General features: G+C 40.7%; 1 long non-coding RNA gene across 1 annotated transcript; it reads right to left on the reverse strand.

Annotated features, from left to right (window-relative positions):
- Positions 1–28,204: 28,204 nt before the first annotated feature.
- On the reverse strand, positions 28,205–56,581 carry LOC129022530 (uncharacterized). Its single transcript, XR_008496456.2, has 4 exons — positions 56,403–56,581; positions 56,048–56,096; positions 38,828–38,948; positions 28,205–28,602 (listed from the first exon to the last, which is right to left on the reverse strand). It is a non-coding gene; the product is annotated as an uncharacterized LOC129022530 (long non-coding RNA).
- Positions 56,582–72,089: the final 15,508 nt, after the last annotated feature.

Consider the following 72,089-nt stretch of genomic DNA (forward strand, 5'->3'; position numbering starts at 1 on the left):
TAGCATAAAAACAGACATATACGTCAATGGAACAGAAGGGAGAACCCAAAAATAAATCCATGAATTTACAGCCAATACATTTTTTACAAAGCTGCCAAGAAGATACATTGGGAAAAGAATTGTCTCTTGAATAAATGGTGCTGGGTAAGCTGGATATCCATACACAGAAGAAAGAACCCAGACCTCTATCTCTCACCACATACAAAAATCAACCCAAAATGAACTAAATACTTAAGTGTAAGGCTGTAAACTATAATATGAAACTACTGGAATAAAGCATTGGGGAAATGCTACAAGACATTGGTCTAGGCAAAGATTTTTTTGGGGTAGGACCTCAAAAGCATAGTCAACAAAAGCAAAAATAGACAAATAAGATTACATCAAGATAAAAAGTTTCTGAACCGCCAAGAAAACAATCAACGAAGTGTAGAGGCAACCTACAGAATGGGAGAAAATATTCACAGGGAGAAACTACATGACAGGGAATCAATAACCAGAATATATAAGGAACTCAAATAACTCAATAGCAAAACACAAATAATCTGAGTTTTAAATGGGCAAAAGACTGAAATCAACAGTTCTCAAAAGAAGACATACAAATGGCCAACAGGTATATGAAAAATGCTCAACATCACTAATCATCAGATAAATGCAAATCAAACCACAATGGGGTATCATCTCACCCCAGTTGAAATGGCTATTATCAAAGGACAAAAGATAACAAGTGTTGGGGAGAAAATAGAAAAAAAGGATCCCTTATAAACTATTGGAGAAATGTAAATTAGCATAGTCATTGTAGAAAACAGTATGAAGTTCTTCAAAAATTAAAAATACAAATACTGTATGATCCAGCAGCCCCACTACTTGGTATATACCCAAAGGAAAGGAAATCCATATATCAGAGACATATCTGCACTCTCGTGTTTATTACAGCACCATTCACAATAGCCAAGACAGGGATTAATCTAAGTGTCCAACAATGGTGAATGGATAAAGAAAATGTAGTGTACATACACAATGGAATACTATCCAGCCATTAAAAAGAAGAAATCCTGACATATGTGACAACTTTAATGAACCTGGAGGACATTATAGTAAGTGAAATAAGCCAGGTCCAGAAAGACAAATACCTCATGTTCTCACTCACATGTGGAATCTCAAAAAGCTTACTTCATACAAGGAGAGAGTAGAATAGCGGTTACCAGAGACCTGCGAAAGTAGGAGGGAGGAGGGGATAAGGAGAGGTTGGCCAATGAGTACAAAGTTACAGTTAGGAGGAGTAAATGCTGGTTTCTACTGCACAGTACAATGACTATAGTTAACAATAATGTATATTTCAAAATAGCCAGAGAGGCAATTTTGAATATTTTCACTGATAGGCGTTGGGTGTGTCTCCACCAATCTCAACTTGACTGTATCTCCCAGAATTCCCACATGTTTTGGGAGAAACCCAGGGGGAAGTAATTGAATCATGGGGGCCAGTCTTCCCTGAGCCATTCTCATGATAGTGAATAAGTCTCACAAGAGCTGATGGGTTTATCAACTGTTTCCGATTTTGCTTCTTCCTCATTTTCTCTTGCTGCCGCCAGGTAGGCAGAGCCTTTCACCTTCTGCCATGATTGTGAGGCCTCCACAGCCACGTGGAACTGTAAGTCCAATTAAACCCCTTTCTTTAGTAAATTGCCCAGTCTCAGTATGTCTTAATCAGCAGCATAAAAAAAGGACTAATACACTTACCACAAAGAAATGAGAAATGTTTGAGGTGAAAGGTATGCTAATTACCTTGATTTGATCATTACACAACGTAACATGTATTGAAACATAACATTGTACCTCATAAATATGTGCAATCATGTGTCAATTAAAATTTTAAAAAGAGAAATATGCATCAGATGAAAAGCTATCACTTTAATCCTGGTGGAGCCAATGGATAGAAAAAACGTGGACCCTTGACATACCATGGGGCTGATCAACAGAGCTGAGAACCTCCTGTCTCCAGACTTCTGGTTCATTAGTTAATGAATGCCTTGTGATTTAAGCCAGTGGTGCTCAAAGTGAGACACCTAGACCAGCAGCAGCGTGGCCACGGAACTTGTCAGAAATGCAAATCCTTGGGCACCACCCTAGACTAAATGAAAAACCCTGGGGGTGAGGCCCAGCAACCTTTCTTTAACAAGTCCTCCAGGTGATGCTGATGCAAGCTAAACTTTGAGAACCACTAATTTAAGCCATCGGTAGTTGTGTTTTGGTTATTTTTGACTGAAAGGGTTCCTGACTAACATGAGCAATTGTGTCAGATCTCAGTAAATGTGTCTTCTCTATTATTTATTACACAGGATTTTTCTTCTAACAATCCCTATTGCTCTGTTGATGGCAGCAGCAGGCCATTCAAAGCGGCTGCTGCCATGGCACCTGCTGCGGTGGGGTGTGGGCCCTGGCCATGGGTCCTCGGGTGCTGATGCTGAGGCAAACGGTGTCTGGGGCTTGCCACCTGGGAGCTGCTGCAGTGGGGCCAGACAGGGCCAGGCCACCCTCCAGCAAGGGAATGGCACAATCAGGCATGGAGGGGTCCCAAGGTGAAGATGGGCCCAGGGCAGTGCTGCCCTTGCACATGGAGCACAGGGACTGGGTCCAGAACATGGAGTGGTGGCCACACTTCAGGGGCCTGGGACAGGAAGCAGGAGTGGCACCCATTTCCCAGACCCAGCCAGCCAAGCGACTGCTGCGCCCACCCTGCCCACAGTACCAGGGTCCTGTGCCTCAGCAGGAGGCTCAACGCGGGGCTGTCTGAGGCTGTGTCCATAGGATCCACCCCACGTCAGGGTGACTGCAGAGCCTGGCACTCCCACAGCCAGGCTGGGGCCTGCAATCTACTCCCAGAGGTTATCCCCTGGCAGGGTTGTGAGCTGGATGGGGGTGGGAGGGGACCAGGGCCGCCCCTGAGCACCACGGTGTAGGAGGAACTTGCGGCAATGTCACCCCTGCCCCAGTTGCCAGCCTGTCCAGGCAAGGGGCTGGAGCCCTGCCCCAGGCTGCAAGGAGGAAAGCAGAAGTGGCTGTGGGAGTAGCAGTGGCTGCAGTGGGTGCCCTGTGCCCCATATCCCCAAGGCAGCTGACTGTGCTACCCCCACCCTCGAACAGCCCAGCAAGACCCGCTCCCAGGCCCAGAGCCTCCTCCACAGCCTCAACCTCACTCCCTGTTGTGTCGCAGGAGCCCATGAGCACCTGGCCAAAGGCACAGCCAGGACTTCCAGGACCAGTCCCAGGAGCCTCAAGTTCATTTGTGCAGGGTTGGCTGGGACCATCATGCCACCCACACCTCAACTGCTGCCACTGCAGGGAGATACGGAGAAGGGGCATGGCCAGGGCTGTACACTCCGCAGAGCTGGGGACAGGCAGGAGCTCTACCCCACCCTCCCCCCACCGGTTGGCAGGACTGGAGCTCCCCAGGAGCAGCTGCAGCTGCCCAGCTCATGGCTGTGGGCCTAGGCCTCCCAGTCCTCTCGGGGCAGGAGGGCCACCTCCACAACCGCAGGCTCGGGGGTATCTGCTCCCATTGCCTGGCCTCTCCCCACTCCCAGCACCTGTTCCGATCTTGAAGCAAGGTTGGGGCCGAGCCCAGGAACTGTTACAGCCCAGTTGGGTGTGTGCAGGCTCAGGGAAGTGCTGACATGCTGGTCCCCTGCTGCTTCAGCCCCTATGGACTTTGGGCACCAATGGAGGAGGCCCAGATGGGGCTGGGGGGCAGCTCAGAATTGGCCTGCAGCAGCCCCTTGGCTCCAGCAGCCTGGGTGCCATGGGCAGCAGGATGCAGACAGGGTCTTGGGTGGGAAAGGGTGGGTCCCCAGTGAGGCCCCACCTTCAGGCCAGGGAGGGCCTGAAGGCTGGGGGCCAGGCTTCTAGTCCCACAGACCAGAATGGGGACTTGTGCCTTTTCCTAGCTGCCCATAACTGCCCATGGACCAACTGGCACTCACTTCCACCACTCTGAGGCCCATAAAAGCCCCATGCTCAGCCAGCACAGAGCAGAGGATGGAGAAATGTCAAGCTGCAGAGAGGAGCTACCCTCTCCAGGGCCCCTCTCTGCTGCCAGCAGCAGATGTCAGGATGACCAGTGGCAGAGAGGAGCCATCCACTCCAGGCCTCCTCTCTGCTGAGAGCTGCAGAGATGATGCGATGACCTGCCTCCAGAGACAAGCCACCCATTCCAGGGCCTCCTCTCTGCTGAGAACTGAACACTCGATGGGACAACCTGCCTACAGGGAAGAGATACCCACTGAAGGTCTCTTCTGAGCTGTTCCAATACTCAATAAAGCTCTTCATGTTGCTCACCTTCCACTTGTCTATGTACCTTATTCTTCCTAGATGCAGAACAAGAATTTGGGCAAAGGCACCATGGCCACAGAGGTTACCAACCAGAAAAGTAACACCCCAAATATCCAGTAACACTGTCACAAAGTTACAGTTTACTTACAGTGTACATAAATGTTCAGAGAAAATCATCATCTTTATTTCTTTACTAAATGTTCTATATTTTTTGCCAATTTCTATCTTGCTAAATGGTGTGTGTGTGTGTGTATCATGTGCACACGTTTGTGTGTGTCAGAACAATTAGTCAATATTTTTTTCTTTGCAGGTTGAAATAATCTCTTTTTAGTTTAATCTACTCAAAAGTCAAATTCTAGTTACTAAAGCTGATTTAATGTTGTTTGGCCTTCTCAGCCTCTTTAGTTGCAGTACTTAGTCTCCCTCAGCATTCCTCTCCTAGAGGTGGGTGGCCCATGCAACCTTTTGGCAATGGGATGGAAGCATCCCAGATCCATATTATCTTCTGGCTCCAATGATCTCTGGGCCAATGTCTCCTGTCTACCTCGTCATGCTCCTAGTGATGGCACTCATGGCTGGATTTGGTGGTTGGTGTAACAAAAACTTTTGTTCCTCCTGCTTTGTCGAGTGCCTTCTGGAACTTTCTGTCTGCCTGACTACCCTGAGATCTGTGGTCTTTGCAATCCCTTGGAGTCTTGAATCTGGAATTCCTTGTCAGTGCCACGCCCTCCACACAGTGTCTGGCCTTGCTTGTAGCATCACATCACCCCACCCCAACAAGTTGAATGGTTCCAAGTCCCCAGTGAAGGCATACAAGAAATTTTGAGTCCTGTTCATGCCATGAATGATTCCGGAAAGCGAAACTCAATCTTAATCTTGATCTGAAGCATAAAATTCACTTTGCTAGTCTATCCCATGTTGGTAAAGAAGAAACCTTTGAGATAGTCTCATTTTAGAGTTTTTAAAGTCCTTTGCTTATCTAAAAGGCCAAAGACCTGAAGTTCCCAACCTAGGATAATGTTGTTTCCCAGGAGACACTTGACAATGTCTGGGGGGGCACTTTGGGTTGTCATAACTTGGGGGGAGGTTGCTACTGGCATCTAATGAGCAGAGGCCAGGGATGATGTTAAACACCCTAGTAGATGGTGGTTGGCAGCATCCAAGATTCCTTCCCCTGGTAGCCATGCCTTGCATAACCCTCTCTTCCTGCATATGGACAGGACCTATGAAAACGATGAGATATTGCTCTCATGTTTATGTTACTTCCTATGGCCAATGGAACTTGGCAGATGCAATTAAGATTCCTAAGCAGTTGACTTTGAAGTAAGCAAAATGAGACTATCCTGTGTGGACCTCACCTAATCAGGTGAACCTTAAAAGAGACAAGAAGCAGTAGTAAACAAGCTCCTGCTGGCCTTGCAGAAGCAAATAGCCTGTGCAGGGGGTCTTGGGAATTTTTAATTCAGAGGGCCTCGTGGCAGGAACTGCAGGTGGCCTCTAAGAGCTGAGAGTGACTCTTATCCAACAAGTCAGCAAGAAAATAGAGACCCCCATTTTACAACCATAAGGAACTGAATTCTGCCAACAATCTGAGTAAGCTTGAAAGAGAACCCCAAACCTCAGATGAGAATTGCCCAAGCAACACCTCGATTTCAGCCTTGTAATTCCCTGAGCAGGGCACCCAGCTAGGCAGCAATTGGACTTCTGACCCACGGAAACTGAGAGATAACGGATGTATGTGAATTTAAGTCACTAAGTTTGAGGTAATTTGCTATGTAGCAATAGAAAACTAATACAAATACACAGGAAAGCCCCCACAAAACAAGGCATTATCTGCCCAAAATAGCAACAGTGCCACTGTTGAGAAACCATGCCCTGGAGGGAACATGTGTGTCCTCCCCACCACTCTTTCCCCCTATCCCTAAAGAACAGAAGGAGAGAGTGTCTGAGCATTTCACTTTCTCAGCCTGTACTCCTATTTTATTCTTTTCTAGGTTCACAAACCACAAAGCTGTGTACATAAAGTGTGGGGAGAGGAGCAGGAAGCAGTTTTCTGGGAGACTTTGGAAAAAACTGGAATCTCCTGAAGGAGAGATGCCCAAGCAAGTAGGGCAGCTGTGAGCCAGAGAAAGGTCAATGGGAGTTAGTATTGAGTTTTGATGCATGAGGTGCAATGAAAGCATGTCTTCTTAACCCATGACATTGTCAGCAACATCTTTTTTTCTTGTTAATGCTGTGTGTCTTTAGATTTGCTTTTGAGTGTTGCAACAAGACACTGAAAATAAGAGTCCTGCTTTGTAGTGAGAATGAGGGTGAGAACAGAGACTTTCCTGGTTACTTGTGAAATTCCCAGGAAGACTTTTTGCAGCTGGCATTATGATGCCAATTATTATAATTTTATGGATGAGGAAATTGAGGCTAACAGATGTTGGGCAATTTTCCAAAGTTATTCAGGATTTTAGACTTCAGGATGTCTAATGATGGCTCCTATATTTTGCAGACCTCAGGATCCTCACTGCTCTATTACCATGCATTCATTACTTCCATAAAGATTCTGTATAGCAGGGGCACTCAATGCTGGTTACACTCAAATGACCCAGGAAGCTTTTAACATAACTCTGATGTCCTGGTCCTCCCCTTGCTCATCCACACACCTGAACATCAGAGAATCTGATTTCATTGCACTGGGACATGGTCCCCGGACTAGCAAGAGCTCCTAGATGGTTCTAATATGTGTGCCCAGGGTTAAGAACCATTATTCTAAAAACATGATTCTCTTTAGTCCATAGTGATTACAACATGACCAAGCCCATTTGTTTCTTTGGCATTTTTCAAATCGTTTCTCTTTCTGTGATATCAATGATTACATAATCCTATTTATCATTCTAAGGGCCTGGGTTTGTTTGTTGTTTGTTTGTTTCCACAGGAAAAATATACAGCGGCAAAGCAGGTAGCAAATGCTAAAAAGAGATGCAGTGATGTAAAGAGAAGCCCTGTAGCACTTTCTCAGCAGGCCAACCCTCGCAAAGTATCACCCTTGGCATTTGCTGACTCTTAAACTATTTAATCTTGGTCACAAGTACACAAACAAGGAACAAACAATGTAGCAAGTCTTCAACTTACCACTTGTTACTGGAATATATTGAGACACTCCCTTATCTCACACCCCTTTTGTATCTAAATATTAAGAATGACTGTAAGGATTTCTTTTTTTTTTTTTTTTTTTTTGAGACAGAGTCTCACTCTGTCACCCAGGCTGGAGTGCAGTGGCATGATTTCAGCTCACTGCAACCTCGCAACCTCTGCCTCCTGGGTTCAGGCAATCTTCCTGCCTCAGCCTCCCAAGTAGCTGGGATTACAGGCACCCACCACCACACCCGGCTAATTTTTGTATTTTTAGTAGAGATGGGGTCTCGCCATGTTGGCCAGGCTGCTGTCAAACTCCTGACCTCAAGTGATCCACGCACCTTGGCCTCCCAAAGTGCTGGGATTACAGGCATGAACCACCACGTCTAGTCAGGATTTCTTCTTAAAATGTATTTACTATTCCTTTCCTTTCAGAAATTCTGTTTTTTATTTTTTTATTTGAAAAGGACAGGGGAGAGAACTGATGAAGATTAAGATGCTCAGGTACAATTAAAATTAACCAATCCCCAATCACATTTTCAGGAAATGTGAGGTGCCTGATTTTTTTTCCATTCATCATGATTATTTAATTTAGCCACATAAACAATGCACAGCATCCTTCATCATCTCACAGATCAAAAGCAGAGCAAAAGTACATGTGTCCCAAATAACCAACAACAAACATTATTTTTCATGGAATCATACTTACAAAGCTGAGCAAACTGGCTGCCCAAATTAAAATTCCCAGACCTGCAACCCACACTGCAATGAACCTGGAGTCTTTTTCTTTTCTTTCTTTTTTTTTTTATTTTTTTTATTTGAGACGGAGTCTCCCTCTGTCACCCAGGCTGGAGTGCAGTGGCATGATCTCGGCTCACTGCAACTTCCACCTTCAGAGTTCAAGCGATTCTCCTGCCTCAGCCTCCCAAGTAGCTGGGACTACAGGCATGCGCCACCATGCCCAGGTAATTTTTTTTATTTTTAGTAGAGATGGGATTTCACCATGTTGGCCAGGCTGGTCTCGAACTCCTGACCTTAAACGATCCGCCTGCCTCGGCCTCCCAAAGTGCTGGGATTACAGGAGTGAGCCACCACACCCGGTGAACCTGGAGTCTTGATGTCATCTCTGCCACAGTGCAGCACGTGGGCACAACAGACCCGTGGAAGAATCAGTACATCCAAGACCTGACCCAGAGTGAAGGCATCCCAGCCTACAGATATCTAAACTCATAACATATATCCCTACCTTGTTACATACACCTCTTCTCACTTATGAACAAGGTTTTATATGGTATGATATCCACCTGGTAATTTAAGGAGGTAAGCATTGATAATAACAATGATGAGAGCTAATGTCCATAAAACCCCAACAATGTACAGAGTCTGCTCTCAGCCCCTTGGGTGTCTGTCATTTAAACTTCGCCGACAGCCCTGTAAGGTGCATGATGAAGAAACTGAGGCCAGGAGAAGAGAATAACATCTCAGTGTGATAGGGTCTGTAAGCAGTACAGCAGGGATTTCAATACAGATTGTCTGGTTCCAAACCCCTTCCATGGGAAAAAAAAAAAAAAAAAAAAGGAAAGAAAGAAAGAAGAAAGAAAAAAGGAAAGGAGAGGAGAGGAGAGGAGAGAGCAGAGGCGATTAAGTAAAGAAACTTGCTTCATCAGTAATTCCTGCATTCATATTGCAGGTAAATTAGACCTAACTTCAAATTATATCTGGGAGAAAAAATGTCCATGAAAGTCTTTCTCATTAAAACAAAAAATAAAGGCATTAGGCTGATTGGTAGAGGTGCTTGCCCTGCACAAGTCTAATAATGACCAGAGCTTCTGCTGAACTGTAGGAGGCAGCATTGTGGTTACCCTCTCTCTACCTGGTATTCAGGACTTGCCAGGCCAGCCTCATCCTTCCTCATTTCTCACGGTGTACTGTATTGCCACATCTACTCTGCCTACCACCTCCCACTAATCACCTGCCCGCAATGATGCTGGAGTCATCTTTTGAACATGTACCTCTTTAAGAAATGGCTGTGACTTCATATCATCCTTGGGATGAAGGATCCCAAACTTTCTCAGTCACAGTAATTTTGTGTTTTGGTCGTTTTTCATGGCACTCTCAAGTAAAAACAAACAAACAAACAAACAACAACAAAAAAAAAACCTACTACCCTACTGATGTATTACTTGGGTCCAAATAACTTAATAGTAGTAGCTCATGGGGTGTCCAAGAGATGTTGCCGTTTCCCTCCAACGTTTAAAATATCTCAGGGCAGCCCTGTAGGTTCATTGTGGCACCTCCAGGCACCTAAGCATACAGTTTGGAAAATTCATCTTATGAGGATTCACACCAAAGGCCTTAGAGCAGCCATCTATGCCCTGCCAAGTCTCCTTTACTCACCTGCCTGGTCTCATACTTGTGGCTCCCCCTCAACTCTCCGTTTCAACCACATTTCTAGGCCACTTATAAATACCACCTTCTACCCAAAAGACTTTCTCCCCATCCAACTCACCAAACCTTTTTGCTTAAGTGAGGCTTGCTTATCCCTAAGTCCTCAGTTCCAGTGGCAATTTCTTAGAGAACACCTGTATGACCTCCCTGACTAGGTCAATTGTTCCAATCACACGCTCTCCTGGTACCTCAAAATTGTATAAATATATATATATGTGTGTATATATATATATATGTATATATGTATACATATGTTGTATTTACCATTATGCCATTTTATATATATGTATATATACACACATATAAACGTATATATACACATAAATACATATCTACACATATATACATTCATATGTGTGTATATATTTATATATGTATGTGTATATATATAATTTCAAGTGCAAGTAGAGTGCATATAAGGGTGTGGGGGGGGGAGGGGTGTGTGTAGTGTGGATGGGTGTGTGTTTCTTTAATGACTTCCTGACTCATGACTCACTGTAAGTTCCATGAGATCAAGAGTCCTATCAACCATAGCAGCCCTAGCAGTAAGTCTGGCATGTAGCAGACATGAAAAACATTCGTACTGAATAAATAAGTGAATGAATGAATCTACACTTAGCAGCACAACCAGCCTCCTGAAGTGCCTTAGTAATCATTACTTCTTCTGGATTTCACTCTCATTTTGTTAACAACAATGGCCTTCTCTTTCTTTGACCACTTCCGAATCATACCCAACTTTTAAGGCTTGGCTTAAATCCTACATCATCCATGAAGCCCTCCAAAACCACGTAGCCCACACTCGTTTTGCCCTTCTCAGAATACCCAGTCTGCTTACATTCTATAGCCTGATCTTACATAGCCTCATGTCTTCAAAGAGATGAGCAACTTTCTTGAACAGAGGGTGACTACTTCAAAGCTTCATACCTAGTAGGGTACAATTAACACCTATTGATCCATTACTCCACTTCTTTTTCTTAAGGAAGAAGATGGAGAAACGTGGATTAAAGTGTCTTCACTTCTCTATGTGAGTAACATACCTACTGTACCTCATTTTCCTCTGTTTTCTCTCTTCAGGGTTCAGGGTATGCTCACACATTCCTGTAAACTGACTTCTAGCCTCTCTCCACGCTCTCCAGCAGTCTCTGGTGGAAATCAGGGCTGGACGACCCAAAGACTCACAATAAAAGCTGACTAAGCCCTTTAACATCATCACTTTCAAGGCTTACAACAAAACTATGTAATACCAAAAGCAAATGTTATCATCTCAATTTTACAAAAGAGAAAAATAGGGGTTCAAAATATAAAAAGATGAGCCCAAAATATATTGGACACTTGTGGTAAATTAGGTTATTTTTGGAAATATTCACCCCTTCCTTTATTCGACTCTATTTCCCCACCCTTGGCTTTGGGTGGGCCATGTGACCTTCTTTGGTCAAGGCAGAAGTGAGGTGCTGCTAATTCCAAGCCTTTAAAGGTCTTGTACATTTCCACTTGATCGCTTGTCCTTCTGCCATGCCAAGGGGAAGAATATGTCCAGGTCAGCACACCACATACTGCAGGAAGACAAGAGATGCATATTACACAGCCAACCTAGTGGGACCCCGTATGCATAGCCAACCCTGAACGAACCCACAGACATGTTAGCAAAACCAACTGAGATCAGCAGAGCTGATTGAGGCCAGCTGGCTTCAGTCAGTCAACATAAATATGTAAGCCAAATAAGCATTTTTACCATTGAGATGTCCATGGTTGTTGTCTTTCAGCATTAGCTAACTAATAAATCCGTTCTTAGAAGAATGAATGAATAAGTGAATGAATGGGGGCCTCCAATCAGTTGGTTAGTAACTCGGACATGGAAGGTCTTGTGAATCCTTGTCTTTTGTTTGTTCTACTCTTCTTGTTTTCTCTCTAGCTGGAGAAGAATGCTGTAAAAGAATTTAAAAGTTAGGAAAAAAAGAGATGATGTAGCCTGGGCAACAAAATGAGACCCCATCTCTACAAAAAATTTTTCAAATTGGCCAGGTGTGGTGGTATGCACCTGTGGTCCTAGCAACCCAGGAAGCTGAGGTAGGAGGATCACTTGAGCCCAGGAGGTCAAGACTGCATTGAGCCATGATTGTGCCACTGCACTCTATCCTGGGCAACAGAGCAAGACCCTCTCTCAAAATAAAAAAAAAAAGATGGTGGACAAAAAAGGAAATTGAACTAAGTACATGGACAAAAGAAATAATTATGCTCGCCAGGCTCCAAAATGCAAATGATGCCTGAATAACATCAGTTGTTTTTCAATCCCTAAAACAAAATGAATTTGATCTGAATAGGAAAGGCTTGGGTTAGACCTGAAAGAGAACCTCCAAACTATAGGAGTTATTAAGATTGAAATAATGCCACCAAATGCATCAGAGGAATCTGTAATATCATTTCTACAGATTTCGAAAATAATGTATATGCTCGTCTTTACAGAAAGTTTTAGGCTGGTGTCTTCCAAAGGTAGACATGCAGGCAGGAGCTAGGCTAGCTCTATAGCTGCTAGAAAAATACAGATTTCTAGACTCAACCACCCCAAGATTCAAACTAAGTAGGTAGAGGGAAGGCCCAGGAATTCATAGTTTTAAAAGGTCCCAAGAGGTTCTGATATACAGCCAGATTTGGGACCCTCTAGTTGAAGGGGTGAGTGCTGAGGAACCTGATCATTGACCTTAGCAGCATCTTCCTGTGGTTTCTTATTTCTCTGAAGGTATTGAGTGAAAACTACAGTCTATCAAGCAGCCTGCTGGTGGATAGAAGGAAGATGTAGAAGGAAAAGAAGGCAGTGAGGCCATTTCATTCAAATATGTTTTACAAATTTGAAATGTAAATTTAGTTATGATTTCCTCAAGTTTCTCATTAATTTCTTAGTTGGTCTTTCTTACTTTCTTGAAGATTCTGTATACACTGCAAGTACTAGGCTGGCCACTTTGCCTCAGATCAGATTTAGTTAACAGGGCACGGTTTATCTCAGCTATGGTGCTTCTATTCTTGTGTTTTATTTTAGGATAAATTTTCAATTTTTATTGTTACCATTAGGTCACATTTTTCTCCCAATTAATGAATATGAATCATTGGCTCAAAGAAGTCTTCTTGAAGTACAAAGCAGATATTTAAAAAGTAAGATGAATGGAAGAATTCTGGATAATGTAAATGTAAATGGGGAACAGGAATTTATTGCAAATATGGATTGTAAATTTGTGTATACTAAGATAACAATCAGTGAATATGATTATATAAGAGCAAGAAAGAAAAGCATGAATATAATATCTGTTCATTGGGTCTTGTTGAACTGGCAATCTGTCACCCTAGCGAGTAGTCTACTGTGAAATTTTGTCAAATAGTATCCTAAAGAAATCAAACCCTTTTTATAATTTTTGGTTTGTTTTTTTGAAACAGGGTCTTGATCTGTTAGCCCAGGCTGGAGTGCAGTGGTACAGTCATGGCTCACTGTAGGCTTGACCTCTCAGCTCAAGCAATCCTCCCACCTCAGCCTCCAAAGTAGCTGGGACTACAGGTATGTGCCACCATGACCAGCTTATTTTTTATTTATTTTACTTTTTATAGAGACAGGGTCTCATTATATTACCCAGGCTGGCATTTTCATAATTTTTAAAGCAAGTTCAATAACATCTTTTTGTTATAGCAACTTCACCTACACACAGCTTCTAATCTATCAGAACTAAACTGCTATTGATTGTCCATCCCAACTCACCTCATAGATGAAGTACAGAAAAGTTAAACACCTTGAGATCAGGAGCTACTGATTACAAAGGCCAGAACTAAAGCTTGAATCTCCTAGTTTGTGTGTGTGTGTGTGTATGTGTGTGCACACGTGTGTGTGTGTGTGCGCATGTGTATTTGACGTGTAGTAAGCTATTCCCGATTATCATCTCATATCACATAACATTTTATCATATTATTTTCATTCAATAATTCTATCACATGTCTTGCATCATTTCCACCCAATAAACTTGGGGGAATCTGGGGAAAAAAAAAACAGTAGTTGGCAAACACAGGGCCTACTGAGGACAAAGACAGTCTCCACTTGAACTCTCAGCCACTCCCAACCTACTTTCCATTCCTCTTCTGAAAGATGGGTCCTGGTTTCTCATGGAAAGCTCACTGTGTTCTGGTTACCATTAGCCATTTGAGAATCCCCTGGCATCCTATTCTTAAAATTACATTTGGCAAGTCTGTGCTCTACATTCGGCTAAATCTACTTCAAAAATACCCCCTCTGGAGTTTTTGCAAGCAAGTTCAAAGTCATGTATAATGATTTATACATTTGTACTTTCCCTTATGAACCGCTGGGATAATCACCTAGGCAGTGGAAGCTAGCTCCTGAGTGTCAGTATTCAGTTGTTAGCATTAGCAGTCATGGCTGATAACACATTACGTTCCAAATAGATCAGCTAGAAGCCTATGTGTCAGGGAACACATGTTGAGTCCTTGATAAAATGGCGATTCAACCACATGTTCAGTTGGGTGGCAGTTTATGTGTCTAGGGAGTGAGCTGTGCCAGAGTGCAACAGAGCAGATCATTTCACTTCCTCAAATCTGTAAATTCTAACACCTCCCTTCTTCCTAAACCCTCCTGAACTCACACCACTTCACCCATCATGAAAATAACATATTTATCCTCACTCACAAATCTCAGTTGATCTGTTTTGTTAGCTGCAGCACACTTCATCTGAAACCATTTCTTATTATTGTTAGATTTATTTTTTAATTTAGTGGAGTAACAAGAACATCAGCCAAAAAAAAAAACAAAAAACAAAAAAAACAAAACAAAACCTGAGGCTTAGTTTAAAACTTGTCTGAGCTGAGCCGAGCCAATAATTGTATTTAATAAAACTTGAGTATTTTTTCCTACAAGGCACTTACTCTGTACCTACTTTTTCTTCATAAGCAAGTATAAAGCAATCAGTTCCCGAGTTTCCCACTTTACAGCTGATTAGAAACATTTAAAAAGTGGAATTGAAGAGGTAAAATTTGAGTGAACAATGGACAATTGGACATCAAGGGAGACGATAAAAAATTAAAACAAGAGAGATTATGAGAATCAAAAACATAATTCATTTTATGTAATGCCAGATAACCCAATAATCTTCAGTGGCCCAGAAGGCACCAGATTTTCTATAATACCAAATAATTTATGGGCTTAATAATAGCGTGAGTAAAGGCACTTGTCACAAGGCATTAATAAAAGGACAAAAAAGGTGAAAGAGCTTAATCATCCAACAATGAAGTAACCATTAAAATTATAAATACCCATGCAATCAAATATTCTACAATATTTTTTCACTTTTTTGTTGAAACATAATAATTGTACATATTTTGGGGATACATGTGATATTTTGATACATATATACAATATATAAAGATCAAATCAGGGTAATCGGGATATCCATTACCTCAAGCATTTGTCAGTTCTTTGTGTTGAAAACTTCTAATTCTCTTCTAGCTATTTTGAAATACACAATGAGTCAATGTTAACTATAGCCACATTAGTGTTCTATCAAACCCTAGAATTTATTCCTTCCACCTATTTTTCTACCCATTAACCTACTTTTCTTTACTACTCCCTTCCCCCTACTTTTCTCAGCCTTGGGAACCACCATTCTATCCTCCACTTCCATGAAGTCCACTATTTTTCTGTGGGGTGGGGGGGCAGTGGGGGGGAACAGAGTCTCAATCTGTCACCCAGGCTGGAGTGCAGTGGCACGATCTCAGCTCACCGCAACCTCCACCTCCTGGGTTCAAGTGATTCTCCTGACTCAGCATCCTGAGTGGCTGGGATTACAGGTGTGCATCACCACACCTGGCTGGGGTTTTTTTTGTAATTTTAGTAGAAATGGGGTTTCACCATATTGGCCAGGCTGGTCTTGAACTCCAGACCTCAGGTGATCCGCCCGCCTCAGCCTCCCAAAGTGCTGGGATTACAGGCATGAGCCACCGTGCCCTACTGAAATCCACTATTTTAGCTCCCATATATGAATGAGAACATGCAATATTTGTCTATCTGTGCCTAGTTTATTTCGCTTAATGAACTCCAGTTCCACCCATGTTGCTGCAAATGACAGGATTTTATTCTTTCTTTCTTTCTTTTTTTCTTTTTTTGAGACAGTCTTGCTCTGTCGCCCAGGCTGGGGTGTAGTGGCACAATCTTGGCTCACTGCAACCTCTGCCTCCCAGGTTCAAGTGATTCTCCTGCCTCAGCCTCCTGAGTAGCTGGGACTACAGGTGCATGCCACCATGCCCAGCTAATTTTTGTATTTTTAGTAGAGACAGGGTTTCACCATGTTGGCCAGGCTGGTCTCGAACTCCTGACCTCAAGTGATCCACCCGCCTCGGCCTCCCAAAGTGCTGGGATTACAGGCATGAGCCACCATGCCCGGCTGATGACATGATCTTATAGTTAGAAAAACCTCAAGACTCAACCGAAAATCTCTTAGAAACTGATAAATGAATTCACTGAAGTTGCAGGATACAAAACCAAGCAAAGACATCACAAGAAAACTATGGATCAACCAACATCCTTTATGGATATAGATGTAAAAGTCCTCAACAAAATACCAGCAAACTGGAGCCAGCAACATATTGAAAGGATAGCATGCCATAGCCAAGTGGAATTTATCCCAGAAAGGCAAGATTGGCTCAACATGCAAAAATCAACCGATGTAATATATCATATTAATAAAGAACAATAAGAACATGATTACCTCAGTGATGGAGAAAAAGCATTTTACAAAATCTAACAATATTGATGATAAAAACATTCAACAAACAAGGAATAGAAGCTAATCTCTCACCTGATAAAAGCTATTACAAAAAAATTCACAACTGACATCATACTTAATAGATAAAGACTAATAGTCCCCCCAAGCAAAGATCAGAAATAAGACAAGAATATCTGCTGTCACCATTCTATCCAGTATTGTACTGGAAGTTCTAGTAGGGCAATTAGGCAAGAAAAAGAAATAAATGTTATTCAGATTGAAGAGGAAGAAGTAAAACTCTCTTTATGTGCAGATTACATTGTCTTCTATGTAGAAAATCCTGAGGAATCCCAAAAAAACTATTAGAGCTAATAAATGCAAGGTTTCGGGTAGAAGATAAAAAAATCAATTATATTTTTTAATACTAAATGAATAATTTAAGAATGAATTTTTTAAAAATCTTTATAATAGAATCGAAAATAAGAAAATACTTGGGAACAAATTTAACAAAATAAGTGTTAAGACTTATACACTGAAAATATAAATAATTGCTGAAAAGAATTAAGACCTAAATAAATGGAAAGACTGTTTGTGGATCTAAAAACTTATTATGAAGATGACAATACTTCCTTTATTGATTCTACACAATTGCCTATAAAGCTCTCGGCTGCCTTTTTTTGCAAAAACTGACAAGGTGATTCTAAAATTCATATAGAAATGCATGGGACCCAGAAGAGCCAAAATAATCTTGAAAAAGAAAAGAAAAGCTGCATAATACACACTTCTTACTTTCAAAACTTACTACAAAGCTACTATGATCAAGACTGTATGGTACCTACATAAGGATAGACATACAGATTAATTTGATAAAATGAGAGTACAGGAATAAATTCTTACATTTACAGTCAATTGACTTTTGACAAAGATATCAAAAAAATTCAATTAGAGAAACAATAGCCTTAACACTGATGCTGTGACAAATGAGTATCTACATGCAAAAAAGAGTAAAGTCAAATTCCTACCTCACACCATACACAGAGATTAACTCAAAATTGATCAAAGACCTAACTGTAAGAACTAAAACTATAACACTGTTAGAAGAAAATATAAGCATAACATTTTTATTTTGATTTTAGGCTTCTTTATATATAGGCCTGAGTGGCAAAGCACAAACTGTCTTTCCTTTGCTCTCACACCATAACAATCAACATAGACAATTTCTGTGACCCAGAGTGTGGGAGCTCCACCTCACCAGCAAGCAAGCCATGAATTTGCCATGGGACACAAGCTGGGTGTCCTGCAATCCAACTCAATTCTGATGCTATCTACCTGGAGATAGCAGCAGATCCCACAGGTCAAAGCTGAGGCCCCACCTTCAGATGCCAATTGCAAGCCCCAGATTGTTTTTACTTGCACTTCTGACTGGCTGCCTATAAATCTGGGATCCCACTACCTTCTCCTTGAGTCCAATCAATTTGCTAGAGTGCCTTACAGAACTCAGAGAAACACTTACTTACCTTTACCAGTCTATTGTAAAAAATATTACAAAGGATACAGATAAAAAGATGTATACAGTGAGGTATGGGGGAAAGGGCATGGCACCCCCAAGGAACTTCCACATGTTCAGCTATCAGGAAGCTCTTTGAATCCTGTGCTCCTGGGCCTTCTATGGAGACTTCATGGGATAGGCATGATTGACAACCATGTAGAAATGTGACTTGACCAAAAGAGTATGATCTAATACTAATAGACTGAGAAGGGAAACCCAGCAGGGCGTGCCTGTTCAGATTCCTCTTGGCCTCTCTGTGCAGCGTTTCTTCCTCCAGAGTGTGGGGCAGGACCCCTTCTAAAATGGGGGTTTATGACCTAAAATCAGACCAGGTAGGTCAGAGAATTTCTTTAAGGGCAGTTCAAAGACAAAAGATTAGAGTATATTTATATTTTTTTCCATGACCTGCTTTGGGGAGAAAATACAAGAGCTATGGGAGTATGAGCCAGAAGCTGTGAATGAAAAAATATATATACATGTTTTATATACATACATATCACAATTGTGGAATTCGTCCATTGTCTGACAAATGAGTTGTAGATATTCCACGATTCTAAGATTATCATGTGTTTGACTTTGCTCATAAACGTTTTGCCAGGCAATAATTTTTGTATTTTTATGTGGTTAAATTTAATTAATAATTTTTATTGCCCACATATTTTGTAACATATCTAACAGGGCCTTCTACATCGTGAAATTATTAAAATGTCAAAGAACAGGGTGGCAGAGACAAACAGTCCACCAAAATCTGTTTTGCGTTTTTACCATCAAGAATTGAAGTTGAGCAAATGATGACGCAGCTCAAGACCTTATTTCCCAATATCCCTTGCATCTATGTGAAACCACATGGTTAAGTAACTATCAGTGAAATGTAAGCAAATATATGTAACTTCTAGGGATGGCTTCCTCAGAGCAGGAACACAATGTGCCTGCAAACTAGCTTCACTCCTGCAGCAGGGGACATTTTCCTAGCAAATGTGATACAGTAAGAGGGAAGGAAATTGTATCTTTGACAGACCATGGGGAGCAGAGCTAATCACCACTCTAAACCATTGACTCCAAGATTTTTATTTTAACAGGAAAATAACTTACTATTTTCTTTTAAAACAAATTGTATGTCCTCTCTGTTATAGCAGATAAGATTTAATGCTGTTTTCTTTTACCATTTAGCTTTTAGATCAATCCAGAATTCATCCTGAGATAAGGTGTGAGTTATGAACCCAAACACACAGTTATTTCTTTCTAAATGGCTTCATTTTTTCCCGTCTGAAATTTGATCTGTATCATTTACTAAATTATTGTATAGACTTAGATCTATTTTTGGACTTTCTATTCAAGTGCCAATAACCACTACACCTTTATGATGTTTTAACATCAATCCAGTAGTACTGTGTCCTTGTTTTGCTTGTAATTTCAGACTATTTTTTCATAGCTGTTCTTGTTGCTTATTATTCCATAATTTAATTTATAAATTCTAACACAATTCCCAATAAAATACCAATATTTTATTTTTAATTGGCAAAACTAATTCTAAAGTTCATTGAGCTTTCTTTGTAATGAGAATACATTTCTTTAGTGTTGGAAGTGGAAATTTTACTTGATTCTTCTTTCAATCTCTTTTTTTATATATTGCATTATCCACCACCACTCCCAATCCTAGTCCTTGGGTTTCAGTTCCATCATGTCTTAATAATTTTAAACATATTTAGTGTATATTCTCTTTATATCCTCACTGTAGGTATATTATCTCAGTCTAATATTCTAGAATCCAGGATTCTGATCTCACTGTTTATGATTCCCTGTCTCACTAATTTTGGCTCATATCATCATTTGGTCATTTTGATTAGTAATTATTGAGGGTTTATTTTTTCTGTGAAAAATCCCTTATGCCTCAATTTGTATCTGCTTCTTCAAGCAGCTTAATGAATATCACTGGTATCAGACTAATTTGCATATGAGTTTCTTTTCTTGAGAGTCTCAGACTACCGCACTCGTAAAATTCAAACCCCAAAACTATGTGATACTGACACCTACAGTTTTAAATTCCCACTAAGAACCTAGCAAGAAAGGGAACAAATATTTGGGGTTCCCCCTGTTCTGCCATTTTCTAATCCACAGATGGGTGCCACCTCTTCCAGGATCCCAACTTAAAGAAGGTGTGTAGGTTCCAGGATCTCTTATGGGACCCAGACCTCATCCCCTTTCACCTCACAGGTGTTAAGTCCAAGCCCTAACTCCAAGCCTGACAGCCCCAGCCCAGGCGGCCACATCAGCTCACATGCTTTCCACTCTGGTGATAAGTTCTGGCTTTGTTTCCAACACCTGGGATTTCCTTTTCTTTTCTTTTCTTTTTTTAATTTAAAAAAGTTTTATTGAGCCAAAAACAATTCATGAATCAGGCAGCCTCCGAAGCCAGAGTAGGCTCACAGGGACTCCAGCACAGCCATGTAGTGGAAGATTTATAGACAGAACAGAAATGGAAATGAGGGACAGGAACATCTGGATTGGTTACAGTTGGACATTTGCCTTACTTGGCACTTTAGTCCCTTCTCCACGACAGAGCAGTCAGAGAGACACCCAGAGTCATGATAGCTGCACACTGCCTGGGGAAATGATGCAACACTCTGAGACCCAAAAGAGCAATTTGTGACATTACCAAGTGATTCTGGTTATTAGAGTCTGGTTATTATGATTTATTTAAAAGAAAGTAGAGGATAATATTAGCCTAAAGTCCAGGGAAGCCAGTCACAACCACGATATCATCTGCTGATTCCAATGTAGTTTTAAGATTTCCTATCTCTCAACTTTTATCTCTAGAATCCGAATGAATAACTGAGTCCAAAATAGGCCTCCCAATTCTGTTCGACTTCCCCTTAATGCTCCTAGCCTGAAAAAGTTAACAGATTAATAGTGATTTATTTCAGAGTATTCTTCTTTAAAATAATATGAAGCCAATAGAAGATCCAAAAACATGAGCCGTCCACGGGAAAAATCCTGCCACAGATGTGTTGTGAGGCATGGAAGGGAAGTCAGAGTTTGTTTTCCCATTGAATGTCTTTAGCTGAGGCAGGTACCCTCCAGAAGCCCACAGGTCTACCTATTCTCATTGCCTTATATGGACCCAATCCCACAGTTTACTGTTCCCATCTGCCCAGAAGAGAGTTTAGTCTTTGACCATAGAATACATTCAAGAACATTTCATGTGCCAATCTGCTGGTTCTCAATGAAGTTTTAAGATTCCCTAGACACCAAATTATAGGAACTATAGAAATAATAAACATTGTATATTTGCATAAATTTCATGTAAATTTCTCCTTTCCTTGTTCTATTGCCTGGACACAGCTTCTTACATGCCTATACGCCTTTACACACTATTTTCAGTCTTTCAACAATGAATTCCTTCAACCCTACTCCCACTGCAGCTTGCTGGCCACGTCCTTCTCATTTTCAAGTCATAGTTCAATCATTGCTTTCCTGAGAAATGCTTCCTGCTGCCACAGGGCAACCTTAAATTCTTCCTCCACTACGACTTATATATACGACTCCATCCTTTATTACTATTGGTTTGTGACATGGTTAGGCTTTGTTTCCTCACCCAAGTCTCATCTTGACTTGTAATCCCCATAATCCCCACGTGTCAATGGAGAGACCAAGTGGAGGTAATTGACTCATGGGGTGGTTTCCCTCATGCTGTTCTCACGATACTATGTTCTCACGAGATCTGATGGTTTCATAAGGGGCTCTTCCCCATTGACTCGGCACTTCTCCTACCCGCTGTCTTGTGAAGAAGATGCCTTGCTTCCCCTTTGCCTTCTGACATGATTCTAAGTTTCCTGAGGCCTCCTCAGCCATGTGGAATTGTGAGTCAATTAAACCTCTTTCCTTTCTAAATTACGTAGTCTTGGGCAGTTTTTTATAGCAGTGTGAGAGTGGACTAATACAGTTTGTATTTAAATTTCTCAGGAGTAGAGACCTTTTCTTTATGTCTAGTTCTCTTACACCTAACATCATACCTAGCACATAGGTATACATATTAAATTTGTGAAACACTGTTCTAGCACATAGGTATACATATTAAATTTGTGAAACACTGTTCTAGCACATAGTATGTTCTCAATATCTATTCAATGAATTAATGAATAAATGAAGAGGTGTAATTTAGTTGAATCACACTGCCCCTGAGACTAATGTCACACTTTCAACATTCAGATGTGCAAATAAGTTTAACTTTTCCTGAGAGCAGTCTTCACCCTTGACCAGTCCAGCACTCTGATAACTTTTTATGAGATGTCAAATTTTGTATGGGATGACTCTGTCATTTCTTTACCACTACTGGAAACAGGCACTGCTCCTGGGAACTGCTGGTGGAATTATCTCTGAGTTTAAATGACAGCATACTTTCTTGGAGTTGAAACATCCATTATCTTAGGTTTCCTATGGCTGTCTAAACATTTACAGTCAATTGCTAGTGTGTGGTCACCCATTTCCTATTGCAATCTAGTGTAGAGAAGAAAAAGAATATCACTTTTTAAAATCTTTCTCCTGTCTGGAGGTGAGAAGTTTGTCTCTGTCACAGATGTAAGGTGGTGTGAAATCAAAATGAGACTTTTTGGGTTTTTATTCTATGAGCTAAGTAGCATTTCTACAGGATTTTACCTTAGAGACCTCAATCTCAAACTTTTTATAAAAGTGTACTTTTTCCAACACAGAGATTGTTTCCAAGTTTGATGCTTGACCCAAAAGCCACACTGGTATAGGAAAATTGAGTCCGATTAGTGTTCAGCCTCTAATGCCTGGAATTGCTGTGTGTGGACTAGCAGCAGTGTCATTTCCTGCAATTTGGGGTCCCAGACCAGAATTTCTCAATCAAATCTGTACTTTCACAAGATCCCCAGGTGATCTGAATACATATTAAATGTGGGAAACACTGTTCTAGGATTTCCATCTGATACGGTTTGGGTCTGTGTCCCCACCCAAATTTCATGTCGAATTGTAATCCCCAATGTTGGAAGTGGGGCTTGGTGGGAGGTGATTGGATCATGAGGGCCAACTTCCACCTTGGTGCTCTTCTGGTGATAGTGAGTTCTCATGAAATCTGGCTGTTTAGAAGTGTGTGGCACCTCCCCCTTTTTTATCTTGCTCCTGCTCCACCATGTAAGAGACTGGGCTCCCTGTTCACCTTCCACCATGATTGTAAGTTTCCTGAGGCCTCCCTGGAAGCCAAGCAGATGCTGCCTGTGGAACCATGAACCAATTAATCCTCTTTTCTTTATAAATTACCCAGTCTCAGATATTTCTTTATTGCAATGCAAGAATGAACTAATACACCATTCTAAAGCACAAGCTTCCTCCTGGAATTTCTGCTCAGTGCCCAGTAAGTTCAAATATGTGTATTTGCCATTTCCCTCCCCATCCAGATCATGGGTCAGAATTGCTTTCCTTTTTTATGTATGTATCCCTTAGGAAGCTTTTAGCTGCAAGTAAACACAAACAAGCAGGCACACACGTGCACATATATGCACAAGCTCAGTAACTCAAGAGGATTTATTATCTCATACAACAAGAGGTACTAAGATGAAGAAGTTGCAGGGTTAGTCTATTAGGCAGCCCAGTGAGTTCACCAGGGACCCAATGTTCCTTCTGGGTTCCTCTCAATCTTAGCATGGTCTCCTCAGGTTAGTTCCCTTTATTGTCCCAAGACGTCTGCCATAGTTCCAAGCATCACATGCAGAAACAAAAATACCAGCAGCAGAAAATAACTGTTTCCTCATGTCCATCTATTTTTAAGAATGAGGAAAACATTGTTCAGAATTCCCCCAGCAGATATCCCTTTGTATGGCATTGGCCAGAATCATATCACATGACTTGACCTGGACCAATCATTGGCAAGGGGTACAGCTCCTCCTTGGCTGGCTTAGACCAAGCATTTGCTCATTCTTAGTGGCTGATTCTAAAGTGTGCTTCCCAAGACAGATAAAGAGTGGAAAATGTACAAAATACTGTTTGGTTACCAAGGAAGAATGTAGGCAGGAGGTGGGGAGGGGAATGAGGTATAAGCAGTAGCAGGATTTCCAAAAGCAAAATTAATAATCCCAAACATGGCTGGGCACAGTGACTCATGCCTGTAATTCCAGCACTTTGGGAGGCCAAGGCCGGCAGATTGCTTGAGGTCAGGAGTTCAAGACCAGCTTGGCCAACATGGTAAAACCCCATCTCTATTAAAAATGCAAAAATTAGCCAGGCGTGGTGGTGCACGCCTGTAATCCCAGCTACTTGGGAGGTTGAGGCAGGAGAATAGCTTGAACCCAGGAGGCGAAGGTTGTAGTGAGCTGAGATCGTGCCACTGCACTCCAGCCTGGGTGGCAGAGTAAGACTCTGTTAAAAAAAAAAAAAAAAAAAAATCCCAAACGTAAGTCAAATAAACAAAAGGAAATTTATCTTTTTTTCCTTTTAACTGAAAGAACACTGGTTACAATAGGCCTATGATAGGACTCACTGTCAGATCTCAGCCTCAAATAACTACCACAGTCTCCCTGAGCACTCTCTTTTACCTGCTCCTGCTGCCCAGTCAGCTAAATCCAACCTTGACCCTTCCAATGGAGAAGGGCCAAGAAGGGGACACAGAAGCTGGTGTTCTGCCATTGTGCTGCTACTTGGATCTCTAGGGCCTAACCCAGCAAACCCCAGCAGGTTTTTTAGAACAGACTCCAGCCATTCAGTATAATTCTTCTCCCCACCACTTGTAAGCAATGAGATAGGGATGCTATGGGCTGGACTCCTTCAGCCAAATAAGTCTGCAATTATCTGTGGCTATAGCAACATTATTTGGTGTTTCAGATGGGAGGAGGAAGGAATAAGAATACATACATACATATATATATATACACACACACACACACACCAGAAAGCAAGATAGTCGAAGATAATAATACTCAAATATTAGCGTGCCTAAGCATCATCTGCTTCACAGGTCAGCAATGAGAAGGAAAAAAATCCAGATTTTTAATTGGCATCCCAAGCGATTCCAATGGAAGTGCTCTTTTAAATCATTCTTGAGAAAGAGTGTTGAGCTAGGGAAACAAAGTATTTATTTTCTTTATCCTTTGATTCAATATTGCCCCAATATCTCTTCGGATTAAGAACAAGGATCATTTTCCTGCTACAGAATGCTATTCTTACTAGGGTAGGTTGTCTGTTCCAACCCAGGGATGAAACAACAAAGTCAATGGAAGGGGTGAGAGTGTGTGTGTGTGTGTGTGTGTGTGCAAGTGCACACAAGCACTCAGCCTTTGAAACAGACTTAATCAACTACCACAGAATGGTGGAACACTGGGTTCTGGTCCCACCTCTGCCTCTTAGGAGCCAGCTGACATTGATCATATCACAGCCTCTCTAGCTCTCAATTTTTTCATCTGTAAGATGGAGATAGTAATACCTACCTTGCTTCACAGAACTGCAGGAGGACTCAAATAAAAAACTGTATATGAAAGAAACTTGTAAACAGGATAACACAATAAAAATTTATTCCTTTTCAATGTTGATTTATAAAATTATTTCCCCCTCAATACCAAAAGCCTTTAAAATTTTATATTTCTGCTCTGTGCAACATCCTCTTCATCTTAGTAATTTCATAAGGGCTGTTCATTATGTTTCACTGGCTTCTATCCACATGGCAACAAACAGGGTCTTATCTTCACTCACTCACTCATGGGCTGTATGAGAGTAACACTGGTGGTATTAACTTGAAATGTCTGGTCTGGAATTTTTGACTTGCCCTTTGAAAGACCCTGAAAGTTCAAAAGTAATATATTTTTAGCTGGGCACGGTGGCTCACACCTGTAATCCCAGGACTTTGGGAGACTAAGGCGGGCGGATCACAAGGTCAGGAGTTTGAGACCAGCCTGGCCAACATAGTGAAACTCCATCTCTACTAGAAACACAAAAATTAGCCAGGCGTGGCAGCGCACCTGTAGTCCCAGCTACTCAGGAGGCTGAGGCAGGAGAATCGCTTGAACTCAGGAGGCGGAGGTTGTGGTGAGTCAAGATCTCGCACCACTGCACTCCAGCCTGGGCAACAGAGCAAGAGTCCGTCTCAAAAAAAAAAAAAAAAAAGTAATATATTTTAGTCCAGTGTAGCCAAGAAAATGCTGGAAACAAGAGCTGTTTCCGTTTCTGCCTTACTAACATCACCACAAAAAAAAAAAAAGAATAAAACCTGCCAAAAATACTATTCTAAATGTTTAAAGGAGACTTTCAAATGGGAGATGAATAAAATTATTTCCATAAAAGATAAAGATAGAAGCATCAGAAATAATCATAGAAGCAGCAGCAACTTTTTACTGAATCAAAAATTGATCACAATGAGAAATGTATCACTTGCTCCTACTTACAAATAGTTGTTCCTATTCTCTTCCGCAACACTGAACTATGTTTTCACACTAATACATCGAGTAAAATTGCTTCCTGTTTTTATTTGTGATTTGCATTACTGATTCCACTTGGGAAAGAAATAAATAGAATATGTGTATCAGGATCTCCCTAGCAATTTTGCACCAACCTCATGTGGTTCTATCAGTGAAGGCAATTATAATTCTGAATGAATATGCTTGATGTTCACTTAGCAGGAAACTGAACTCAGAGAAGATTTTTGCCCTTTCATTTTAATGTACACACCAGGTGGTTCCCAAATTAGTCAAATACAAATGTCTCCCACCCTGTATTCAAAAGAAATAATCATAGTACCAGGAGCTATCAAATCAGAAAATTTTCTCAGGCATGGAGTGACATAAAGGGATAACAATGTCTAAGGGCCACATACCTGTTGTTGCCCAAAGACACAAGGCAGGAACCATAAAGCAAAAAGAAACACCTGTCCAGGCTGAAGGGAGCAGGACTTATTTACCAGATAATTGTATCCATAAGTCCTTGCAGTGCCCAAATTCTCACTTTACGCACAGAAACTTCAAGGACTAACTTTTATGATTCAGATTCTAGTAGACTTCATAATGGCCCACTCAAAGACATCAGGTCCCAATACCGGGACCTATAAATGTTACTTTATAAAGAAAAAAAAGATCTTGCAGATGTGATTATTGGGGAAGTTGTCCTGGATTACGCAGGTGGGCTTTAAATGCAATCAAAAGTGTCCTTACGGCAGGGCACGGTGGCTCATGCCTATAATCCCAGCATTTTGGGAGGCCGAGGTGGGTGGATCACCTGAGATCGGGTGTTCAAGACCAGCCTGACCAACATGGAGAAACCCCGTCTCTACTAAAAACACAAAATTAGCTGGGCCTGTTGGCGCATGCCTGTAATTCCAGCTACTTGGGAGGCTGAGGCAGGAGAATTGCTGGAACCCGGGAGGCAGAGGTTGCAGTGAGCCGAGATGGCGCCAGTGCACTCCAGCCTAGGCAACAAGAGAGAAACTCTGCCTCAAAAAAAAAAAGAGAGGGGGGTGACCTTACAAGAAAGAGGCAGAGGGCAATTATAGACACACAGAGGAGAAGGCAGTATGAAGAGAGAGGCAGAGATTGGAGTGATGCGGGCACAAGTCAAGGAACTCTGGTGAGCACCAGAAGCAGGAAGAGGCAAGAAACTAAACCTTCCCTAGAGCCTCCAGAGGGAGCACAGCCCTGCCTACACCTTGACTTCAGCCCAAGGAAACTGAGGTTGAACTTCTGGCCTCTAGAACTGTGAGAAAATCAACCATCCAGTGTGCAGTAAGCTGTCACAGCAGTGACAAGAAACTAAGACATAGACCCAAGTCGTCTTATTCTTCTACTTCCCTTCCAGCCCCCCACGTCATCCAAAGTAAATTCGCCATCCCCATTATGCATATCTATGTCTCTATGCTTTCTTGATTAGAACACTCCACCCCATTTCTCTGAAATAAACCTTATGCGTTCCTCAAAAAATAATTCTCATGTCACATTCTCCACATTTGAGGTTGAGATTTCAATGTCCAAATGAAGGGCTCTCCAAAGCAGATTTATACAACCACCAAGATCAAAGATAGATTTAATGCTTTTTTTTTTTAAGATAATTAACTTTTAATTACATGTATAGTATAGCCCAGTTCCTAGAGAAGTTTCCGGTTTGTTCAGCTCAGTCGAACCACGGCAGGAGGAGGATCAGACCCTTATCCCCACACAAATCGACCAAATCCTTCACCCTCTGTTCCCTGTGGCCTGTGAGTATCTCAGCTGCTGGACAACGACCCTAGTGATGGTCCCTCCGAGTTCCACACTCTAGGGTGGCTGGTGCCAAATCACATGCAGGCCTCTTTCTGATATTGGGGCTCGTGGTCCTTTGTCTGCTTCCCACTTTGAGGGCTGTCTGCTCCTGGCTCCATTTGAGATGCCCTTTCAATGCCTTCTCCCCTCATCTCCCAATGCCAGTCTCAGTCTGGAGTTGGAGAACAAAAAAACATGTTTCACACCGAACCCCATGGTTACTTTTTTACTCTGTATCTTGATTTTTTAAAAGAATTTTTTTAAATTAATCTTTCATTGAGTAAGCCAACAACATACATTATAAGAAAGAAATTTAATCAGAAGGATATAAAACAGATGTGAAATTTTCCTTTTCATCTCTCCCAATCTCTCCTCCATCTCTCCAGAGTTGACAATATCTCTAAAATCCTGCTAAGCATTTTCTCTAACTATATTATCATATATATGACCTGTATATCCTAAAAAGTTATTTTATATTTTATTTTAAAATACAGCATACAAACAAGGTGTATAAGAAAACACACATGGACAGTTTAAAGAATACTCAAACCTGTAAACTCACCACTCAGATAAAGAGAGAATTAACATCCCTCAGAAACCCCCCTATGTCTCTCCCAAATTGCATTCCCTTTCCAGCCCCTTAAAGGTATCCTGATTTTTATGTACATCATTCCCTTGGTGGATATTAGATTTGTTCGTGATTGTTCTGGCTCTCTCCTTCTGGCCAGTTGGTAGAACTGCACTTGCCGACACACTGATACTACGCTTGGTTATGTCACTTTTTTGGCAAAAGAAACATGGTCAGAAGCGACTGGGTTGAAGCTTTTAAAAAATCAATGTGAGCTTTGCCACATCCTCTTTTTCTGTCTGCCTCTGGCCATGCTCTGGATGGTAGCTGCTCCGCAGCTCAAATCCTAAAGAAACGAAACTATGACTTCAAGCCACTGAAGTTTTGGGATTGTTGGTGACCACAGCAGAGCATAGGCTACCCTGGCCAGTACAATCCCTGTGCTTCTCAATATAGTTTTTATCCATTGAGTACAACTGCAAACAGCATATCGTTCAGTTTGACTGTCTGTCATCTTTACCTAAGTGCAAGCCAGTGACACACACTATCCTGTGATTTTCCAATGTTTTATTTTTAAAGTTAGTCATATTGTATATGAGTTGAACATGTTGTATGTAGTTTGTTAATTTTTATAACTATATAGCATTCCACTGCATGAATATACCATGATTTATCCATTCCAACATTGATCCACACTTAGGTTCCCATTTGGGGAACATTACAAGGAGGTATCCTTTTTAGGAGTAAGAGTTTCTCTAGATGGATACTCAGCAGTAGAATTTCACCTGAATTCCAAGCTAGTTCATTTCACTTTTATCTGCCCTAACCTACACATACCGGGAATAATTTAAGGCCAGGATATTTGTTTCTCTTTCTGTCTACATGTTTCTCTCATTTGAAATTTGCTGTGCTGGGGGCAGTTCCACACCAATGGATACAGTCACTGACAGACTAACAGCACGATGGTTAAGAGGTGGCATCCCTATACCCTCAAACAACATTCCACAGAGTTTCTCTTAAATTACATTTACAGTTTTTCAAAGGGAAAAGTAAGTCCTCTTCAATAATTTATGTTTTGTTTTTGATCCTCTGTTAATATGATTTGGAGACATTTACTTTCTTCTAGACAAGCAAATTACATTAAATCTAATTTAATGCCGTGAACTATTTAGCAACTATTAGGAATATGGAATATGCTGGGCATTGTGAAGGCGATCAAGTCATACAAAACAAAGTCCTGGCTCTCAGGATACAGCCATGATCCTAGTTGAGAAAAGATTTAAGCCTTTCCATCCATTCAAAGCAATGTGAACTCTTATAATGGCACCTCACCATCGAAAATCCAGACACCTGGCAACTTTGTCTGTTTAGGTTGCCACCAAGAAGCAATCCTTTTGTAAGAGAGATGCCACAAAATGCATGCACTACGCATAGGGATTCCCTTGGTCCTTACAGCCTATTAATACTTTTTAGTGCCCACAGTTTAATTAAGCTAACATCTGGTTTATAAGGCTACCACAAGTCAGGACTAGCAAGTAAAAGGAGGCAAGCAAGAGCAAGGACAAGTGACAGCAAACTTGTGACAGCTAGGGAGAAGACCAAAGAGCATAAAATGCAGATAAGCACACTGACACGTCAAGTGAGGCATACAAGGACGAGCTGCCCTTCATGAATCAATAAGTCCTGAGGCATTCTGCATTTCAGCAGAGCCCAGAAAACAGCTGTGCCTATTAATGGCCTTGGTGTATCAGGAAAAGATGACGCAGGCCCAGTCTATTATTCTATGTAAGCAGCAAAGTGAAGGTAAAATACAATTTAAAGGTCTTCTATCTAAAGAGTTATGCTGTTACAGAGCTCTGAACCTGAAGTCAACATATTTTCCAGGTCAAAATCTCGGGAATCTCCTAACTATTATTTCTTTTAAGCTCTATTATATGCCATGAGCTATATACATGTTCCTCCACCTCAAAGACAAAGGCCATTACCCTTATTAAACTGAGACACAGAGAGGTTAAGAAACGTTCTCGGTCACACATATGCCACCTAGTTAATCCAAGATACATACTCTTGTCTTTCTGACTCCAAAATCTATGCTGTGTCATTATCCCACGTGGCTCTATGTATCCAAAAGTCACCTTTCTAAGGTTACTAAAATGGTACATTTTTCTCTCTGTACATTTTACAAAATTAATAGTAAAAGGTTTAAGTTTATAACCCAGAGTTATCAGTATGCTTGAGTTACATATCTGCCTTAGGGAATAATTAGATATCTAGGTTGCTACTGTGTTTAATTTGTACCTACCATATGCCCTGGTGCCCTGTGGAGGAATGGATGAAGAATCTTTCGGCTGACTGCTGAGTTCTCCAGATCCTGAGATCAGAGACTGCTGGGAGGTAGGGGCGGGCTTCCCACCAGAACTTCTGGAGGTCAGCCTGGTAGCAGATGAAGCAGGGTGTCCCGGCCCATCCCAACACAGCAATGGAGGCTGTGTCACATAAGCATATTTACTCAGCAAATGCAGACTTCTAAGTTTTGTTCTAGAAAGGCAGTTTATGGAAAGAGCTGAAGTAGAAAAGAAAGCTCCTGGGCACACCCAGCAGCATCCTTAGGAACAAGGACAGATCCTTGGAGGCCACAAACACACCTAGCCACACATTCATAAAGAGCAGAACTAGAACTAAAGGGAGACCAGAAAACTCAGGGATCAATACATAACAATTTAATTCAATACTTGAAAATATAGCAATGAATAGAAAAAGTTAATGATGAACAAAATATTATAAAGTAGGATTCATATTACTAATTTTTCCCTTTGCTTCAGGATTCAGTAGGGCTTTGCACAACAGAGAGCTAACAAAAGTGTTTTTTTTTTTTTTTTTAAAAAAGGAGGGTGATTACATGGTTATAGAAAGCTAGTGATTTGGGAGATAATTTTTAAATTATCAATTTCACTAAATGAAGGAAACAGTAATTATCTTCTTGCAGTCTTGTTAAGTCTGGGAGACTCATGCAGCATGAAATAGTAATTCTCAATTCTAAGTCTGCTCAAAACATCCACCATGAGAGGTCTGGCCAAGGAATGTAGCTTAAAAGTACTGTCAGATTGCAGAGCCCAGTGATGCTGGGCTTGGCCACATGACTGACTTTGGCCAGTGGAACACGGGCAGAAGGGAAAGACTAACAGTACCAAGCCTAGGCCTTAGGAGACATCAAATGTTTCTACTCTCTTCCCTTGCAGTTCTACCATTGTCATGAATACCCTGCTTGTCCCTAAAAAATGAGAGTCACGTGAATCCAAGACAGACTAAACTCATGGCTGGAAGCCAAACCCAGCCAACCATATTGGGATCATCAGAGCTCCCCAGCCACTCCTGAGGTGCAAAAGTGGACAATAGATGCTTATTCCTGTGGAATTTTGTGACTGTCTGTTACACAGCAATAGCTCATTGACCCATTCTCAGTACACCAAAATATTCAGTAGCTTCTTAAGCTTTTGTATGGATCATTGATTCTCAACCCTGAGTGCACAATAAAATGGATATTCAGTTGTCAGAATACCAATGCCCAAGTCCCATCTTAGACCGGTTGTTTCAGAATCTCTAGTGGTAGCTCCTGGATATAAGGCTTTATTTTTAGCTTTTAGCTTTTATTATTATTTTTATTTGACCCATAAGAATTGTACATATTTATGGAATATGGTGTGATTTTTTTTTCAGTTTCCCAGATGATTTTAAATGTGCATCCAGGGTCAATAACATTGATGTAGATACAAAGGTACAAAAATATCTCTAGCATGAAGAAGTGCATCTGTATCCCCATCTGCTGTGACTAAACAATCCCTCTCCACTGCCAGAGAACTTTGATGGGAGGCAGGTCTAGAGGGGAGTTACACAGTGTCCAAGGTGTCCATGCAGTGAGGTGATGGCTATGCCTGGTGAGCTACACAGAACCAGAGGACTACACTAGAATTTGTGTGTTGTGAAAATATTTGTTGAGATCATAAGTTGAAACAGATGGATTAATAAAACAGACTAGATGGAGAATAGAAGTTAACATGTGGAGGCAAACTGAGAGGAGGAAGGACAGGGTTGATGAAAAAGAGAAATAAAACACTAGGACTAGAAAAGCAAAAATTGGTTAGAAGTTTTCTATAGATTCCAACAGCATTGGAATCACCTAGGAAATGTAGAATCTCAATGCCTATCCCAGTTCTACTTCATCAGAATCTGAATTTTAATCAGATTTCCAGGTGATATGTATGCACATGCAAGTTTGAGAACTACTGCTTTAGCAAGTTCCAGAAATGAAGTGCATGGACATCCAGATGATTTCCATACTCTGCTGCTGTGTGATTGTATAGACCAGCACAGTCACACTGGGATTGAGATGGGACATAAAGTGGCAGGGGTGCATACATTCAACGAACCCAATAGCTATTCCAAATTATTTAAATTTTAAATTTAAAAGAATGAGGGTTAAGCCAGCAGAAATTCTGATTTACAATAGAGTGAGACCCAAGCACAGATAATTTTCAAAAGTTACTGAGATGATTCTAAATCAACAGCCAAAGTTGAGAATCACCACTTTCTGCCCTTTAAAATTAAAATTTGTCCTTATCAGCTATGATGCTAAAATAGATTAGTATATATGCTTTAAAACTTCTATACTGAAAGCTTGGTTCATACATGACTTCTATCTACAAAAGCTAATGAGAAAGCAAAGATTGACACAAAATATTTTACTTTGTCATTACATTGCCTATTTTTCAAGAGAAAAAAAACAAAACAAAGTATAATTGTATCATTTAGTGTTTTGGCCAAAAACACAGAAACTCTTCTAGGAAATTCCAAGTAGGAAGTGATTTAACACAGTTAAATGATTACAAATCTCTGAAAGACATGGAAGACTCAAGCTCAGCCCACACTGTTACTAGCTCTCAAGTATGCCATTCATTTTCAGAGAATCAAGAAATTGCTGCTATTCTCTAGACCTGGAATTGGAAGAACACTACTGACAACCACTGATGTGTGGATCCCCAGGGTGGTGATATGCAAGAGAATACCTAAAGGATCTTGCAAGTGTTGGTGTCCTAGTAAGTCCAGGCTGCTATAGTAAGTTAACAAAGACTGGATGACTCAAACATGGATTTTTCATAGTTCTGGAGGCTGGAAGTCTGAGACAAAGGTGCCAGCATGGTCAGGCTCTTGATGAGGGCCTCCTTCATGGTTATGTCCTCCCACGGTCTCTCCTGCATGCAGGTCGAGAGGAAGCAAGCTTTCTCTTGTCTCTTTTTATAAAGGCTCTAATCTTATCATAAGGGCTCCACCTTAATTACCTTCCAAAAGCCCCATCACATTGAGGATTACAGTTTCAAAATATGAATGTAGGGCGTACACAAACATTTAGTCCATAGTAGATGACCTTCCACATGTTGTATAATCACAGACCATGCTTCCCTTTCTCCTTTGTTGATGAAAAAGCCAAACTCTGTAAAATATTTGAACAAATTTATTCTGAGCCAAATATGAAGACCATGACACATGACATAGCCTCAGGAGGTCCTGAGAACATGTGCCTAAAGTGGTTGGGCTCCAGCTTGATTTTATACATTTTAAGGAGACAGAAGTTACAGGCAAAGACGTAAATCAATACATGTAAGTTTTACATTGATTCAGCCTGGAAAAGTAGGCCATCTCGAAGTGGGCAGGGGGAGGCTTCCAGGTCATAAGTGGATGCAAAGATTTCCTAATTGGCAATTGGCTGAAAGAGTAAAGTTTTGCCTAAAGAGTTAAAGTCAGCAGAAAGAAATGCTTGGGGTTAGAATAAGGTGGCAGTTGGGGGTGGAAGCCAAGGTTTTGTTACGTAGATGAAGCCTCCAAATAGCAGGCTTCAGAGAGAACAGATGATAAATGTTCTTTATCAAACCTTAAAAGGCATTAGACTCTTAGTTAGATCTCTCCCGGATCAGGAAAATACCTGGAAAGGGAAGGGGATTCTCTACAGAATGTAGATTTTTCCCACAAGACACAGTTTTGCAGGGACATTTCAAAATAGATCAAAAAATGTATTTTGGGGTAAAATACTTCCATTTCTTTCAGGGCTTGCTATCTCCTAATGTGATGCTATCCTAGAATCAGGCTGGAATATGGTACTCTATTGCTACAAACAGTCTGTTTTGTCACTCTTAACTCTCTGGTTTAATGTTAATGCTGGTCAGTTGTGCCTGAATTCCAAAGGATGGAGAGAATAATGAAGCATGTCTCACCCACCATTCCTAGCACGGCCTGAACTAGATTTTCAGGTTTCATTGCTATCTTCTCGGCTGAGATAAGGGGTCCATTCAGTCAGTTGGGGGGCTTAGAATTTTGGTTTTGGTCTACACCTTCCAAATCATGAATAAATTCCCTCCCACCCCATTAGTAGAAACTAAACCAAAACCCAGCTGGCCAAGGATTCTTAAAATTTCAGCTCCCAAGCTTCCAAGTACCACAATAGAGAGGAGAGAAATTCAGCAACATAGCATCGGTCAGTAACAAAATAGTAGTTAGAAAGACCAGGTTGCTTTATTGAAAAACAAGTTGGCAAATTGATGTAAAGAAATAATCATCTGGCCGGGCGCAGTGGCTCACACCTGTAATCCCAGCACTTTGGGAGGCTGAAGCAGACAGCTCATTTGAGCCTAGAAGTTTGAGACCAGTCTGGGCAACATGGCAAAACCCCATCTCCACAAACAAACAAACAAACAAACAAAAAATACAAAAATTAGCCAGGTGTGGTAGTGCATGCCTATAGTCCCAGCTACCTGGGAGGCTGAGGTGGGAGGGTCACTTGAGCAAGGAAGAGGGAGGTTACAGTGAGCCAAGATCCTGCCACTGCCCTCCAGCCTGGGCAACAAAGTCCTGAAAAAAGGAAAGACAGAGAGAAAGAAGGAAAGAAAGGAAGAAAGAAAGAAAATAAAAGAAAGGAAAAAGAAAAGAAAAGAAAAAAAAAAGAAAAGGAAAGGAAAGAGAAAGGAAGGAAGGAAGGGAGGGAGGGAGGAAGGGAAGAAGGGAGGAAGGAAGGAAGGGAGGAAGGAAGGAAGGAAGGAAGGAAGGAAGGAAGGAAGGAAGGAAGGAAGGAAAAGGAAGATTTGACTAACAGGCAGAGTTTAAGAGCAAACTCTAGAGTCCATAGCCTGAGTACCAATCCTGATTCAACCCCTTACTAGATGTGTAATTTTGAGCAATGCCTCAATGCCCTCACCAGTAAAATGGGGATGATAATAATAATTACTTCATAGCATTGTCATGGAGAGTGATGAATTGTGTACATTAAGTACTTAAGAAATATATCTGGCAGAGAATTATCACTCCGTAAATGTAAGCAAAAATGATATAGGTGAGGCAATTTTTGAATTAAAGGAATCACTTTTTTGTAAATTTAGTGTTATGAGCTGAATATTTGTGTCCTCCCAAAATTCATGTCAAGTCCTAACCTCAAATGTGATGGCCTCTGGAGGTGAGGTCTTTGGAAGACAATTAGGCTTAGATGAGGTCATGAAGATAGGGTTCTCATGATGAGATTAGTCCCCTTATAAGAAGAGAAAGACAAAGTACATACACTGAGGAAAGGCCTTGCAAGCACACAGCAAGAAGGTGGCCATCTGCAAGCCAGAAAAAGAGCCCTCCCAAGACATCAAATCTGTCAGCACCTTGATCTTGGACTTTCCAGCCCCCAGAGCTTTGAGAAATAGAGTCTGTTGGTTCAAGCCACATGAGTCTATCGTATTTTGTTACAGCAGCTCAAACTGGTGACAACATTGAGTAAACTACATTTGTATATAATCTGAGAAGATTTTTCCAGGAGGATTATAAATATAGAAGAACATAGTTGTCAAGAATTAAGATCTTCATTCTGAGCAGAATCTAAACTCTTTTCATGTAAGAAATTTTTATCCTCAGGTCCTGTCCAGTTTCTTACAATTGATCTGATATTTGAAGATGGATGTGATAACTGTGCCCCTGCTGAGGAGAAACCTAGAATCTCTAAAAAGTAAAGTAGTGGAATCTGGCATCAGATGGTCCCAGGTCCTGTCCCAACTCTACTAACTGCTTGCACAGAGCCCCTCAAGGCATCACTTAACCCCTCTGAGCCTCAATTATTCATCTATCAAAAGGAGATAAGGACAAAACTGTATCCAGATAAATTTCAATGAGCTGCTGTATTAGAAAAAACTTCTGAAACTATCATACAAATGTTAATTGGTATTATTAGTGAAGAAATCTTTACCAGAAGACCTCAAGCACAGTGCTGAGCATTCTTAGGATTTCAAAAAGTTACTTTAAAAATTGGAGCTCTTGTCTCCATCTCAATCTCCCTACTCCTATAACTTTTGGCTTCTGTTAAACATCTGGTCAGACTTAAAACAGCAAGTTAGAAGGGGAATTAGTCATTTTACACAAAGTCTTAGTTAATTATCTACTACAGAGGTAAATAAGTAAGACTTTGTTGTTTAGTTTTTTGTTAGTTGTTGTTTTGTTATTTTTTTTTTTTTAGAGATGGGGCCTTCCTACATTGTCCAGGCTAAACTCCAATTCCTGGGCTCAAATGATCCTCCTACCTCAGACTCTCAAGTAGCTTGTACTATAGGTGCATGTCACTATGCCTGGCAGGACTTGTTACTTAAATAATCAATACCTCTGAATCTTGACCAGAGATATGCATGCATTTTTTTCCAGCCATGTCTTCCAGGTTTCCAAGCAACATTTATCTTTACCTAGCTGTGCTACACATGGTTGTGCAGGTAGCGCACTGCACACACAGGAAGGTGACATCACATAGCCTGATGCCCTCTAGAGCTTTGCAGAACAGACCTACCTAGCTCTGCACAGCAGCCTGGTTTGGCCAAATACTTTCCTCTGTCACTCAGGGACCTATCTTCCAAGAAATAGCCCATAGATATATAGTCTTCACCTTCCAGATTCCCTACTAATTGAGATTTGGAAATGTTGTTATCCTAAACTTTGTGTCTCTTATTACCAGCTAATAGACGATTAGCAGGGCTGGTTTCACAGACAGGCATGCAGCCTGTGCAGAAACATCAGGCCCTGGACTTGGTTTAATGCTTTATTGTCTCCATCTTGAAATTTTTTTTTTTTTTTTTGAGATGGAGTCTTGCTCTGTTGCCCGCCCAGGCTAGAGTGCAGTGGCACGATCTTGGCTCACTGCAACCTTCGCCTCCCAGGTTCAAGCAATTCTCCTGCCTCAACCTCCTGAGTAGCTGGGATTACATCTGCGTGCCACCACGCCTGGCTAATTTTTGTATTTTTAGTAGAGACAGGGTTTCACCATGTTGGTGGGGCTGGTCTCAAACTCCTGACCTTGTGATCCACCCGCCTGGGCCTCCCAAAGTGCTGGGATTACAGGCGTGAGCCACCGTGCCTGGCCAAAATTCTTAATAATGTTTTCAACAAGGAGCCTGCATTGTCATTTTGCACTGAAAATTATGGGCCAGTCCCAATGACTAAAGTAAATAAAATTCAAAAGCTCATCAAATTGTATCCAGATATGAGAAGGCTTATAAAGAAGTTGTCAGCAGGGATGCATGTATTAAGATCTGCAATAACCTGCACAGGTGGCCTACCTCAGAATCATTTGGAGAGTTTGTAATGTATGCAGATTCCTGGGCCCACATGCTGGAGATTCTGATTCAGTAGGTGTGCAACTCTGGTGGGTTTATGTGTGTTTGTGTGTGTATGTGGGTTTTTTTTTTTTCTTTTGTAAATGTCACGTCATTCCAGCATGCAGCCATGTCAGGAAATTATTGCTTTGGGACACGCTACAACTTACCAAGAAGTGGAATCAGAAGGAGTCAATTTCAGTGAAAGCCCATAAGTTGTCCTTCAAGTGTTCACTGAGATTAGGGTGTCTCTTTGCTCTGCTCTGCTATTGAAATTCCTTTCCCAGGAGCCTAAGAAAAAGAGTTCAAACCTTAAACATGGGAGAAATGGCTTTTAAAAGTCAAGGGTCTTTTAATCAGATGGTGTTAAAATCTAAGATTAAAAAGTTAGGAGCTTTTTGCATTTTTCCCCCCATCCTCCTATCACTAGAGGATTTTTAGTGACTGGAGAGGGTGTTTCAAAACACCCCTGAATGGTCACAGCTTCAGAAAAGAGAATATGGGGATAGGAAAGTAAAATGAGATTGCTTGGTACATGAGTATCACTCTGGAAAATTCCATGGATGGGAGGATGTTCCAGGTGCACATTTTAAGCAATAACTCAGCACAGAGTCAGATTGTGCAGTGTAACAAGACTGTCCTTAGCTGCATATTTGTCAGTCTTTCTGGAAAGTTCCCAGCTCCCCCAAGATGGCAGCTGGCTCTCCTCCCTGAGGTCAGAAAGAACCCCTCCCCCGCTGCCCTAGGACTCACAGATTCCTTCACAAAACACACAAACTCTGCATGGTCAAAGCACATCACACATGTTCTATTTTCAACTTTCTCTGTTTTATTGTGTTTGATTTTTTTTCTTTTTTTTTTTCCCTGAGACAGGGTCTCACCGTGTTGCCCAGGCTGCAGTGCAGTGGCACAATCTCAGCTCACTGCAACCTTCACCTCCCGGTTCAAGCAATTCTCCTGCCTCAGCCTCCCGAGTAGCTGGGATTACACGTGCATGCCACCATGCCCAGCTAATTTTTGCATTTTTAGTAGAGACGGGGTTTCACCATGTTGGCCAAGCTGGTCTCAAACTCCTGACCTCATAATCCACCCCCTCGACCTCAAAAAGTGCTGGGATTACAGGCATGAACCACTGCACCCATCCTATCGTGTTTGATTTTTGTTTGTTTTTTTGTTTCTCTTTTTTTGGTGGGGCAGGAAGCAGAGTGCACCATTTTCTACTTGTTATCAAGATAAATAAATCAGGCAAACCACCACTTTATTCTAAAGATCTGTTTTGAGAGAGCCATAGTCAGTTTCCCCACTGTAAGGAGGAAATCATTCCTATATACTAGAAAACTTTTCAAAATTTTTTCAGGATACAAAACAAATTCATTCACTCAAGTTTATTCAAGGGTGGCTGATGTCAGGAGAATTGTGCGCAGGAGTTCACTGTGGTATCAATCTGACACTGAACCAGTCTCTAACCCATGGCAAGGACTGAGAAGTGGATGAAACCACACTAAGAGGATATCCCTCAGGTCATCCTTTCACGAGTTTAACTCAAAAATAGGCAGGAAGCCGGAAACATGTCTGCAAGGCATTACAGAACCTATGCATCATTACAGGGGATTACTGAGACGTGGGGGTGGAGGAGCAGGGATAGAGACCTCTCCTCAGCCCATCTAAACCCTCTCCCACCACTACAGCCATCCTCTTCAGCACAGATGAGCGCTCACGCCTCCTTCCCCAGAGCCTTACAGAAATTTTCAGACCCTTTGTCTATTTTTGAGAGTAAAACTTGCGATAGGATGACCAAGGAGTCTTCTTTTGGTGTGACTTTCTCCTCTTCTCAGCCTATGACATAGGTTAACTCGAGACTGATTCAATATCAAATTGATGCCCAGTGGGCTCAAAGCTTCTACTTCACAGGCTTCTCATGTACAGCCAAATGTTCCTTCACCTGGGAACGTTCTGAAGAGTGTTGTTACTATCTTAAGGGAATATTCTTTTAATTTAATGGTTGCCAAGAGAGCAATCTTAGAAGTGTGGTGCCAGCTCTCCTCAGAGGCCGTCTTCAAAGGTCAAAGGGACCCTCAGGAACTGATTCTCCAAAGTGCTAAGGGACCATGCTAGGCTCATAAATCAAAGGAAAAAATACATCCAAACTCCCTTCTGGGAGGCTACAGTCTAGACTGTCTTATATGCTCTTTGTTATCCATTAAAATAAGCAGCAAAATGTCAACACATAAAACAAAATATTCACAAAAAGAAATAAAATATAGAATTTTCAAAACCACTAGGTCCATGTAGCAACTAGAGAGGTGGCTGGAGAGGGGTTATTTCGAATCCAGGAGAGATGTTAGGCACAGAGTGAACAGGAGTAAGAAATGGGCTGCAAACAGGGGATTCGCTAATGGTCTTTATTCAGAAAAACAGAATCCACTGGCACACATACCCTCACTGTCCTCCTGAGCTAAAGTCTGGAGACATTGGGCCTGGAGTGAAGGAAATGTAATCCTAGGCCCCTACATGATCCAACAATAACCCATCACCACAGCTATGTAAACAACAGCTAGCGGGTTTCAACTCTCCACATCAACTCCTGGACAGCCTCAGAACAGTTGCCGATGTTTGCAGAACCACATAAATGTTAAAGATTCTGGCAACAGTGAGAAGAGAGGAAGGAACAAGGAGGAAGAAAGTCAGGGGTATTAAGATAGAGAATGTATAAAAAGGGAAATTGTGATAAAAATGTATGGAAGGAAAAAATGGTTTACTACCTTATTATTTAAAGTTACAATGATGATCAACAGAAATTTTAAAAAATACAAAAAACAACAAAAGGAGGGGAAGGAGGTGATCAGAGGGTATCATAGTAGTGTGAGTTAAACCTTTGTCATAGTGGGAAGTCAATAAATGGGACTTAATTTTTTTTAATCAAGTAATTTTTTGAGTTGTGGAGTTAAGACATAGAACAACCAAAAAAAAAAAGGGCTGGGGGGAGACGATAGCTTTTTATAAAATCTCCAGTATCACATCATGGTTTCCGTGCATACTGACAAGGTATAGAAACTCAGACCTGGCCGGGTGTGGTGGCTCACGCACATAATCCCAGCACTTTGGGAGGCCAAGGTGGGTGGATCACGAGGTCAGGAGTTCAAGACCAGCCTGGCCAACATGGTGAAACCCCGTCTCTACTAAAAATACAAAAATTAGCCAGGTGTGGTGGCACGCACCTGTAATCACAGCAACTCAGGAGGGTGAGGCAGGAAAACTGCTTGAACCCCAGAGGCAGAGGTTACAGTGAGCCTAGATCGTGCCACTGCACTGCAGCCTGTGTGACAGAGCAAGACTCTGTCTCAGGAAAAAAAAAAAAAAGAAATAGTGAGACCTTACCACCTATGCGATTTTAGGCAACTTTATCTAACTTTTCCATGCACAGTGTCCTCATTTATAAAATAGGACCAGTAATAATGCTTACTTCATACAGTTGGAAGAATGACATTGGATGATACAACTACAGCACTTAGTGCGATGCCTGACCAACAGTATGTTCTCAATGAAGGTTGGCTATAAATAATAATATTTGTTTATTATCATTATTATTATTATTATTATTATCATCATCATCATCACTGGAGAGTTGCTTTTATTCACTTAATACATCATGAACGGCTCCACAAATATATATCTATGGGTCATTCTTGAACAGCTGCATTAAAGTTCGTAGAGTGGATTGGCATAATTATTCAGCCTTCGGACTATTAAGGTTCAAACAAGCTTCTTATCTAAATCTCATGGTTTCTCAACCTCAGCTCTACTTACATTTTGGGTCAAATTATTATTTGTTGTGGAGGGCTGTCCTGTGTGTCGTAGGGTGTTTAGCAGCATCCCTGACCTTGACCCACAGGGTATACCACCACCCCCAAGTTCTAGCAACCAGAATTGTCTCCAGACATTGCCAGATGTCCCCTGGAAGGGAGGGGGAGATAGAATTGCCCCAAAATGAGAACATGCCTCAAATCCATCCTAAAGACTTCAAGGACTGCTCACCTGCAGCCAGGTTTCTTCTCATGAGAAAACTTTCTGAAGCTAGTTACAGGCAGACATAAAATACTACAGTCCGCATTTCATGTCACTCACCTGAAAGCAAGGGTCAGAGACACAGCTTTGCTGTGCCCTCAGTCTAAGATACACTTTACAAGAGTTCGGAAAAGAAACAAGAGATATGATTCAAGGAATTAATAACACTAACCCCTCCAATCAAATAAACTAGTTGAGGCTGGGTGCAGTGGCTCATGCCTGTAATCCCAAACTTGGGGAGGCCGAGGCAGGCTGATCACACTTGAAGTTAGGACTTCAAGACCAGCCTGGCCAACATGGTGAAACCTCATCTTTACTAAAAATACAAAAAATCAGCCAGGCATGGTGGTAGACTCCTGTAATCCCAGCTACTTGGGAGGCTGAGGCAGGAGAATCACTGGAACATGGGAGGCAGAGGCTGCAGTGAGCTGAGATCACATCACTACACTCCAGCCTGGGTGACAGAGTGAGATTCCATCTCAAAAATAAATAAAAATAAACTGATGGAAAAAATACTGAGCTGACAGCTTCATGCTCTTGCCTTTTGCAATCTCAGTTTATCATAATCTTATTAAATGAGATTAACAGATACAATTTCAGTAGGGCCAGAAATAATGTTTGTTCTTCCACAAATTTCTTTCTAACCAAGGCCAACAGCCTTGCCATTATGTGTCAAATGACTCAGAAGAAACAGACTCCACGAAGCCCCAGCCCCATAACTAGGTGAGGACACTGCTCAAAATCCACATCTAAATAACACTAGCTCAGAGCTGACCTTCATATACGGGAGGAGGGGACAGCTAATAAATCCAAATAGAATCTCCTAATTATAAATAGCATTTTAACTTAGAGTTCTGTTTAGCAAAATTATTTCCATGTCCTTGGGGATGGCTTATAATAATGGTGCTTTGCCAGTGTGGTTTCAGAAAATTATATTAAATGAAAAATCCTGTAGAACAGATGTGCTCACAAGTCCCTGTCCACATAGCAGCCAAACTGCTTAATGAAAACACTGCTATGGTTCAGAATTGTGCTTTCTACTGTTACAGGTTTGTTATATTAGCATCTCAGAAGAGTAAAGAAGGTTGGAAAGGGATGAGAGAGAGGAAATTACCAGAACTAGGGGTCAGGGATTGAATATCTCCAAGGCAAGTACCTCAACATGATACAGAATAAAAGGAAGATGATAAAAGAAGTGCTGTTTTTTAAAAAATAGCAAAACCAGGACATAGAAACGAAATGCCTGCTTTATTTAGATAACTAAATCAAGTAAATAACACCAACTCTGTGCTCTGTATATATTGAACACACATACATTTCCAATTACATATAATTGGAACGTAACAAAGCTATTTCCAACTCCCTCAAATTCATTAAAATGAGATTTTTTTGCCTGTGTTCAAGAGCTGTTTCTTACTCAAATCAGCCTTGTACCAGGTTACTCCAAGGACCACTTAGTTTGTTCTCAAAAGTTATACATGAAATTCTATGTGATTCTTCCACATCCATTTGCAGTGACTGTTTGGTTATCTTTGGAATAACTGATAAATGTTCATATTTTGTCTCCAAAGCAAGCAAGAACAACCCCATTTGAGGGTTTGCAGCAAAGACACTCCTCGATGGCATTTCTCTTTTGCTGTGTGTGTTTACATCTAACACAGCATGACCTTGCCCCCAAAGAGCTTTACTTCCAAGTAACACACAGCCCAAAACTTACGCTGTTATGGTTTGAATATTTGTCCCCTCCAACACTCAAGTTGAAACTTAATCCTCAATGTAACAGACTTAACAAGTGGGCCCTTTAAAAGGTGACAGGCTCATGAGGGCTTTGCCTTCATGAATGGATGAATACGCTTATGGATTAATGGATTAATTGATTAATGGATTATTATCAAGGGACGAGGTTTGCTATCATAAAAGTGGGTCTGTTATAAAAACCAGTTTGGCCATCACTCATGCGCCTCCTTGCCATCAATTCCCGGAACCACCTCATGATTCTGTAGAGAGTCCCCAACAGCAAGAAAGTCCTCACCAGATGTTGCCCCTAGACTTTGGACTTCCCAGCCTCCAGAACTGTAAGAAATAAAATTATTTATTTATAAATGATCAAGTCTCAGGTATTCAGTGATAATAACAGAAAACAGACTAAGACACATGTCTACTCCATGTATCTTTTTTTTTTTTTTTTTTGAGATGGAGTCTACTCTGTCACCCAGGCCGGAGTGCAATGATGCGATCTTGGCTCACTGCAACCTCCACCTCCCAGGTTCAAGTGATTCTCCTGTCTCAGCCTCCAAAGTAGCTGGGATTACAGGCGCACGCCACCAAGCCTGGCTAATTTTTTGTATTTTAGTAGAGATGGCGTTTTACCATGTTATCCAGGTTGGTCTCAAACTCTTGAGCTCAGGCAATCCACCCACCTCGGCCTCCCAAAGTGCTAAGATTACAGGCATGAGCCACCATGCCCCGCCTACTCCATCCATCTTGAAACTGCAAATAAGGACAATTTTATCCCATTAAAAATAAGGTAATTTTAAAGAAAGCCAATAATTTAATTTTAGAAAATAACAGCGTAGGCTAGTAAAAATAAAGGTTAACCTTGAAAATAATAATACTGGCAATTTTAAAGGACACGAAGCTGAAGGATAAAATTTCAATTTATTTTTGAAGTTAAACCTGGCTAAGAACTACCAAAAGTGTTGAGGTTTTTATCAAATAGCATGCCTCTCCTCCTAGAGATATCACCACACACATTTTTCACTTGAACAGATGAGTTTTTATCTTAAAAAATAAAAGTTTAGATCAAAGCTGGGAAAATGCTTCTCATTAGAAAGAATATAAAAGAAATATTTTAATAAAATCTATCCCCTAAGACATTTCTGAGGTGATGCTGACACTGCATGCCTCAGTTTAAATTAAAACGAATATATCCATTTTCACAGATCTCTGAAACCATCTTTGATAGCTGTTACGCTATTTGTTGCTTTCCAGCTCTTGCTGAAAATATAAATAGTGAACGTCTTATCTGAATTTGCTGATACAGGCAGTAATAGAGTTCTTTTACATTTAAACAGAGAGGTACAGCTAGATTTGTCTTTTCCACTGGCTTTATTAAAAGAGATTAATACACATATTATCCTTTCACAATTTCCAATGCACATACATTATCTCATGTAATCTTTCCAATCAGTCTGTGAGTCTGGTAATATTATCATCATTTTTAGTGAAGTAATTAGATGCTGGAGAAGGAATGGATTTTTGCCAAATAGTAATCAACTCAAAAGAGGTACAGATAGAATTCAGTAGAACCAACCAGCTTTTATAGAGTATATCTTGTCTTCCTCACATAAATGAATGAGTTACCCCCCACCAACAAATATACACTCATATGCAAAAGATACAGCTTGTTTCAAAAACTTGATACAATTGGTGATTTATCTGAGAAATTCTTCACAGACTTGAAATCTTTGATGACCAATTTTCTCCTTGTGGCCTGTAGTCTTTGTTTGATTACTTAGTGACTTCCAAGTTAAATTGAAAGTGAAACACTCTACTGCTTGGGGGCCTGCTGGGTTCTCCAAGGACAGCCATAATGACACCATCCCCCAATGAACCCCACTTCAATAGCATTTTTTATTTTTAATTCAAATAATACACACACAAAGTCCTAAAGTCTTTCCTAACTCCAGTGTCAATTAATCAAGCAAATAAAACTTTCATTTTCATTTTTGAAATGTTTTAGAAGACTTCCTGTGATTTTCAATTTGCTTGCTAAAATTAGGTTATTCAAGAATTTTCTAAAAATATGTATTGACTTGAAAAAAACGTTGTTTAGCATTTTCCCATCCCTCTCACTTCCAGTACTATTTCACAGACAGATTTCTCAATGAAAACAGCCTACTAAATTATTTAGACCTTGTGAAGAATATACAAACAGAAAGACACACAGCGGGCTTCATCGGGTGTGTGACTAAATTAAGTTGGAAACTAGCATGACAGTTGTGTGTGCACACGCTGGAACTAGACTGCCTGAGTTCTCATCTCAGCCTTACTATTTTTACTAACACTAAGAATTTGGGGCACATTATTTAGAGTTTCTGTGCTTCAGTTTCCTTATCTGTAAAATGGGCATGGTAATCATGGTTCTTATCTCATTGATTAACTGTGAGAATTAAGGGAGTCAGTCAAGGTAAAGGTACTTTGAAAAGTAGCAGGCACAAAGAAAGAAAGTGCTATAGAAATACACTATTGACTATTATTACTGCTATCATTATAGCAATGCAAACAATCTCCCTCTTGATCATTCAAAGAAAAAAAAAATTAAAGCAGTTTCATGATAAACACACACTCATTTTTTCCCTGCCTTCTTTCTAAGATTTTAGGTCAAGGCTTAGCAAACTGCTGCCAGTAGGCCAAATCCAGCCCACTATCTTTTTGTACAACCAGCGATCTAAGAGTGGCTTTTACATTTTTAAATGATTGAGAAGAAAAAACTAAAAGAAGAAGAATATTGCATGATATCTGAAAATTATATGAAATGTAAGTTTCCATAATAAAAGATAACTGGAAACCCAACAAGCTTATTCATTTACATGGTGTCTGAGGCTGCTTTTGTGCTACGAGGCAGACTGAGTAGTTGTGAGACCTCATGGCTCACAAAGCTGAAAACATTTACTATCTGGCCCTTACAGGAAAAGTGGCCAACTCATATTTTATTGGTGATTGGTGTGAGCATTGCAAACTTTAGAAACATTCACTTTCCAATGAATGAAGGGAGGTGCAGATGAATCCTGAAAGGAAAAATTCAGATTCAGGAAAATCACAAGATAAAACTCAAGTACTTAGGATTGTTCCTTCTGAAGCGTTCTAGGAAAAGTATGGTGATGAAGTCCATTAGAAGTATATGCTAAACTAAATCATATATATACTATGAGATTTGATTATTCATAATAACCAAAAATATTCCTCATTCGCAGCATAGATGCTCAATTTTATGATGAAACTTTTGTACAGCAGCTGAAAATGTACAGGGCTTCATTCCAATCCCCTGCACAGCCAGCTTTACCACTTTCTTTTCTTTCATTTTTTAATGCATTGCATATTAAAGTCAAATTTTGACTGAAAAATCAAACATTAGCTATGAGATAAGTTTACCTAGCCTGCCCACTTTCTCATCTGTCTCTGGGATTCTTCTCATTTTTTCTGGGTAGAATCAGTTCTTTCTTTTCTCAATAGCCATAATCTCATACTTAGTCTTCTCCCACAGTTATTTTATGGCACTTTGTTATGGAAATATTCATATTTAGAATTTTTTTTCATTGTCACGGCCTTCCTACTATTGTCTTCAACTTTCCTCATCACCGATGAAATCTTTTCTTATACTTTGGTGAGGCCAAGTTGAAGAAGAATAAAATGGAAAGTTCTGTTCATGTCTGTAGTTTTTTTCTTGCTTAAGCATTTTCCTTTCTTATTATTTTAATAGAATTACTTTTCCTAATAACACGGTTTCCCTTATAAGTTCATGCAACAACAACAGCTCTGGGGATATTACAGTTAATGAGCACTAGGATTCAGGAGTCCTGTGGAAAATCACCAAAAGTCCATCAGCTCCCTTTCTTCGTCTGTGAAATGGAAACATCCAAAGAGATGGCTCTGCATTTCTATGTAACTCTGAGTTTCTAAGATTCTTGCTTTATTCACAATTCTTGTAGTTGTTGGGTCTTTCCATAGATAATAGTTTCTAACATTGGATCAAACCATTTATTTCTAATTCCCCACAACTCTGTATTCTATACAATAGTTCTAAGTTCTAGATTATTAAATCACTTTCTAATTCTCTACTTTACTATGAGCTTATGATTCAGATTCATCCAGCTGTGTTTGCAGCTCTATTTAGCAGGACCAGCGGTTGAATGTAAGCCCCTAGGGAGGTGAGCCCCAGGAATATGCAAACCCATTAGGGCTGCTAAAAACACCACTTCCCTTGCAGGAAGAGTGGGAGTTATTGAAAGCCGAGGACTTTTCTTGTCCAATGTATACAAGGGAAAGTAGAGTAACAACATTTAAAATTACAAAAGTAATACAAAAATCATGTTCTTTTTAAAAATTCAAATTTTAAAGAATTAGATATAAGAGACAAAATTACCCATTTCATCCTCTTAAAATAAGACCACTCCCTTAGGCAACCACAGTATCCTTCCAGAACTTTCTTTATGCATTCATGTGAATAAATACAGATTTATAGGTACAGATATAGATTTAGATATCTTTTTACTCTTACAAACATTAATTTATACTACACATATTATTCTGAAACTCTGAAACTTGTAACTTTTTAACTTAATGCCACATCTTGGAGTTCCTTTCGTTTCAGGACATATAGATCTACTTGATTCTTTTTATTGGTTTCATAGAATCCTTATATTACCAATTTCTAGTGATGGACATATAAGTTATTTCTAATTTATTTAATCTGACAAATAAATAATTTTATATGTTTTTCTTTGTGCATATATGCAGATGTTCTGTGAGATGGAAAACCTAGGTTAAAGGAAATCAGTATTTTAAATTCAGGTGAAAATTGCCAAATCCCTTCAAGCATTATTTGCTACTTTACATTCCCATCAATAACGTGTAACAAATGTTCACTTTCCCACACCATCTCTACCATAAATATTATTTTTGCTAGCCCAATGAATGAAAAATGCTCATTTGTTGTTATTTTAATTTGCATTTTTTGGTTAAGTTAGCTTACTAATTTTTCACATTTCCATGGACTGTGAATAGATTTTTCCTTATCATTGTCCATTTTTCTATTGGGTAATTTGTTTTATTGACTAGAGAATGCCTTATATATTATAGAAATTAATCTTTTGTTTATTATTTATATTGTTTGTCTCATTATACTACCTATATTTTAACTTTGCTTACGGGCAAGTTTAAAATTTTAAACTGTGTATCTTTATGGTATCTGCGTTCTGTGTCTTAATTAGGAAAATCTTCCCCACTCAAAGGTTATTAAAATGTCCTGCAACATGTTCTTCTTATATTTATAGGGTGTTTTTTTCAGTTTATGTCTTTAAACCATATGGAATTTATTTTCGTATATGGCATAAGGTATAGAATAATTTTTTCAAACGTTATTGTCCATGTGTCATTTATGAAACAGTCCATTTATAAATGCTTAATTAAAAAGACACATGATTCTGTGGATTCTCAATTCTATCCCATTATTTTTCTATTTCCGTGCCAAAACCACACAAAACCACACTGCTGTGGAAAGTTCCCTCTCTTTTCTTTCTTTCCTTTTTTTTGTGAGATGGAGTCTCGCTCTGTCGCCCAGGTTGCAGTGCAGTGGCACAATCTCGGCTCACTGCAAGCTCCGCCTCCCGGGCTCACACCATTCTCCTGCTCAGCCTCCTAAGTAGCTGGGACTACAGGCACCCACCACCATGCCCAGCTAATTTTTTGTATTTTTGGTAGAGATGGGGTTTCACCATGTTAGCCAGGATGGTCTTGATCTCCTGACCTCGTGATTCGCCCGCCTCAGCCTCCCAAAGTGCTGGGATTACAGGCGTGAGCCACCGTGCCCGGCCCAAAGCATATTTTTACTTGAAGAAAAATCTAAAAAAAAAAAATTTATTGGAATTACATTGAATTTATAAATTAAATTGGGAGGAAATTACCAGTTTACACTTCTGCCTTCCCATCCAGAAATACTGTGTATTATTCATCACTTCTTTTATGTTTTTCAATAGAGTGTTCTAACTTTCCTTGTACGTTTCTTAGGCTCTCAGGTTTATCCCTAGGCATTTCAGTGTTTCTGAGTTTCTGCACTTATTCTTAGGCATTTTGGTATTTTTATTATTATGAATAACATCTATTTTTATGAGCTACTCTTAGCAGTAAATTTGTGATCTCAGTGTTTGGTCTTACATTCAGGCAATTCAATGAATTATCATATTAGTTCTAAAAGCTTTTTAGTTTTTCTTTGATTTTCTAGGTAGAAAATCATACCAACTACAAATGATTGTGGTTTTATCACTTCCATTTCAATGTTTGTACACTATTTCCCTCTTGTCATATTTCATTGGCTGGTATCTGCAGTACAATCAGGAGTAATAATAGAGCTCTTGATTTTAATTAATATGCTCCCAGTGTTTCACTATTACATGTTTGCTCTTTTGGCAGATACCTTTTACCTAAGTTTAAAAGGTTATTTCTTCCTAGTTTTACCAGGAATATCTGTTGAATTTTTATAAATTGCTTTTTCTGTACCTGGCAAGAGAATCATGTAATTTTTCTCTTTTTCTTTAATAAACTGAAAAATGCTAATAGGTTTCATAGTATAGAAACACGCTTTCATTTCTGAAATAACTGTTCAGTCCTGATGTGTTATTCCTTTTGATCATCACTCGGTTTCATTGGCAAATATTTTCCTTTGAATTTTTAAATTTATTTCTGTAAATAAAGTTAGCCTGTGATTTTCTTTTGTTAGGCTGAATTTGTTCAGTTTGGAAATCAAAATTAAAATCATCAAAGAATAAACAAACAAGCCAAAAATATTTGTGAAAAATTTACAGAGGACTCTGGTTTAAAGTTTCTGTTCCTGTAGGAGTCTAATCCTGTAAGAAAACTATAGGAAACTGAGATTTTATATACCTGTAATTTGCTGTTGCAAATTATAGGTGTAACCCAGATATTAAATAGGTGATACTGGCAAGGAGCAATCAGAAACCAACTTTATTATTTTCTCCCCCTGCTAGTCAAGGCCATTTTGTGTTGCTGATTCTCTTTGCCTGTGGATGAAATCTTATCTTGCTCCTGGTAAAATCTTGTATGAACCCCCATAGGACATCCCTTCACTCTATGGTTACTGACTGCTCTCTATTCACTTACACTCCTAAGGGTAGTTTCATTTCAGTAATTAAATATAACATCCTGTGTGACATCAAACTCCAAACTTTATTTCAAAGTGAGAGGAAGAAGGGCCTCTGCCCTAAATACCTCACCCTCCAAGCTGTGGCTTCTAACTCCTCTAGGAGCAGAACCAAAGAGGAGAGAAGAGGTAAGGAGACAGGAAAGAACTCACTTGAAGGGCATCTCTGTGATCTAGCTTTGGTTCTTGCTGGTGCTTAATGACAATGCTGCTGTGGGATGCTTTCTGTCTTCTTTGGACAACATCTCCAAGCTGGGGATCCCTCACCCATAGTTCTCTTGATGAGTATAAATGTATCTTCTTGCTTATAGCTTACAATTCCTCCTTCAGTCCTGGCATCCAGTGGCACACCTCCAACCCCACTCTGTTGATATCTTCTTGCTCCTCCTGGAAGCCCTGCTGGCAGGATCTAAAACAACCCCAAGCTGCTGCCCTGACATGTGGCCTTCATCTGGCCCCCAGGTCACAGAAACGTCTGACCCACCATCAGACGGAGGACACCAGACCCAAACACAGCCCTGTCCTCAGCTGCCACAGCTGGTCCAGCCAGCCTCTCACCTGTGAAGATTTTTTTGTAGGCATATGTTATTCACCGCAGGGTTCACAGCTCCAGCTGTGCAAATAAACCTCTTCAAGCCACCTCTCTTACCTTGAGAAAAGTGAATCATTTTTAGGTTAGGGGGTGAGGAGTGGGCAAGAGAGGTCTGGAGCTTGGGTGAAAAACGAAACTCAAAGCCCAAGTTTTCCCAAACCAATCCTCTCTCCAAACTCCAGGTTCTTCTCTCAGACCCCCCAACCTCTTTTATGGCCTTGTGTAGGAGGTCAGCTAAGGGCCACAAAACAGGATTTTGGCCCCTCCTTTGCAAGCTCCGGGGACTCTGGAGTCCCAGTCTTGCACTTTGGAATATGGGAGTCGTTGAGGCATTATCTTGGAACTATCAACCAAAAATGAGATAGGAAAGAGTATTCGGGAGAGGTAGACTATTTATCCCACACATTTAAATTTACCTTTGAATTATTTACCTTCAGATGAATATCCAAAAGAAAACTGGTTTTCTCACTCACAGTGTCTCTAGTCCCTCAACACTTAAAATCTTCACACTGGGAAATAAATTATACAATAACTTCAGTGTGTTCTTAAGCCAAGCCAACAGACCAAACATCTTTGATGTGTGGCTAAAAGCTGGGCCATGATGAATCTGAATTTCATTTTTCTTTTCAGTCTATGGGCTTCGCTCCTTGACTTTGATACACCCTTCATAAAGCTATAGGCAAACGTATCACCGATTTTGTTCTTATAAACTACACATACATTCACACACCCTCACATTCGTCTTGTACTAGAGATGGCAACCTATAAAAGATGACACAGCAGTGACTCAAGAGTTTGAGCAGCTACCTCACACCTTTATATAGGTCTTCATCCAAAATTCCCCCTGGGAAGCCTCCTTGAGGTTCAAGGCCACTAGGCAAGCAGGCATCTGTCTCCCTGGAAATGCTAGCAGATCATCACCCCAGGAGAATCCCAACTGAGAGGAGAAAGGAAAATAAAGAAAAGAATTGTTTTAATGAATAAACAAATATGGAATATAGTCCAGGGCCCTGGGTATCTGCATGAGCATGGGAAAGAGAAGCTAACAGTTGTGAATCAGGGGGAGCCAGGTCACAAGAGGCAGTCATTTCCCTCTAGGCCACCACCTGAGCATCTCTAAATGTAGGAATGTGAGAAAAGTAATTCCTAAAATTCTAGGATTCTAATTAGTGTTGAGGTGATTATGTTTGTTTTCTTTTCTTTCTTTTTTTAGACAAAGTCTCGCTCTATAGCCCAGGCTGGAGTGCAGTCACGTGATCTCAGCTCACCGCAACCTCCGCCTCCCAGGTTCAAGCAATTCTCCTGCCTCAGCCTCCAGAGTAGTTGGGATTACAGGCATGTACCACTGCACCCGGCTAATTTTTTGTATTTTTAGTAGAGACGAGGTTTCACCATGTTGGCCAGGCTGGTCTTGAACTCCCGACCTCAGGTAATCCACCCGCCTGGGCCTCCCAAAGTGCTAGGATTACAGGTGTGAGCCACTGTGCCCAGCCAGTTATGTTCCTTTTACATTGATTTTCTTGGAGCATCAGTTCTAACTAGGATTCCTCAGGGTACAGATAAGAAACATTCCATAATGATTCTCCACAATAGGGATAGACAAACTAAGGGACCCTCATGCAAGCCAGGCCGCCACCTGTTTTTGTACCACTTTGAGCTAAGAATAATTTTTAAATGGTTGGAAAAGATCAAAAGAAAAATAATATTTTATAACCTATGAAAATTATATGAAATTCAAAATTGAGCTTCTATAAATACAGTTTTATTGGAACCCAGCCATGCTCATTTGTTTGTGTCTCCCTGGCTACTTTCACACTACAATGGCAGAGTAGAGTAATTGCAATTGAGTGTGCATATGGCACACAAGGCCTAGAATATTTACTCTGTGGCCCTTTAAGGAAAACTGCTCCGCAATCAGGAAGAAGGTCATGGAAAAGGAGGTGACATCAGTGGGAAGAGGTAGTCTGGCTCCAATTCACTCCCTAGAATGATGGTGGATGTCTCCCAAGTAGCACTGGTATTTCTGCCTTCTACTAAAAAAAAAAAAAAAATTTTTTTTTTTGAGATGGAGTCTCACTCTGTTGCCCCATGCTGGAGTGCACTGGCATGGTCTTGGCTCACTGCAACCTCTGCCTCCCAGGTTCAAGTGATTCTCCTGCCTCAGCCTCCTGAGTAGCTGGGATTACAGGTGCATGCCACCATGCCTGGCTAATTTTTATATTTTTAGTACAGACGGGGTTTCACCATGTTGGTCAGGCTGGTCTCAAACTGCTGACCTCATGATCCACCTGCCTCGGCCTCCCAAAGTGCTGGGATTACAGGCGTGTGCCACCACGCCCAGCCTAAAAAATTTTAAAACCCAAAACCACTGAGGCCCAAAACAGGTATCTTTTGGGATTCTAGAAGAGTAAAATGGGGTGGGAGGGGAAGTAGAAAGGAAAAAAAAAAAAAAAAAAAAGACCATGGGAGTCAAGTCAGTGATTTTTCACATCCAAATGATCTAAAAAGTTTCTGGGCTCCTGGTAAAGCCAAATGATCTGGGCTTCATTCCAGGTCCAAGATGCCCTGATTTCCTATTTTTGTTCCCTTTCAGGTCTCAGATTTCAAAACGTTACTGTTACCCTATTTAGGGTCACTATGAAAATAGCTTAGAAGTCAGCCTTAGAATTTCAGCTCAGAGATACCGGAGACTTTTGTACTAGGGACCTAAAACCTTTAAAAGATGTTTGTTTTATTGCCTCCAAATGCCTACTTCCAAAGTTTTGCCAGGAACATGTAAGCCAACAAGGAGCTTATATCCGTGGGTTGACTAAAATCCCGTAAAACCTATTAGAGTATAAGCTTCCAATGAAACTGTAAGTTTCCCCAATTAAATCGATAATCTCTTGAGTGGAAAGCATGCCAGCTTCAGCTCTCCTCAAACTGCCTAGCACCTAGTAAGATGCCATTGTAAATACTTGCTGAATAAATGTTCTATATATTCAGAGTTTGCTTCTTGTTACATATTGCAACTGTGTGTTAATTATTGACATAATTCTGGGTATTTAATACATTTTAATGTGATCATATTAACTTACATTAGCATTTGCATGCACACATCACGATGCCATACATAAGGAATTCTACATACACAAATGAAAGATAGCAGATACACTGTCTGCCCCTACAGAACAATCCAGAGATTTGTGTCACATGGATCAAGACGATATTCATTCACGAAATGAGAATCTGCTACATGAAATGAGCATTGTGAAAACATTTCCCAAATGCCAAGTAAACATAACCCCTCCTGTAAATATACATGAAGAAGAAAGCAAATTCCTAGGTAAGCAACACAGACAACTTTTGACTGTTGAATCTGGGTGAACATTTGGGAGTAAGACAAACCAAAGAATCCATTTCCTAAGTAATAGCAAAAACATTCTTTGGATAACCCTCCATTAGAAGTTATTGTTTTCCCTCATAAAGCTAAGAATACTTAATAGAATTTCTCTTATTACAGCATGAATTCACAAGTAATTACATCAGGAATACATAAAAGAGGTATTAGCAGAACCAGCCAAAACAAGAATCTGGAGCAAGTTTGTACCATCAGCACTTACACAAGAATGCACAATCAGCCATTAAAAGCATAAAGCATTAGAATAATAGAAACACAGTGGCTAAAGCTGTGAGTACTTCAGACACTTGACTTGGAATATATATGTTAGTTGACACAAAGTCTCACTCTCAAGTTCAAAGAAAACTTTCTTCTATTATTAAAAAGAGGTACTGGGCAAAATAGTTTCTACTAACCTTTGTAGTCAATATCCTGGGCCCCAGAACAGGAGTGCTGTGCAGGGCTCTTGATTCCATGTAAAGGAAAAAACTTTGGTTACTTGAAGGCAAAATGCAATTTATCAGGAGGATGTAGGGTAGATGACAGGATTCCCGAAAAGGCTAGTCAACCAAGCACAGAAAAGTGGACAAAATAAAAGGAGGCCAGAACCACAGCCAAAATCCTAATAGAAGATCCTACATAGATTCTTACTGTGGCCTCACTATTAATAGCACCACTACCAACCCTGGACAGGGAATTCTAGAATGCCCCCTGCTTCTTTGCCCCATGGCCCCAGAGTCAAAATCCAAGGTAGGAACAAAACAGGCTTACCTTATTCAAATGTCCATTGCCTTGCTACAAGGAAATGGGAGCAGGGCAGCTGGAAACTCAGGCCTCCTTAATGGGAACCAGGGTCCTGCTGACATCCATCTTGAGCTTCCCAAAATAGGGATGGTCTTCAGAGTCTCAACTAATGTCCTTTTTGGATTTGCCTCCTCTTTCTCAAGGAACTGCAAAATAAACACAGCTATCACTATTACACAAAAAAATGAAATAAATTACAATACTAGATGAAGCATAAGTCTAGGGACTATATACCATAAATGTTCTATGGTCAGTCTTATCTTATGGAGAAATCACACTTCACTTCTGCGTGTTTTTCTAGTCCTTCTAGAATTGAAACCAGTGAGGGGCAATTTAAGGTCAACACCTGCTCTTCACATGCCTTCCACAGCAATATGATGTGAGCACTGCAGTTCCATTGAGCTGTGGCAGTTGGGGTAGTTGACGAAGACAGTGGAGAACAGCAAGACAGTTAGATCCCAGTGAAATGAGGAAGTGCCCATGTTTATCCCAACAATGAAGTGCATGTTGAGAAGTGTTGGGAACCTTCAGCTTCAACTCCATGGCAACAGAGAAGAGACTTAGGACTGAAGGATCCCTAACCAACAATGAGATAGCTGCAGACATGCATAGCAGCAGTATTTTCTGTTCAGCTCGTAAACACCCAAATGTGGAAAGCTAATCAATAGCACAGCTATGTGATGTCAACACACTGACTTTTGCCTTGGGCTGGAAGCCCCTGGTTCAGTCAACCCACTCCCATGAGAGACACTCACAGCCCCAGAGTTTATCAAAATCTAAAGCCATCCAGTTCTTAATTACTTCTCTTTCATAATTAAAAAGAAACTTGGACTATAATTCTAAATTTCTTTGGACAAAGAATGTTTTGTTAACTCAAGTGCTCAGCTGGGTTATAAATCCTCAAAGCTAATGCCAATAGATCTACAACAAGAAGAGTGGTTTTTGTCTGCAATTTTTTTAAATGTCCCCCATTTTAGAAAAGACAAACATTTATCTACTCAATGCACAATGCAGTGTGGTAAGTACCTCAGCTGTCTTATGAAAGAACACTCAAACTATTTGTACGTTTTGGGTAGATTTATTTCCTAGTGATTGCAACTGTATACATTTGTCAGGTCAAAGGGAAGGACACAGTCCTTGCTGCAGAGAAAAGTCATAAGTACCCAATCCTCACAGCAGGAGTTGGTGACCTGATACTGAAGGGCTGAATCCAGCCCAGGATCAGGGCAAGTTCTGCCTGCTTTGCCCCAGTCTCCTGTCCTCGGGTCGCAGACATATAAGAGGCTGGTATGCTGGACTGAAAGACTGAAGCAGAATGAGACCACATGCATTCAACCCAGCAGGGGGAGCGGGGCTGGGCATCCCACCCCAGAAGCCAAGCCTACCAGGCAACCTTTCTAAGGCTTGGCAAAGGCGTGCTATAATTAGACATTAACATCTAACAAATAATAAGTGAATGCCATTGTAAAGCACTTTGCAAATGGAGAGGACACTATGAGTATGTCCCCATCATCAATAATAATGGTGTTCTAGGTAATCACAGCATTCAGGAAGCAGTTTAGACACAGGCAGCCTCAGCAGGGATACCAGTAATGTCCAAAGGCCTAAGTATACAATTTTTCAAATACCTGCCCTGGCTGGAAGGCTGCCCAGTAAAGACGACAAGCCCACAGAGCTCAGGAGGTCATTCCTGAGAGCTCCACGGAAGATGTAAACACTGCCAGGGAAAATCATTCCGTTTCCTTAAAGAACATTTGGAGCAGCAAGCTCACTTGTAGATTTACTAAAGTGGAAATCTACACTAGAAGCAGCAGAGCCCCTAGAAGCAGCAGAAACTGAGAAAATATTTAAATAATACAAAAAAGTCAGCCACCCTCACTAGCCACCTTCATAATCCCAATTAACATCAATAAGATTTCAAGGAGAATGTCAGATGGTAGATGCTGTCCATTGAACAATTTTAAAAGGAATTCTAATTCTTTTATAGTCTAGTTTTGTGTGTGTGTGGATTATTTACCTGGGAGTAATTGTAGCTTTTTGCAGAGACTTGGATTTTTATTTTATATTTTATTACTTTCTAGTTGTACAAAAATTTTCATTGCAGCATTTGTCCAAAATCCGCAGCACTCACTCATTTCTCCATTTTTGGATGTCTACACTGCTGAAAGTGGGCACTACACAAAGATTGAATATCATCTAATCATATTCTCCTTTTTGAGATGGAGTCTTGCTCTGTCGCCCAGGCTGGAGTGCAATGGCGTGATCTCGGCTCACTGCAACCTCCTCTGCCTCCCAGGTTCAAGCGATTCTCCTGCCTCAGCCTCCTGAGTAGCTGGGATTACAGGCACCTGCCACCATGCCCAACTAATTTCTGTATTTTTAGTAGAGACAGGGTTTCACCATGTTGGTCAGGCTGGTCTCGAACTTCTGACCTCAGGTGATCCACCCACCTGAGATTACAGGCGAGAGCCACCACGCCCGGCCAATATTCTCCATTTTTGATGTGTACTTAAATCTGTCTCTTCATCTCCACGCTAAAACCCTAGAGACCATGGACAGTGTTTTAGGGCACATCTTTGGATTTCCTCTGGGACTAACATGATAATGCGATTTAGTAAATTTTTTGCACAAATTGCTCTACTATAAGATCCTCTAACTGGACATTTCCAATCTTAATATTCTGAAAACTTCATGCAATTTTTTTTGGAAATAATTTAGGCAGAAGTGAAGTTCACCTTTGCTTGCAAGTTCCTACTTCATAGGCCGGTTGATCATTTAAACAACATCTCGGGGAAGAACACTTAGTACTTGAGGACAAAGCAAGTATGCTCAAGACCTTCCGAAATCTCCATTTACTTTAGAGTTGACAAGCTCACCCACAGCTCATTTAAAGGAAAGGAAAAACGGTGAGTAGTTTTCCTAACAAGGTATTTCTAACACTTTCAGGCCTCCTCTTTTGAGAGTTTTAAAAAAATATACTATTGAATTTTCCATTTATCTACAAAACCATTAAACAGTCAGTGCCCCCAAGCAAACAATAGAGACATTTAAAGGAAAAACCCAAGAAATCACTCCCCATCCCACTCCACCCTTCCAAGATAACCGATATCAGCATTTTGAAGTATGTTTTCACATTTTTCTTGTGGAAACATACCAAAACGTGTATATTTACATACAGCTTTTGGTTGGTTGGTTGGTTGGTTTGGGGGTTTTTGCTTGTTTGTTAGGGTTGCTTTTTCTTTTTGGCAAAACTGAGATCATATTATATATATTATTTCGCAACTTGATTGTTTTTTACTCACCAATGTATAAAGAACACTTTTCCAGGTCACCTTATCAATCATTCTCCTTCTTTTCAATACTTACATTATATTCCCCTGTGCATGTATACTATTTTTTTCAACTTTTCCTATCATTGAACAATCGGGAGTTTTCCACTGGACAACTCACTTACTTCATTTGTCTACCTTAGTTTGTGCTCTAAGCTTTTCTCTAAATCTAAAATTTTGAATTCACCTAAAATAAAATTCAGTTCTTTGGAGAAAGAAAAGCTATTTTCTTGGTCAAATTGGTAAATATTTATTAAATCGAATTTCTAAAAACTAATTTGGATCTGAACTTTAGAATATTCTGATATTCTTCAGGACATCAGCATGTTCTAGAAAAGTACTTTTATAACAGGGAATGTTCACACCTCCATAATTCATTTAAAATAAGTAAAATATGCTGCTGAAAATTCTGGCACAATTTGTATTACTGTAACACAGATTCAGTTGTGTATGTATATATATATATGCGTTTATACAAACATTTTCTACATGGTGTTCTGGGGAACACTGTCTAGGGAAACGCTAATAGTGATCAAGTAAGTTTAGGCCAATCAGTTTTAAATTAAATATACGATTTTTAAATTCTGACTTTCTTGCGAAGGTGATCACTTCTAATCTCTTTCCCTAGCTTTCCTCTTAACAACAGAGATACATCTGTACATCTTTATTGAACATCTGTATATCTTTATATCCCTACTGTATATCTATACATCCGTACGTCTCTACTGTACATCTATACATCTCTATTGTACGTCTATACATGTCTCTACTGTACATCTATATATCTGCATGTCTCTACTGTATGTCTGTACAGCTATACACGCTACATCTATATATCTGCACATCTCTACTGTATGTCCATACATCTGAACATCTCTACTGTATGTCTGTACATCTATACATCTCTACTGTATATCTATACATCTGCCCATTGTTACCGTACATCTGTACATCTCTACTGTATGTCTGTACATCTATACATCTATACATTTGTACATCTCTACTGAACATCTGTACATCTGTATAGCTCTATTGAACATCTATACATCTGCCCATCTTTACTGTACATCTGTACATCTCTAATGTATGTCTGTACATCTATACATCTCTACTATACATGTATACATCTGTACATCTCTACTGAACATCTGTATATCTGTATATCTCTACGTCTGTCTATACATCTGTACATGTCTACAGTACATCTATACATCTGTATGTCTCTATTATATGTCTGTACATCTGTACATCTCTACCATACATCTATATATCTGTACATGTCTACTGTACATCTGTACACCTGCACGTCTCTACTGTATATCTATACATCTGCACATCTCTATCATAAGTCTGTACATCTGCATGTCTCTACTGTACATCTGTACATCTACACATCTCTACCATATGTATGTACATCTATACATCTTTACTGTACATCTATACACCTGCACGTCTATATATCTGTACGTCTCAACTGTACTGACCAGATACAGAGGACCTCATACTGCAAGGTCCCTAGTACCAGGCACACAGAGCCACCAGACAAATATATGTAGCCCTCTAGCATCCCTGCCCACCCCTTCTCAGCACACCTCTTTATTCTGCATACATTGTCCCTTACTGAAACATTAAGCAATCAGTCCAGATGGAAGTAAAAAATCATCCTCCTCATTTTTTCTGTGCCCTCAATCTTTTTTACTCTTAAGGCTAAAATGAAAGTGACATTTGGTTTCACTTTTTAAAAGTTTGTCACTCATAAGAAACTACCTGAAAGTATGTAGGGAAGTGGCTTAGTTTTAACCCAGCAATCAGAATGCCACTTAACCACAGGCATATGGATATTCAATTCTCACCTCCAGCAAAAGAGAAAAATGAGGCTTGGCCTTAACGCGCCCACATCAGGGAAAGTGGAAGCTCGTCTTGGGAATTCAAACAGCCTGAGGCCTTTTCACAAAGCCCAATCAAGCCCTCCCACCCCCACTCACAATTCAGCTCTTACTTTCACAGTGCATCAAAATAGACAGGAATTACTTTTTCAAACTGGGTAAAATCCAGAAGATTTGTCTTGGGTATCTACTCCTTGGGAAAAACCGTGCTAGAGACTGAGAATCAAAAGAAACTCTTTCTAATAAACTTAAAGCTTTAATTGAAGCAATAAATCAAATGCACAGAGATGAGCAGCGCAGGATGCTAGGGGGTAAGAGCCTAATGGCTCACCACTGTTCTCCCAAATGAGAGTGCTTGCACCTTGCAGAACAAGAATTCTCGGGCAGGGCTAAGAACCACAGATAAGAACCACCTGGGATTGATAAAGGGCCTGCCCAGCACACGCCTACCTCATCAGACTATGAGGGTGAGTGCCCTGGAATCTAAGCTTTGAATCAGCTCTCCAGGGGATTCCAATGGACACTAAAATCTTAAAGCCATAGGACTACATTTTTTCTTGAAATGTGGTTACCAGACCAGCAACACCTGAATCACCTGAATCTTATCAGTAATGAGAATGCGTCCCTACGCTACAGACCTACTGCATCAAAAATTCTGGCAATGGACTCAGTGATCTCTGTTTAACGAGCCCTCCAGGTGGTTTTGATGAAATGCTGAAAGTTTGAGAACCATGGCTATCGTATGTCTCTGCAGACCTCAGTTTGAAAAATATTGCAGTAGCCAATAAGAACACAGGAGTTTAACGAGGGAGGCCATTGCCTGAAGCAGGAACAGCCTGTAGACCCTTAAAAGAGAAGAGCTCATCTATAGGATGTGGCATTGAAATAATGGATTACACAGTGGAAAAGAAGAAGGAAAATGAAAGAAAATGACAATAGGCAGATCTATGCATCAATAATCACTTCAGTGAGCACAGAAGTTTCATGCCATTTTTGAATTATAGGATTTACAGTTAGGCATGCTAAGCTTGATCTGGGAGAACTTTAGAGTTACAGGAAAGAGTGTGGACTTTCTTATTCAGGCATTGAGGAAACCTTAAAGGATAATCAGCTGGGGAATACCAAGAAACAAGATTATGTTTAGGAGATGTGATTATGCATTAATGCACTTAGAGAAACGTAAAGGAGAGTCGAAAAGTAGGTAATTAGATTAAAAGTCTTGCAGTATTTCAGAAATAAGGTTATGCGGGTCTGCATTAGGGTGCTGGCTGTAAGAGGCAAAGTTAAATAGATACACAGGTGAAAGGAAGAAAAATGGGCTGTACTTGGAGTTTGGATTGGGTGGGGGAGGGTGAAGGAGGAACCGAAAAAGGAAGGGAGATGAGAAGGAGGAAAGAGGATAAAAATGACAGCCCAGCTTCAAGGCTGATCAATAAGGGGCATTTATGAACACAGGAAATCCTGAAGGGGTACAAGCTTGGGGCGGGGAGTGGGGGTGGGGGAGATTTGGCGCCTTATCATCTCTCACAATTATCTCTACTCTTTTTATCACGTTCAGTTCTCAAAACAAATCATTCTACTGCAAAGGAGATGAAGACAATAATTCTACAAGCTCTGTAGCAACTGGATACCAAGGCCCTTCTGGCTTACAAAGAGAGAAAGTCTAAATTTACCCAAGCAATGTTGTTTATCCATATTACATCTGGAGAGCAACTTCAGTCTTAATCCTCAAAAATCTTCCAGGAAATTCCCCAGGGAACCTAGAATGCTGGCTCTCATTTACAGTAGCTAAAGACACCTTGGTTAATGTGGTTGTACATTTGACCTAAAGTATCTGAAATTTCAAATTTCCCAACAAAAAACATTAACTTTGCCTTTGCATGAAAACATATCATTAAGGAGGCCCAATATGAAGCAGTCTGAAAGCACATTTTTGCTTCTGCCTCCTCATTAATGCTATTGCAAGTGTGTTGTTAAAACATGTAAACATTTCAGGGCGTAGAAAAACCTGCTTGATGTCAGCATTCCTGCTTAATTCTTCCCTCTCCTGGCAAACCTTCTGGAAAGTAGTTAAACTCCCAGGTGTGCTGATGGGTAACAGAATGATTAAAGAATAATAAAACACTAAAGGTCACTTTCTGGTTCAGGATTTGGAGATGACCTAGCTCCAGGCAAAGTGAGTCAGAGGCTGTGGACTTGACTCAGAGGTGGTGCTTGCACAGGGCAGATTAAAATGCTCTACAAAGCAGAAGCCAGCAACACACACCAGGATGGGAGACAGGGATGCCTGTTAACAACCACTGCTGCCAACTGAAAGGGCTCCCAATGACCAAAGCTGGAAGAAGTTAAGCAATAAAATAAATAACATTATATGAGATTATAATGCAAAACATAAAATAAGCATTCATAAACTCATACTCATTATATTACTTTCCTAAGGCTGCCATAACAAATTAACACACAGTCGGTGACTTAGACAATAGAAATTTGTTTTCTCACAATTCTCAAGGATAAAAATCTGAAAGTAAGCTGTTGGCTGGGCTACACTCCCTCTGAGACTCCAGGGGAGAATCCATTCTTTGTCTCCTCCAGCTTCTGATGGCTCCAGATGTCCCTGGTCTTCTGTCTGCATAACTCCAAGCTCTGCCTCCATCTCCACACGACCTTCTGCTGAGTGCACCTCCTCTTCGGTGTCTTATAAGGATGCTTGGCATTGGATTTAGGACCCACCTAGATAATCCAGGATAATCTTACTTTGAAATTCTTAACTTAGTTACAACTGCGATGACTTCTTTGCAAGTAAGGTCACGTTCACAAGTTGCAGGGATTAGGTAGTGGGCATATCTTTTTGGGAGCCACCGTTCAAACCGCTATGCTGATATAAATGAATGATTGATTGAATAAATGGCTGAGTAAACAGGCAAATAAATAGAGGGGATAGACAACTCTCCCATGCAAAAGAATTTTAAATAATTTATGGGGCTACTCCCCACTCAAGAAGGTGGGACAAAATTCTCCACTCCTTAAACATGGGCTGTACATAGTGACTTCCTTCCAAAGAGTACAGTGTGAGAAGGGGTGGGGAGAGAGTAACTCTACAGTGGAGAAAGCTAACGAACACTACCCAGGCCAGGTGATCAACGTTATGTCAACAGCAAAGAGTCATGTTAATAGCATAATGTGAAGAGAATGGCATTTGTTTCTGTTGTCTTCCTTCAAAAAAAAACAAAAGGACATTGAGCCAAGATGGCCGAATAGGAACAGCTCCGGTCTACAGCTCCCAGCGTGAGCGACGCAGAAGACGGGTGATTTCTGCATTTCCATCTGAGGTACGGGTTCATCTCACTAGGGAGTGCCAGACAGTGGGCGCAGGTCAGTGGGTGCGCGCACCGTGCGCGAGCCGAAGAAGGGTGAGGCATTGCCTCACTCGGGAAGCGCAAGGGGTCAGGGAGTTCCCTTTCCTAGTCAAAGAAAGGGGTGACAGACGGCACCTGGAAAATCGGGTCACTCCCACCCGAATGCTGCTCTTTTCCGACCGGCTTAAAAAACGGTGCACCAGGAGATTATATCCCGCACCTGGCTCAGAGGGTCCTACGCCCACAGTCTCGCTGATTGCTAGCACAGCAGTCTGAGATCAAACTGCGAGGCGGCAGCGAGGCTGGGGGAGGGGCGCCCGCCATTGCCCAGGCTTGCTTAGGTAAACAAAGCAGCCGGGAAGCTCGAACTGGGTGGAGCCCACCACAGCTCAAGGAGGCCTGCCCACCTCTGTAGGCTCCACCTCTGGGGGCAGGGCACAGACAAACAAAAAGACAGCAGTAACCTCTGCAGACTTAAATGTCCCTGATAGCTTTGAAGAGAGCAGTGGTTCTCCCAGCACGCAGCTGGAGATCTGAGAACGGGCAGACTGCCTTCTCAAGTGGGTCCCTGACCCCTGACCCCCAAGCAGCCTAACTGGGAGGCACCCCCCAGGAGGGGCAGACTGACACCTCACACGGCCAGCCGGGTACTCGAACAGACCTGCAGCTGAGGGTCCTGTCTGTTAGAAGGAAAACTAACAAACAGAAAGGACATCCACACCAAAAACTTATCTGTACATCACCACCATCAAAGACCAAAAGTAGATAAAACCACAAAGATGGGGAAAAAACAGAGCAGAAAAACTGGAAACTCTAAAAAGCAGAGTGCCTCTCCTCCTCCAAAGGAACGCAGTCCCTCACCAGCAACGGATCAAAGCTGGACGGAGAATGACTTTGACGAGCTGAGAGAAGAAGGCTTCAGACGATCAAATTACTCCGAGCTATGGGAGGATATTCAAACCAAAGGCAAAGAAGTTGAAAACTTTGAAAAAAATTTAGAAGAATGTATAACTAGAATAACCAGTACAGAGAAGTGCTTAAAGGAGCTGATGGAGCTGAAAACCAAGGCTCGAGAACTATGTGAAGAATGCAGAAGCCTCAGGAGCCAATGCGATCAAATGGAAGAAAGGGTATCAGTGATGGAAGATGAAATGAATGAAATGAAGCGAGAAGGGAAGTTTAGAGAAAAAAGAATAAAAAGAAACGAACAAAGCCTCCAAGAAATATGGGACTATGAAAAGACCAAATCTACATCTGATTGGTGTACCTGAAAGTGACGGGGAGAATGGAACCAAGTTGGAAAACACTCTGCAGGATAATATCCAGGAGAACTTCCCCAATCTAGCAAGGCAGGCCAACATTCAGATTCAGGAAATACAGAGAATGCCACAAAGATACTCCTCGAGAAGAGCAACTCCAAGACACATAATTGTCAGATTCACCAAAGTTGAAATGAAGGAAAAAATGTTAAGGGCAGCCAGAGAGAAAGGTCGGGTTACCCTCAAAGGGAAGCCATTCAGACTAACAGCGGATCTCTCAGCAGAAACTCTACAAGCCAGAAGAGAGTGGGGGCCAATATTCAACATTCTTAAAGAAAAGAATTTTCAACCCAGAATTTCATATCCAGCCAAACTAAGCTTCATAAGTGAAGGAGAAATAAAATACTTTACAGACAAGCAAATGCTGAGAGATTTTGTCACCACCAGGCCTGCCCTAAAAGAGCTTCTGAAGGAAGCGCTAAACATGGAAAGGCACAACCGGTACCAGCCGCTGCAAAATCATGCCAAAATGTAAAGACCACCGAGACTAGGAAGAGACTGCATCAACTAACGAGCAAAATAACCAGCTAACATCATAATGACAGGATCAAATTCACATATAACAATATTAACTTTAAATGTAAATGGACTAAATGCTCCAATTAATAGACACAGACTGGCAAATTGGATAATGAGTCAAGACCCATCAGTGTGCTGTATTCAGGAAACCCATCTCACGTGCAGAGGCACACATAGGCTCAAAATAAAAGGATGGAGGAAGATCTACCAAGCAAATGGAAAACAAAAAAAGGCAGGGGTTGCAATCCTAGTCTCTGATAAAACAGACTTTAAACCAACAAAGATCAAAAGAGACAAAGAAGGCCATTACATAATGGTAAAGGGATCAATTCAACAAGAAGAGCTAACTATCCTAAATATATATGCACCCAATACAGGAGCACCCAGATTCATAAAGCAAGTCCTGAGTGACCTACAAAGAGACTTAGACTCCCACACATTAATAATGGGAGACTTTAACACCCCACTCTCAATATTAGACAGATCAACGAGACAAAGTCAACAAGGATACCCAGGAATTGAACTCAGCTCTGCACCAAGTGGACCTAATAGACATCTACAGAACTCTCCACCCCAAATCAACAGAATATACATTTTTTTCAGCACCACACCACACCTATTCCAAAATTGACCACATACTTGGAAGTAAAGCTCTCCTCAGTAAATGTAAAAGAACAGAAATTATAACAAACTATCTCTCAGATCACAGTGCAATCAAGCTAGAACTCAGGATTAAGAATCTCACTCAAAACCGCTCAACTACATGGAAACTGAACAACCTGCTCCTGAATGACTACTGGGTACATAACGAAATGAAGGCAGAAATAAAGATGTTCTTTGAAACCAACGAGAACCAAGACACAACATACCAGAATCTCTGGGATGCATTCAAAGCAGAGTGTAGAGGGAAATTTATAGCACTAAATGCCCACAAGAGAAAGCAGGAAAGATCCAAAATTGACACCCTAACATCACAATTAAAAGAACTAGAAAAGCAAGAGCAAACACATTCAAAAGTTAGCAGAAGGCTAGAAATAACTAAAATCAGAGCAGAACTGAAGTAAATAGAGACACAAAAAACCCTTCAAAAAATTAATGAATCCAGGAGCTGGTTTTTTGAAAGGATCAACAAAATTGATAGACCACTAGCAAGATTAATAAAGAAAAAAAGAGAGAAGAATCAAATAGATGCAATAAAAAATGATAAAGGGGATATCACCACCGATCCCACAGAAATACAAACTACCATCAGAGAATACTACAAACACCTCTACGCAAATAAACTAGAAAATCTAGAAGAAATGGATAAATTCCTCGACACATGCACTCTCCCAAGACTACACCAGGAAGAAGTTGAATCTCTGAATAGACCAATAACAGGAGCTGAAATTGTGGCAATAATCAATAGCTTACCAACCAAAAAAAGTCCAGGACCAGATGGATTCATAGCCGAATTCTACCAGAGGTACAAGGAGGAACTGGTACCATTCCTTCTGAAACTATTCCAATCAATAGAAAAAGAGGGAATCCTCCCTAACTCATTTTATGAGGCCAGCATCATCCTGATACCAAAGCCGGGCAGAAATACAACCAAAAAAGAGACTTTTAGACCAATATCCTTGATGAACATTGATGCAAAAATCCTCAATAAAATACTGGCAAACAGAATCCAGCAGCACATCAAAAAGCTTATCCACCATGATCAAGTGGGGTTCATCCCTGGGATGCAAGGCTGGTCCAATATATGCAAATCAATAAATGTAATCCAGCATATAAACAGAACCAAAGACAAAAACTACATGACTATCTCAATAGATGCAGAAAAGGCCTTTGACAAAATTCAACAACCCTTCATGCTAAAAACTCTCAATAAATTAGATATTGATGGGACGTATCTCAAAATCATAAGAGCTATCTATGACAAACCCACAGCCAATATCATACTGAATGGGCAAAAACTGGACGCATTCCCTTTGAAAACTGGCACAAGACAGGGATGCCCTCTCTCACCACTCCTATTCAACATAGTGTTGGAAGTTCTGGCCAGGGCAATTAGGCAGGAGAAGGAAATAAAGGGTATTCAATTAGGAAAAGAGGAAGTCAAATTGTCCCTGTTTGCAGATGACGTGATTGTATATCTAGAAAACCCCATTGTCTCAGCCCAAAATCTCCTTAAGCTGATAAGCAACTTCAGCAAAGTCTCAGGATACAAAATCAATGTGCAAAAATCACAAGCATTCTTATACACCAACAACAGACAAACAGCCAAATCATGAGTGAACTCCCATTCACAATTGCTTCAAAGAGAATAAAATACCTAGGAATCCAACTTACAAGGGACGTGAAGGACCTCTTCAAGAAGAACTACAAACCACTACTCAAGGAAATAAAAGAGGATACAAACAAATGGAAGAACATTCCATGCTCATGGGTAGGAAGAATCAATATCGTGAAAATGGCCATACTGCCCAAGGTAATTTACAGATTCAATGTCATCCCCATCAAGCTACCAATGACTTTCTTCACAGAATTGGAAAAAACTACTTCAAAGTTCATATGGAACCAAAAAAGAGCCCGTATCGCCAAGTCAATCCTAAGCCAAAAGAACAAAGCTGGAGGCATCACACTACCTGACTTCAAACTATACTACAAGGCTACAGCAACCAAATCAGCATGGTACTGGTACCAAAACAGAGATATAGATCAATGGAACAGAACAGAGCCCTCAGAAATAATGCCACATATCTACAACTATCTGATTTTTGACAAACCTGAGAAAAACAAGCAATGGGGAAAGGATTCCCTATTTAATAAATGGTGCTGCGAAAACTGGCTAGCCATATGTAGAAAGCTGAAACTGGATCCCTTCCTTACACCTTATACAAAAATCAATTCAAGATGGATTAAAGACTTAAACGTTAGACCTAAAACCATAAAAACCCTAGAAGAAAACCTAGGCATTACCATTCAGGACACAGGCATGGGCAAGGACTTCATGTCTAAAACACCAAAACCAATGGCAACAAAAGCCAAAATTGACAAATGGGATCTAATTAAACTAAAGAGCTTCTGCACAGCAAAAGAAACTACCATCAGAGTGAACAGGCAACCTACAAAATGGGAGAAAATTTTCGCAACCTACTCATCTGACAAAGGGCTAATATCCAGAATCTACAATGAACTCAAACAAATTTACAAGAACAAAACAAACAACCCCATCAAAAAGTGGGCAAAGGACATGAACAGACACTTCTCAAAAGAAGACATTTATGCAGCCAAAAAACACATGAAAAAATGCTCACCATCACTGGCCATCAGAGAAATGCAAACCAAAACCACAATGAGATACCATCTCACACCAGTTAGAATGGCAATCATTAAAAAGTCAGGAAACAACAGGTGCTGGAGAGGATGTGGAGAAATAGGAACACTTTTACACTGTTGGTGGGGCTCTAAACTAGTTCAACCCTTGTGGAAGTCAGTGTGGCAATTCCTCAGGGACCTAGAACTAGAAATTCCATTTGACCCAGCCATCCCATTACTGGGTATATACCCAAAGGACTATAAATCATGCTGCCATAAAGACACATGCACACGGATGTTTATTGCGGCATTATTCACAATAGCAAAGACTTGGAACCAACCCAAATGTCCAACAATGATAGACGGGATTAAGAAAATGTGGCACATATACACCATGGAATACTATGCAGCCATAAAAAATGATGAGTTCATGTCCTTTGTAGGGACATGGATGAAATTGGAAATCATCATTCTCAGTAAACTATCGCAAGAACAAAAAACCAAACACCGCATATTCTCACTCATAGGTGGGAACTGAACAATGAGAACACATGGACACAGGAAGGGGAATATCACACTCTGGGGACTGTTGTGGGGTAGGGGGAGGGGGGAGGGATAGCATTGGGAGATATACCTAATGCTAGATGACGAGTTAGTGGGTGCAGCGCACCAGCATGGCACATGTATACATATGTAACTAACCTGCACATTGCGCACATGTACCCTAACCTAAAGTATAATAATAATAAATTAATTAATTAATTTAAAAAAAAAACCCCTCCAACACTGAAGAAAGCATCAGAAAAAGCTTCATTGAAAAAAAAAAATCTGCAAAATACATGACTAGTACTCCTTAAAGCTTCTCAAGGCCACCAAAACCAAAGTCTGAAAAAATGTCACAGTCTAAAGGAGCCTAATGAGATGGGACGACAAAGCGAAATGTGGATCCTAGACAGGAAAAAAGGAGGTTCAGTAAAAACTTAGGAAGTCTGAAAGAAGGGTGGTCTTTAGTTAATAGCAATGTATCGATGCTGATTTATTAGCTGTGACAGGTGAACCATAGTAATGTAAGATAAGGATAGCCAGGCCTGGGGTCTATGAGAACACCCTGAACTATCTATCTTTGCAGCTTTTCTTTTAATCTAAAACTGAGCCGGGCATGGTGGCTCCACCTGTAATTCCAGCACTTTGGGAGGCCGAGGTGGGTGAATCACCTGAGGTCAGGAGTTGGAGACCAGCCTGGCCAACATGGCAAAACCCCGTCTCTACTAAAAATACAAAAAATTAGCTGGGCGTGGTGGCATGTACCTGTAATTCCAGCTACTCGGAAGGCTGAGACAGGAGAATCGCTTGAACCCCAGAGGCGGAGGTTGCAGTGAGCAGAGATCACACCATTGCACCCCAGACTGGGGAACAAGAGCAAGACACCATCTCAAAAAAAAAAAAAACTAAACTAAAACTATTCTAAAATAAAAATGTATTTTTAAAATCTGAATATTGCTGCAGGGGGCCTAATCCAGGGGTTCTCAGCCTCAGCACTACTGACTTTTGTTGGAGGGAGTTTTTTGTGCATTGTAGGATGTTAAGCAGCATCCCTGGCCTTCATTCACTAGATGCTAGAAGCACACCTCCCTCCCCGGTTTATGGACACCCAGATACGTCTCCTGACATTGTCAAGGACTGAGGCAAAATCATTCCTGGTCCAGGACTGCTGACCCTGTCCAAAGTAGAGAGGCCAGATGACCTGAGAAGAACAAACTTATCCAAATCCAATGCTGGCTACGCCACTTACCTGCTGTGTGACCTCAGACAACTGGCTTCTCTAAGCCTCTGATTTTTTATCCTTTTTTATTTTATCTTATTTTATTTTATTTTAGACAGAGTCTCGCTCTATCACCCAGGCTGGAGTGCAGTGGCGTGATCTCGGCTCACTGCAACCCCC

The sequence above is a fragment of the Pongo pygmaeus genome, chromosome 22 (assembly GCF_028885625.2).
Source record: "Pongo pygmaeus isolate AG05252 chromosome 22, NHGRI_mPonPyg2-v2.0_pri, whole genome shotgun sequence".
NCBI classification, from domain to species: Eukaryota; Metazoa; Chordata; class Mammalia; order Primates; family Hominidae; genus Pongo; species Pongo pygmaeus.